This window comes from Amblyomma maculatum, chromosome 6 (genome assembly GCF_055883805.1).
Source record: "Amblyomma maculatum isolate TAMU_Amacu chromosome 6, ASM5588380v1, whole genome shotgun sequence".
NCBI lineage: Eukaryota > Metazoa > Arthropoda > Arachnida > Ixodida > Ixodidae > Amblyomma > Amblyomma maculatum.
Window position 1 is genome coordinate 15,323,920 of NC_139349.1, and position 72,089 is coordinate 15,396,008.

At 46.1% G+C, this 72,089-nt stretch overlaps 2 protein-coding genes across 3 annotated transcripts; both read left to right on the top strand.

Annotated features, from left to right (window-relative positions):
* The first annotated feature begins 10,194 nt into the window (after positions 1-10,194).
* On the top strand, positions 10,195-27,401 carry YL-1 (Vacuolar protein sorting-associated protein YL-1). 2 transcript variants are annotated; one of them, XM_084606133.1, is made up of 5 exons: positions 10,195-10,412; positions 10,882-11,023; positions 16,140-16,343; positions 20,461-20,657; positions 26,795-27,401. In XM_084606133.1, the coding sequence occupies exons 2-5, from the start codon at positions 10,913-10,915 to the stop codon at positions 27,339-27,341; spliced, it is 1,059 nt and encodes a 352-aa protein (XP_084462259.1). In that variant the 5' UTR covers positions 10,195-10,412; positions 10,882-10,912; the 3' UTR covers positions 27,342-27,401. The 2 variants fall into 2 exon arrangements, with proteins under 2 accessions (XP_084462259.1, XP_084462258.1); XM_084606132.1 differs by having other exon boundaries at positions 10,196-10,437.
* Positions 27,402-53,384: 25,983 nt separating this feature from the next.
* LOC146185149 (uncharacterized) lies at positions 53,385-55,633 on the top strand. Its single transcript, XM_084607760.1, has 2 exons — positions 53,385-53,475; positions 53,766-55,633. Exons 1-2 carry the CDS (start codon positions 53,385-53,387, stop codon positions 55,631-55,633), a joined length of 1,959 nt encoding a protein of 652 aa, XP_084463886.1.
* The last annotated feature ends 16,456 nt before the right edge of the window (positions 55,634-72,089 follow it).

Consider the following 72,089-nt stretch of genomic DNA (forward strand, 5'->3'; position numbering starts at 1 on the left):
AAAACACAATTTATGTACAGCAAGAGACGATACAAAGGAATACACAAGATCAATTGAAATACACAGACGAGAGGTTCACAGAATACAAACGCTAAGCATGCACTTACAGAGGTATTCAATAACATAGAGGCTTTACAACAGATCAAACATGATAGAGTTCATAAACAAACACCAAATTGTTCACCGGGCACTGTTGCAGTCCGACGCCTCAAGAGTCACGATGTGGCCGCCATACAAGACGAGCGCCGCTCCCTTGCAGGTCCGTGGGCTTGCCAGCAGCGGGTGATCCCCGGGAGTCCAGCCGAAGCACAGGCGAACACGTCGCAAACACTGACTGACTGACTGCACAAGCGGCGCGGTCTCTTTAAATAGGGCGCGCCGCGTCTGTCTGTTAACACGCGCCAAAGCTAGCGTGCACACACACTTAGCTTCGCTGGTTAGAGCGCTCTCTCTTCCTCCCGTCGAGCCGCGCGTCGTCATTGGCTAGGTCCCATAGAAAATTCCGGAATTTTCTGGCGGATTCCAGACCGATGAACCACCGTCCTCCCCGGGCAATGGGAAAGAGGGTGACGGCAACGCGTACAAAGCTACGCGCTCTCCCGCGCGGGGAAGGAGGCTTTTTTCTCCATGCTTTCCACGCGACGCCGCGTGGGCCTCGCGCCGTGCCGGCTTGATGAAAATGTGCGCCGATTTCATGCCATCGATGGCGCACTGATGCTTGTCTGCGCAACGCACCGAGCTGTTAGGACCTAATCACACGAAATTATCTTCTTCACTGCGTACATATGGCCTAAATAAAAATTAGTAGTGGTTTAGCTTGTGGTCTGGAGTTATGTGATATCTGCATGGCTATGCTAAGGTTCGGCTTGGAAGTAAAGGCATTCTTTTGTACATAGCAGTTTACTCTATGCTTCAAATAAAAATTAGCAGTGGTTTAGCTTGGGGTAAATCCTGGAGTTATGCGATAGCTATCTGCATGGCTGCGCTTAGGTTCGGCTTGAAAGTAACGACATTCTTTTGCACATATCAGTTTACTCTATAGTTTCAACTTTATGCCATAGGGGGCACTTTTGACCACTAAAGGGCGATGAGGCGATAGTGTCTGTTACGTGGTGGGGCGCCGAAGCCCTCCACTACGTCGGCACCTCTTTCTGTTTTCCCTCCCACCTTCGTGACTTCCCTACATGACCTAGGGATAACGTGAATGCAAAGGTTTTTGCAGGCTGATTATGATATCACCCTCTCATATGAAAGGAGAGGCCCGAGTTGGCAGCTCCTGCCAAAAGTATTGTCAGGAAGCCCTACGTCCAATTAATGTTTTACACACCATGAGTGCCCACGCTGTGGAGAAATAGCTACGACGTTTTAGATGGTGTGGGCATGCCAATTAAATCCCTTTATCGATAAACTTCCTAATCCCAATTTGGAGCAGTGGGAGGCCGTTCTGCACAGCGCGGACCCCGACCAACAACGAGGACTGGTTCGCAGGGGCCACGCTGTGGCGCAGGCCACTGGGCTGCCGCGGAATAGGCGGACCACCCGCCACTCCAAGAATTCCCATGCGCTCAATAAAGTATTCATTCAATCAATCAATCAATCAATCAATCAATCAATCAATCAATCAATCAATCAATCAATCAATCGGCCATGTCAGCTGCCAGCTACTGCCCTCCACAATCTCTTCACCTCTTCTTCTTCTTCTAGCGGTTGCTAGGCAACGGCTCAAGGTGAGTGTGACCACGAGGAAAATGCGATCACGGCGAAGAGGCGAAACGCCTAGCGTAGTGTAGCTCTCGCTACAAAAGCTTCGTTCCCTGATGTTTGCACCTCGAAATAATTTCTCAACCTTACTAACAGCTCCAAATCCCGCCCCTACAATCAGCGGCACACTGCTAGCAGACGACCTCCCAGCGGAGACGCGGAGGGAGCCTGACGCTGAACGCAGCTTCTACGGTGGCGGCGCCTAGCGGGTGCACATATAGAGCCTCTCGATTTAACCATGGCCTCCGAGATTACCCCCGGTGCGCGCGGAGGTGATCTCGGAGGTCACGATTTAACCAATTAAGTCATATGAACGTACTGGCGTGGCCTAGGTTGGGTGGCTAGCCTAGGGGTAACGTGAATGCAAGAGTCTAGCTGCAGGCTTATTCTGATCAACGTTGATTCTTATATGACGAGAGGCAGGAGAGGTCCGAGTTGGCAGCCCCTGCCAAATGTATTACATCATGGCAACCGTCTGGAGGATGGCGCCTAACATTATGGCGTTAAAACAGCAGGGGCCGAATTCCGAGTTTGCGTCGTTATCGAAAGTGCCGATATCTATCTGACCGCTAGTCATCTGAACTTATGTCAGCGAGAGAGAGAGAGAGCAGAACTTTTTATTTATTCCAGCGGATGAAGAGGCTTCGGCCCTCCGTCGCTTGGGATGGATGGCGGGTGCCCCGCCTCAGATGCAGGCCTGCAGACGTTGTTGGCCGGCGGCGTCCCAGGCCAGCTGGATGGCGGCTAGCTGGAGCCCGGGGTGCGAGCAGCGCAGCATGGTATCCTAGAGTTGCGGCGTCAGATTTAAACCCCTCCCGGGAGAAAAGAGAATAGATTTAGGAGCCACTCCATCGACCCAAAGAAGATGGAGGAACTCTGTCGGCAAAATCTCTAAAGTAGAGCAGTAAAGTTTATCTTATCCTATCCTAGGAGCTTATGAAGCTCTTCGTTATCTCTGTGCGATGAGCGACTATATGCGCGCCCATATTGTAATTGTAACCGTATTCCAGTGTCGGTATTATGTGCGTTTTTATCCTAACATTGTGTGTAATGACAAACTGTTACTGATACATGTTTGTAAATGTTTAATGTCAGAATCTCTGTCGGGGGCAGAAACCTTTGCCAGGCTTTCACATAGCCTTTAGTCCCTGCTTCATCTCGCTTGTACGAGGAATCAGTAAACCAATTCCAATTCCAATGATAAAGGCATAAAGGTCTGCATAACGGTTCAAAGTTAGCGCTCGCTGCCATAGCCCTGTTCCATGGCCCTGTTGGTCTTGCATTGCTTGCATCATCATGTGTTCATGTGTTCGTGTTTGCTATCTGCACAAAGGGAGTCAAGACATCCCCCATCACTATCACCACTACAGATCACAACAAAGAAGTTCTTTCCTTTCTCCATGCAACTATATAGTGCCTAAAATATACTTGCTAGCTAGAGCACTGTACTTGCTAGTGTGCCGTGCGGAGGGGTCTCCCAATGGGAGGAGGTGGCCGCGCCGGCGATGCCTTCCAACTTTGGCCGCCAGGGGCGCTGCTCATCGTAAAGGTGAGCAACAAATCAGAGATCCGTTGGACGATTAGCACTAGGTGCCCACGGCAAAACTACAAATGAGGCGGTACAGGGAGATATGGGCTGGGCATCTTTCGAAGTACGGGAAGCTCAGAGTAAAATATTATATGAGGAACGCCTGAGGAAATTGGACAGTAACAGATGGGCAGCTAAGGTATTTAAATACCTGTACCTAAAAAGCGTTGACTCACAATGGAGGAAAAGAAATAGGAAACTAACTAGTAAGTATGCTAGTAACAAGGACGGAGAAATAAACTGCATTAAGCAACAGGTGAAAAACACAGAAGGTAAAAATTGGATAAATTCGATAGAAAAAAAAAACAGAGTGGGGAATTATACCGAAAGTGGAAAATGCAGATCAGGAAGGAAGATTTCTTTGGTAACTCAAGAAGCAGTGCCCTACTTTTTGAAGCTAGATCAGGGTGCCTTAGAACACGCAGCTACAAAAAGAAGTTTAACAATGGAGATGACGCATGTGCTGTATGTGGAAACTCCAGTGAAACAATTGACCATATTATACTCGAATGCAATGGTATCCATCCGGAAGTTGATGCAGGCGCAATCACTGTTCCTGAAGCTCTGGGGTTTAGAGATAACAGTGGCCGGGTGAATAAACCGGCGGTGGAAACTAGCAAAAAACGGCTGGAAGATTGGTGGCTTAAAAGCAGAGAAGTGACATAATGTTAGTAATGTAGAAACAAAAATTTAATAAATAGAATGATGGTTTAGTTAACAATTCTAAATCAATAATTAAGATATATGGAGAAAAATGAGCAAGCTACTGCTACCACCCCGTTTCAACGGTGACGCTCCTATATTCCATCCATCCATCGTGCCGTCGACGCCGTCGGCCGCCGGCGCGCCCTTGATTTGCCGCAGTTGCGCCGGCCGTGCCTTCAACGGTTCGAAGCGCTTTTGACGCGTCTAGCTTTTCTTTTGTTTTAGTCGTTCTGTTCCTTGCATTCATCAGAGGGATTTAATTTCAACGACTAATGATGCTAAAAATAAAGCATCAGGGCAGGGAAAAGACATGTTTCGTGCCGCTCTGTCGGAGTGGCTGCCGCTCGAATCAGAACTAAGTTTCTACGTTCGGTGTGCCATCGGACCCTGCGCAGCTTGCGGAGGGGAAGCTGCTGATGAAAAGAAATGACCACAAGTTGACTACAACGTGTGTTGTCTGCGAAAAACATTTGGAGGAGAGCTACATCGAGATAACGTTCAATATGACGGTGAGCGGCATCGTCAACGAGCTCGCTAGAGACCACGCCTTATTAAGCCCGAAGCCGTGCCAGCGGTATTCGGCCATTATCCGAACCATCTTCTGCCTAAGAAGACATCGAAAAGGAAGGTGAGGAACCTCTGTGACCAACCGGCCGCTAAACGACAAAAGCGAAGTGCCGGTATTGCCGGCTGTTGCAGACGATAGCCATGGATGGACCGCACAGGATGTTTGACAATGCTTCCGAGGAGCCGGCAGCAGCTGAAGAGCCGAGCAAGAACTCATTCCTGCATTAGCAGACGAGCAGAGCATCCGTTTGACTCAATTTCCATCACTGCAACTTGGACCAAATTAACCGAATTCGCACCTGCTGGATCTGTATATCATACACGCGTTATCGAGCCGAAAAAAAAACATACTTTCTTTGCCACTATTTGTACATAGAAAAAATGGTAACTTTTGAAAGCTTGATTTCTGAATGCAGTTCTGCGGACGCTACAGTGTATATTCTCGAAAAAAAAAAAAAAAACAAGCGCGTAGGCTACAACAATAGTTAAAGCTGAAGAGCTAATAGGCAGAGTGCACTGGAGGGTTTTTCTTCCGGATGTGGACTGAAACCTGATTCAGAAAAACACATATCATTCATGGGAATGTATTTTGCAGAAAAGTGTCGCTTGACCGTCGACTCTGAAGGGGATAACTTAATGCAAATACCAGCGGAGGCTTACACAGAACAAGATGCGCAGGAAAAGGAAGCAATCATGCAACCAGAATGCAGCAACATTTCTCGCGCTCCGAGAAGAGCAAAGAGAAAACTGGCTGGAGCGTAGAAGCAAATGGCTCTAATGAAGGCGCAAAATGAGGCGCTAAGTAAGTCGATCTGCGATTGAAAGCTTTTTTTTTTTTTTTTTTTTTTTTTTTTTTTTTTTTTTTTTTTAGTCCCGCGCGTGACCTAGACTTGATTTTGACCGTACAATAACCGCTCGGCTGCTGAAACCGAAGCCGAAACTGGTGAAGAAAGTAAAATCAATTATAAATTACTTAGCGGTGCTAGGCGAAAAACCACGTGGAGATAGAAATATCTTGCGCATCATTAGCAAGAAAGAAAAAAAAAATCACCAAAAATTGGTCTCTATACTATTTTAAAATTGCGTGTCATGTGCGGCCTTTCTCCAAAACCTTTAGCGGTGCATTTCTACATTTTTACTTGTTTATTGTTGCTGGGCCTTTTTGCTGAAATTTTAGTGTATTGTAGACTGTAAAAAAAAAAAAAAAGAATCAATGGTACGATCACCACTTTTGTTTCTTGCCTTTCCTTCTGTTACAAGAGCAAGCACACAGCATGATAATCATTTATGTATGAAGCAACAAGTGACTTCATAATAAAACACATGAATAAAGAGTACGAACAAAAACTGAAGAGTCCGATTCAGACCGCTTGTGTTTATTGTCGCATGCGATCTTTAAAAACTTGCGCGTGCTATGTTACAAAAAAGCAATATTGCCCTGCTTTTCTGTAGCATATATGTGATGCTATGAAACGTCAGCAACCTGAGATATATCACCTTAGCAATGGTCCGAAAGCATGAGACCCGTATTGACTTGACTGCGGCATCGATATACCATATGGGCCATAAGAAAAGATCGAAGAGTAAATAAAATTCAAAGTTGGATTAATGAACAGTGTAAATATATTAAGGGTATTTTTTGATGCCAGCTGTGTCACACGGGCAATAATTCGTCGTCGGTCCGTTTCAGGTTAGATCGCGATCGATAATAGTAAATGCCATAACAATCGGGCCAACCACCTGGGATATGCTCGAGCTGACTGAGCACTCACTCAGAAGGAAGATGCACACGATACCCTACATCCGCGATCGCGATGCGTGGATCGCAATCGACTGGCTCCAGATCAAATAAAATCGCCATTGAAATATTTCATAGCAGCAATATATTGAACCCGGCTCGGACTCGAAATTTAATCAAAACAAAGTATTGCAACCAACGGGGCAACTTTAGATGATATATTGAACCCGGCTCGGACTCGAAATTTAATCAAAACAAAGTATTGCAACCAACGGGCAACTTTAGATGATTGTTTAAAATTGCTTGTCTCGCTGGATATCAGACAGTCAATATGCGTTCTGCTTGAGACCATCTTCGGTTCAGCAGAGTAAATAAAACAGTAAAACTTAGCAGACTGCACCCGACAGTATTTGTTAAACGCTTCCTCGAGCGCTATTTCAGCGTATGATTTTCTCCGCTAGGACGGTACGATTGTCTTCCATCAAGACTGTTTTTAGACAAAAAGTGCGCTCAAACCGTCAAGAGACAGGTTTCGCAGTGAAAAGCGCAGCGCCTGACTATCCGGACCTATGCCGCCTATGCTGCCAAGGCCGCGAACGCGGAGCGATAGCACCTTAGTAGGGTGCCTCGATGGGGCGCGCGCATCGAGGCACCCTACACCTTAGCTATTGGTAGCGCCGCCCCGCGGTTGCGGCGGGATGGCATCACCGCGGCGGCCACGCGAGCGAGCGCCCTCGGCACACTAGCCAGATTCTAGGCCATTCTAGGCACTATAATGCAACTATAGTGCCTAGAATATACTGGCTAGTGTGCCGTGCGGAGGGCTCTCTCAATGGGAGGAGGTGTCCGCGCCGGCGATGCCTTCCAACTTTGGCCGCCAGGGGCGCTGCTCATCGTAAAGGTGCCGTCGACGCCGTCGGCTGCCGGCGCGCCCTTGATTTGCCGCAGCTGCGCTGGCCGAGCCATCAGTGGGTTCGAGCGCTTTGGACGCGTCTACGCTGTTCTTTTGTTTTAGTCGTTCTGTTTCTTGCATTCATATGAGATAATTAAATTTGCAACGACTAATGATGCTAAAAATAAAGCATCAGGGCAGGGTAAAGACATGTTTCGTGTCGCTCTGTCGGAGTGGCTACCGCTCAGGACTAGGTTTCTATGTTCGGTGTGCCATCGGACCCTGCGCAGCTTGCGTAGTAGTGGAAGCGGCTGATTAAAAGACAGGACCGCAAGTTGACTTCAACGTGTGTTGTCTGCGAAAAATATTTTGAGGAGAGCTATACATCGAGAGAACGTTCAAAGTGACAGTAAACGGCATCGTCAACGAGCTCGCTAGAGATAGACCACGAATTAAGCCCGAAACCGTGCCAACGCTATTCGACCATTATCCGAACCATCTTCTGCCTAAGAAGACATCGAAAAGAAAGTTGAGGAACCTCTGTGACCAACCGGCCGCTAAACGACAAAAACGCAGTGCCGTAATGCCAGTGGTGCAGACGACAGCCATGCACGCACCGTCAAGGATGTTTGACAATGCTTCCAAGGAGCTGGCAGCAGAAGAGCCGAGCGAGAACTCATGCCCGCAGCAGCAGACGTGCAGCTTTGAGCCTCGGGATCCGTTTGACTCAATTTACATACCTGCAACTTGGACCAAATTAACCGAAGCACCTGCTGGATCTGTAGCCTACGCGCGTTATCGAGCCTAAAAAAAAGAACTTTGCCACTTTGTACATAGAAAAAGTGATAACTTTTGGAAGCCTGAACGCAGTTCTGTGGACACAATAGTGTATATTCTCGAAAAAGAAAAAAACAAGTGCGTACAATACAACAATATCTAAAGCTGAAGATAGAGCTATATAGGTAGAGTGCACTGGAGGGTCTTTGTTCCGAATGTGGCCTGCAACCAGCTGATTCAGGAAGCACATATCATTCATGGGAATATATTTTGCAGAAAAAGTGTCGCTTGACCGTCAACTCTGAAGGGGTTAGCTGCGCTTAATGCAAATACCAGCGGAGGCTTACACAAGATGCGCAGAAAGAAGGAAAAAGCATGCAACTAGCCAAATAAATGCTGCAACATTTCTCGTGCTCTGAGAAGAGCTAAGAGAAAACTGGCATGGAGCGCAGAACAAGTGGCTCTATTGAAAGCGCAAAATGAGGAGCTAATAAGTGAGTCTGCGGTTGAAGCTTTTTTTTTTCTTTTTTTTTTTTTAATCCCGCGCGTGACCTATACAATTGTGACCGTACAACAACCGCTCGGCTGCTGAAACCGCGAAGCCGAAACTGGTGAAGAAAGTAAAATTAATTATAAATTACTTAGCGGTGGTAAGCGAGAAACCACGTGGAGAATTATACAGGAATATCTAGCGCATCATTAGCAAGTGAAAAAAAAAATACCACCAAAAATTGGTATCAGACTACTTTAAAATTATTGCGGTGTCATATGTGCGGCCTTTCTCCAAAACCTTTAGCGGTGCATTTCTATATTTTTACTTGTTTATTGTTGCTGCGCCTTTTTGCTCAAATTTTACTATATTGTAGACTTTGTAAAAAAAAAAAAGAATCAGTGATACAATCACTTTTTGTTTCTTGCCTTTCCTTCTGTTACAAAAGAAAGCACACCGCATAATAATATCATTTATGTATGAAGCAACAATTAAGTGACTTCCTAACAAAACAAATTAATAAAGAGTAAGAACAAAAACTGAAGTCAGATTCAGACTGCTTGTGTTTATTGTCGCATATGCGATCTTTGAAAACATGCGCGCGTGCAATATATGTTACGAAAAAGCAAGAGCGCGCCCTTCTTTTCTGTAGCATAAATGTGACGCTATAAAACGTCACTAACCTGATATATATCACCTTAGCAATAAGCGTGACTGAATTGCAGAAACGTCGACGTAACCTATTCGAAAGCATGAGGCCCTATACGTATTGACGTTCGTAGCACTTCACTGCGGCATCGCGATATACCATGGACCATAAGAAAAGACCGAAGAGTAAATAAAATTCAAAGTTGGATTAATGAACAGCGTAAAATATTAAGGGTATTTTCTGATACCTGTGTCACACGGACAATAACAGTTGTCGTCGATCCGTTCCGGGTTAGATCGCGATTGAGAATATAGTTCCCATAATTCGGGACAACCACCTGGGCTGACTGAGCGCTCACTCAGAAGGAAGATGCATACGATACCTTACATCCGCAATCGCGATGCGTCGCAATCGAGTGGCTCTAGATCAAATAAAATTGTCATCGGAATATTTCATAGCAATATATTGAATCCGGCCCGGACTCGATCGTTTAATCAAAGATTAACAAACTATTGCAACCAACGACGTCAACTTTAGGTGGTTTTCTCAAATTTCTTCTCTCGTTGGATATCAGGAAGTCAATATGTATTCTGCTTAAGACCTTATCCGGTTCAGCTGAATAAATAAAACAGATATATAGCAGACATGGACCAGACAGTATTTGTTAAACGCTTCCTCGAGCGCTATTTGAGCGTATGATTTTCTCCGCACAGTACTAGGACGGTATGAATGTCTTCCACCAAGACTGTTTTTAGACACTAAGTGCGCTTAAACGGTCGAGAGACAGGTTTCGCAGTGAAAAGCGCAGCGCGCTATCCGGACTTATATGCCGCCTATGCTGCCGAGGCCAAGGTAGATATACCTTGCCGAGGCCGCGTACGCGGAGCGATAGCACCTTAGCTATTGGTAGCGCCGCCCCGCGGTGGCGGCGGGAAGGCATCACCGCGGCGGACACGCCAGCGCGCGCCCTCGGCACACTAGCCAGTATATTCTAGGCACTATAATGCAACAAAGCAAGACAGCCAAAGCAAGCCACAAAAAGTCAATATGAGCCGAAGCCAGCCTTAAAATTAGCCGCTTGAGCATGGTTACAGAAGTTATTCTAGGCACTATAGTTTATAGCTCACAGCTGCTGCGGTGTTTGATTTGCTGTATTGCGCAGAGTGCTTGACATTTCTGCACATCGGCATTGGGCGGCGACACGACCGTGTTCTCATGGGGAAGTAGAAGCGCACATGACGTGAGGTATCGTTGCTCCAGGCAGTTTACGGTACGGACGTGTTGTCATTCGACTTTGCTAGTGCAGCGACTTCAAATTTTTGCTGCTTTTTTTCAGCATAGATTTACTCAGCATATTCTGTAAATGGCAAGGTACCTTTGGTTTTCTTGCTGAACAGGTTACTTCTGTGTTTGATTTGACTCCTATTCGTTTTTATCCAATGCTCGGAGTTAAAAACGAAGTTTCTTGGAAACGGCTCCCAGCGGTTTAATTGACGTTAAAGTATCTAGGCTTGTGTTAGCACCACCACCACCATAGAAATTCTTTCAAGCTCAACTTACGGTTAGAAGACTGCAGTTGGAAATCAAGACTCTGTGAGCGCTACTTTGCTTTTTTCGAACAAACTCTAAGAGTTGCCTCCTCTATACGTCATGCTGGCGCGTCATTTGTCGTTTTAATAGATTTATTTTTTCCTTTTTTGTCTCGGACAAGTAGGCAGGAGTGGCTGAATTCTGTCGCTAGTACCATGGCGGCCGCAAGAGAGCGTCGTGCCAATGCTGGCAACAAGTTGGCCCAGCTACTTAATGAGGAAGATGATGCTGATGACTTCTACAAGACCACCTATGGAGGTTTCAACGTAAGGTCTAGTGGCTTAGTCATGTGTGGGAGTGCCTAGATCACTATTTTCTTTTTTTTCTTTTTTTTCAAAGAGCTTCTCATATTAAAGCTTATTAACGCTTTCAGCCTGTGCTGCTCTTGGAAGACGACAAACAAAATTTAATCGCATGAAACTTCGACTGGCTGCTGGATTTTTTTAACAGATGGACGTCAGTCTGGGGCAGCATTCTGCTAAGCATTACTTTACCTTTCCGGATATAAGACACCCTGTGACTCAGGAGTGCACAATCTTATGAGGACAACATCCTCAGCATTATGCGTGTGTTTATAAAGCGACTGTATACTTTATTCTTGTGCACGGGTCGTGCCCAAAACCTACTAGATCCATCGGTCTATTATGTGGTACAACTGCACTTTGCGAAATAATCCTGGGAAGCAAATTTTATGTGTTACTAATCTGACAGTAGGAAAAATGCACAGGAGTGTTACGTTCAGCTCATCCGTCGAAAGAAGCAATTTTGTGTTTTTTTTTCCTCCGTATCATTTTAATGAGATAGATGCTTCCTAGGCTTTTGAAACTTTTAAAAAACAAGCTTCTTGAATTATCTTTTGTGACATATATGGGGGATACGAGTGCGCTCTCAGTTTTAAGTTGAACGGAGATAGTTCAAGTGCTCAATTGATTGATCTCTGCCTACAGGGATTCCTGAGGGCACCATAAACCCTTTTCAATATTCCAGAAGCCAGCTTCCATGAATAACGCAGACCGTTTTACAATGGTGGAGTGGCCCATCCTAGGAACAGAAGTTCGGTGGAGTTTTAAAGACCTTGCAAGCACTTGGCCAGCAGCAGCTTGTCACAGCTGTGATCACATCCTTGCTGGGACTGCAGCAGGGATGTGCAAAAAAGACATAAATCATACTTGTGACTTCAGAAGGCACCAGCACTGAAACTTAGATATTCGGCTCCAAACAGGTGGGGAAAAAAACGTCGTTGCTGCACAGGAGGTGTACAGCTCAGACATGCCTTCATTTCCAGCCCCAAAGTGCCGGAAACCAGAAGAATAATGCAGGGGAGGAAGCGTTGCTCTATTTGCTCCAAACTGCTTTTCCTGCTCCATTCTGCTCCAAAACAGAATATTGCTCCAAAACTGCCCCAAATGGCTGCTATGATGTTTTGCTAGCTGAACACAGGAATGATGGCAGTACACAGGTGTCGGAGGTGTAACACTTCTTGCGCTGGGCTTAATACAAATAAAATATTTGAAACCTACGAGAGGATGGAGCATAATAAATAATTGATTGCAAGCAAAATTGATATGGGCCTCAGGTGATTGAAAGAAATTGCGAAAAAATGCTCAGTTCATGTGACAGCACCCCTCCCAGCATTTTTGAGTCACCAGTGGAGAGAGCAGTGAGAGCAGCAAGCGAAGCAGATAGCGGAAACGGGCCGTTAGGAACCTTGTCCAGCTGCAAAAAATACACAAGTTGTTCTAATGCCTTTAATGTGAAATCAAATTGGTGCTTCAACGTCGGCACTTTTGTCTGTGACAAACATATCAGGCGTACGTCAGACAATAGCATACATGCACTTGAAGCATTATGAGGTTGTGTGCCGGAAATGTCAATCACTAGAAAAGGGAAGTAAAGAAGCTGAAGGATCAAAATGCTGCCCTTGAGTGTCATCTATCCTTCCTGAAGGCACTACTGACCAGCGTTTTGGAATTTATCAGCAGAGGCGTAGGATCAAAAAGAACATGCACAAGATAGAGAGCAGGGATATGCTGCTAAGTGGTGTAAAAAGGGGTGTAAAAGTGGTAGACTCTATTTTTGAATCTCTCAAGTCAAAATAGGCAAAACCTTCAGATCAAACATGATGTTTAGTTATGAAGTGCACGAGAAAGTATTCCATTTGGTGCTAGCTTGTTCCTAATTGTTCTTAAGGTCTATATTTATTATTTTAAACATCTATACATGCTTTGACCTTGCTTTGTCAGGGATACGTGCGTAGTCAGAAAAGCATTTATTGTTGCATAAAAAGGAATCACATTGGTTGTCAGGAATAGAAAACTGCAATTATCAAAAAAGCATGCTCCAAAACATAATTCTATTTCTCCAAAACTCTCCTTTCATTGCTCAAAAGCTGCTCTAAAAGAGCATTATTACTGTTCCCTGAGCTTCTCCACAATGCTCCAGCCTGATTCCACCACTGATAATGGTGCTACTTGAGAACTGGGCCAAAATGGCCTCTGCATAGGAGATGCGATGAATTTCTCGCTTTTTTATGGGATGCGAGGATTTCCTACCTCAGATTGTCGAATAAACTAGTCTGTGTGCGCTCCATCATGCTCATTCTTGCAACTGTCCAAATGCAACACAGCACGTGCGAAGCACGAACCAGTTACACAATTCTTAAAGCATTGGCTTGTGCTGGCTTGCAGGAATTTCGGCGTGCAGCAATAGCTTGAGAGTTGAGTATGTATCTTGGCACTGCAGGCTTGTGAACGGCTAATTTAGGAAAGAACGGCAACATAGTGTATGTGATGCTGCGACACTGCCATCACTGCTGGCTTTTGCACCATTAAGATGCCTGCAGAGGCATAGCAGCACAGAGAAAGTGTGAATATGTGGTGGCACTAGAACATTGGCTTTGAGATGCTTCTATTACTGTAAGTTTAGTCTTTAATGGCACACTGATGTGAGTTCGTGTGATGTGCTTGTTGGACACATCACTCCAGTCGGTTGATATAGGCTGTTTCATGCGACAAGTAGGATCAGTTTTTAAAAAAACTTTGTGCTTTCTTAATGTTCCCCACAGTGAAATTTTTGACATTTATGGGATAATATCGATAAAGTCCCATAGCTGTGAGCAGCGCAACTCTACTGATAGACTCCTTCCCCTCTAGCTCATGTCGGTCGCAGGGAAGCTATCCTGACAGGGATGCAAAACCGGTCACATGGTGGCAGTGACCTCAAGCTGAATGTGGAGTGCCTAGCATATGCAAGGTGCCTATATACATTATGTTCAATAAGAAGAAAGCCGTTAGGAATTTTAGGAGTGAAGAATTTACAATTATTGGTTCTGCCCTGGCAGAATACCCCTGCTTCAGATGCAGTTTATCTTGAATTTTAGAGTTAGGGACAATTTTATGGACTAGGTTTTTCTTTGAATGAGACCATGTTGTTGCTGAAAGTGCCTCATCATTACCTTGTTATCATAGCCTGTTTATGGGAGTAGGCTTAAAAATTTTGTTTGGGTTGAGGCTAAGCAGCGGCCTTGTTTGAATCTGTTTTTGACACAGCCATAGCAAAGGTCTGTTAACTTCATCTGTTGGACCTGTGGGGGTAGTCACTTTTGTGGAAAAGATAATGGTAGGAGTGGCATGTAGATTAGAGAGAAAAAAATTGCCGACGATTACGTTACTTCCTAATGCGAAATTTGAGTGCAGCTCATCAGCTGTTTCACCTTTTTGATAGATTGAAACAAAGATTTTGAGCAAGACATGCATGTACAATTACAGACAACTATTTTTTTACTTTTTAAATGTATTCCATCAAGAAACACTCTACTAACAGTCTTGGCTGCCATGAAAGAAGCTTTGTGGTTGGAGAAATGAAGAGAGCATATAAGTTATCGGGAGGTTGCAGGAGGCAGCGCGTGGGCCGATAGAAACGCTGTGCGACGACAGATAGCAGCGGCTGACTGATGCCGCTGATGCTGCTAGTGAGTGAAGAAGACGTGAGACTGCGTTTCGGCTTGGGATGCACGCACCGGCATCTGCTGATAGCGAGCCGGCCGGAAAGAACCGTCGCCGCCACACAGGAAGAGGGGGGGAGGGGGGTATAAGCAGTGGCGAACGGGGGAGTGCGTGCAAAAATCAGAAGTGTTATACATTGTGATCACAATGTATAACACTTCGTTAAAGCTAAGAATGCTTGGTGGCCGATTGAGACTGTTGGAATTAAGAGCAACCCCTCGCATTGCAGATATCTGAGGTCCTAGCATGCTATATTGTGTTGATAGTACTGAATCATTCAAACAGGCCTTTTCTGAGATGGTAATTCCAGTGTATAGGACCTAAAGCATACAGGTTTCTTGCTATTAAGTGGTTGCACCTCGGAACCTCTCTACATTCAACCTTGTGACCGATTTTCAGTAGCAAGCAATACATATGTGCCTCCTATAAATAATAGACAATTCTCATCTGGAATTTTGTCTGCTTGCAGATTATTTTGCAATATGCAGGTATCTGAAGTTTAGGTTAATCAGTACTTCATTGATTAAACATGTTTTTGGTAATTTTGTGACAGCTTTGACGAATGAATAAAGACCTTGGGTCAATGCCTGATTTTTTGCTACCAAAGTCTGAATTGTACCATTCCACTTCATCAACTTAAGGATCATCTTTGCGCTTTTTTTTGTGATGTTTATTGGCTTGGGGCATAAACAGAAGTGTAATAGCAGTGCACATATTTTTGGTGGAACTGAGCACTTTTTCAAACCTTAACATGCATCACTGAATAAGGTTGCCATGCTATTAGAGAAAAAATATAACCTTCAGCAATGCCAGTTAAAAGAAAAATTGCGGGATGGGCATTCAAAATTGCACCTGCAGCTTTAGATAAACTTCAGCAGGAAATTGAGTTCTTATTTTTAGTTTAATGTGTTAAGTTTTCGGTGTTGGATTCGCAGCAATTTGGTACTGGTTGCTTGAAAACATTTTGTAGAACTTCTTCATGCTAAGTCTTGGTACCTCTTACATTCCCATAATGGTACCATGCTTTTAGTTGGAGTGTTTCGTGAAGTGTATGCAACTTGCCATGTAAAATTTTTTTGAGATGCCTTAGTTCATGTTGCATAAAAGAGGGTATGCTGAAGCTTATATCTTATTTATGATGTGTCATAAGAGAATGAAAATGACTTGAATCGTGACACAAAGAAAGCTGCAACACTTTTTTTTAATATTTTATTTGCCTTTTTTTTTTGTGTATCTCCTGCATTGTTGTAGTAACACATGTAAAGATGTACATGTGGGCCAGCATTGTAAACTTGGTCTGTTGCACATGATTGTGTTGTCTGTCAAAATGCCTATGAAAGAAGCCGTGTCTGATCCACAAGAATGTTTCTCCTTTCAGGATGAAGAAGACGACAAAGAGTATGAGACTGAAAATGATGAAAGTGACGTAGTTGACTCAGATTTTGACATTGACGAGCACGATGAGCCGGTGTCTGATCACGATGACGATGAAGAGGGAGGGAAGCGTCAACGACGGGTTGTTACGAAGGCGTACGTTGAGCCACTCTCAGAGAAGAAGCGTAAACGGAGTACAGAAAAAAAGGTAAGCTTTTGCAATACAGCAAACCAAGAGTTATGTGTGTGGAAAGTTACAGCTGCTGCACCAAAACAAAACTGAAAAAAAAGGAAAAATAACTAGGTTTTGCATTAAACGAAATTCATAAAAGAAAAATGGTTAGCTGATTCTGCGCAACAAAAGTTCCTTCTGCTTTATTTGGTGCACTGTGACTTCTTTGTGCCCCTGTGCTTGTATTTGTGGTACTTTGTCATGATTACACAGTCATAAGTTATGTGTCATTTCTTAGGTTCCTTTCTTCGTGTAGCACTCTTTGTTTTCAAGCAGGCTTGGGTCTATAGTGTTTCTCGCGTAATCTGTGAAGCGCTGCTGTCGCGGAGGTTAAGGCTAGGCTTTCCAGCTTTCGCTTAATCATATACATTACTGATGCTGCCACAGCATGATAGAGCATGGTTACACAGAGGGGGACAGTTGTTTTAAATTAGGGGCTTACATGGCATTCACAGTCCTCTGTTTGCTAAGATTCTCTGTAATAATTTATTCTCTGGATCTTGATAGCTATGCTGACATTAGTGGCAGCAGACTGTGTAATCATTCCAGAGAAAATTGGATTTAATAACCTTTCCACCAGTCGATTCAAACTTGGGACGACCTGGCAAATGAACATGGGTGGTCGTCCGCACCCCAAAATGGGGGTCACACACTTTTTTTTTGCAAAATCTGCCATTCCTAGCGACACCTCTATTTAATTTTCTTGTCTCTCACTGCTTATGAAAGCTCCATTTTCTGTGAAAGTGGTCTCTTTGTGATTAGAATACATTACCCTATCTATACAGTTGAACTTACGTTCGTCCTCAGAGGCTCATTAATGCTGACACTATCTGTTTGTCTTGCGTCTAGCAGCTGGTAGCGTAAGACAGGAAAAAAGAAAAACAAGAGTGTTTGCCTATTATCGCTTAATGTTGTGGCTATCGGTTAACTCACTCTGGTGCTGGCAAGTCCTAGCCTATTTTAAGCGGAGCAAGCCCGTTGGTTTGCTGCAAATAAGAGCAGAGGGGAGCTGCCTAATGTCTTCTTTTTATGGCTAGAGATGTTTATAACACATTCAATGAAATTGGGGAGGCTTGGGGTGTTGTCGTTTGCCAGGGTCAACATTTACGCCCCACCACTCATGACATCAAAAACATTTTCTCTGCAGCTTATCCGTGACATTGTACAAGTGTGGTGGCTTAAGTCAACTATGCTTCTATACCTCCACCTAGAGCTACTAACCACTGATTGCATCAGCATTCCTCTACTATGAACTTAATGATGCACTAAGGTTTTCATGTGCTGCATCTTTTAAACAACAGAATGTATTTCTAAATTTATTCCTGGCTGCAGCTGCCACACATTTAATGAGGCAAGTTGTAGGACACATTTGTACCCAATTGATAGGCAAATTAACATCCCCAGGTGGTTGAAATTGACCTGGAATACTCTGCTTTAATGTGTCACTGTCCGTAGTGTTGCTTTGGTATATAAAGGCCGATTGATCCATTTTATAGCATTCACCACTCAACAGAAATTCTGGATTATTTCTTTATCATCATCTTCATCACCACCATCATCATCATCAATCAGCCAGATTATACCCACTGCAGGCCGAAGTCAATTGTAGCCTGGAAAATAAGCCAGCTGCAGCAGTCCCATGCAACTCGCTCATGTAAAAAACCCATACAAAGTGACTCGGGCTATGAGAGGCTGGTGGGTCTCTGGAAATTTCGACTTCCTGTGGTTCTTTAGCATGCACTGACATTGCAAAGCGCACAGGCACCTTGCTTTTCGCCTCCATCGGAAAGCGGATACCGCTGCCGGTATTCGATCCTGCATCCTTGGGCACAGCAGCCGAGTGCCCTAACCACTGCAATATTACAGAAAATTAAACATTGCATTATCCCAGAAAGAATTTTGGAAATAATTCAGGCTGGTCGTAAATTGGAAAAAAGATGCAGGACAATAAGAAACATACACACATACACACATGCACGCACGCACACACACGCACACACACGCACGGACACACACACACACACACACACACACACACACACACACACACACAGTCGCCAGACTTGCGGCTGGTTTATTATTGCCGCAACTGTGTACTTATAATCAGCTTCCTGCCCAAGCACACATGCAAATATAAAACTACCAAAAGAATAGTAATTGACGTAACTCAAACACCCGATAAAAACTGGCACTCTTTCTCGGTGATAACTACAGATGGATCGCTAATGCAAGTCAGCTCATTCTTTTTGATTAGAAATGCCTTGAGAAGCTCGCGTTCATGCTTAGTCTTTCCCCTGCCAATTATTATGGTGCAGTGAAGCAAAGGTGAACAGTTTTTCCATTTTTTTACATGCAAGGCAAGTTTGCTTCCTATACCTGATCACCAGCAGTTGTCGCACTCTCTGAGCCGTTTGTTCAAGCATTAGCCAGTTTGCCCAATGTAAACTTTTTCACAGGACGTGGGGATAGAGTAAACCACGGTGACAGCACACTTCATGAATCTCTTTGGTGTTTGATTTTGCAGGCTTGAGGTTTTTCGCGGTCAGAAATCCGGGCACAAAGGCCAGAAAGCTTGTGGAGGGCTGAGAACACCATATTCACTTCGAACTTTTTCAACTTTTTCTACAATCTTTTCAGCTCATGTGAAATTTTGCTAAGGCAAGTAATCACCTCGGCATTGTTTGTTTCCATAGGACTTTTGGCCGAAACCTTCTTCAACTTTTTTGTCAAGCTTTCACCAATCGCTACAAGCAGGGAGGGCAGAAAACCAGAAGCTGTTAGTCGGTTCACCTGCTCGGAAAGGCTTTCGTGCATCACGTGTGGACAACTCTTTTTAAGGGCATTTGTGAAACACAGGTTTTCAATGCTGCGCTTTGCCAATTTCGAGTGGGCAGATTCGTAAGGTAAAAGTATTTTTTGAGGCGTAGGAGCATACTTCCAACACACGTGCCCATCACACAAAAACTTGAGTTCTAAATGAAGAAACCTAATGGTCTTGTCAGATGGTAAATCCTTTGTGAAAACCATGTTCTTGGAACAGGTGCTTTCTTCCTGACTGCAATTGAAGAATAGAACCTACTGCCCGAACCAATCACTAATGAGACTGACGTGACTAGGTTTAGAGCAATGTTGTTAAATTACCTTTCGGACCGACATGTTTCTGCTTCAATCCATGTTCATGTAATTTTTTTTTTCTCCCCTTATACTGGCCTTTTCTGTTACGCACTGTGTTCTCACCCTGCTGCCTGGACCTCTCGCCAACGAATGTGATGCTTGTGGTTTTATAGCCCTTGTTCATGACTAGCGCGTTCTTTGCTTCTTTTTATGTTTTGTGTTATCTTGTATTTATATTGACCATTGCTCTGTACCTATTTTTGTTTACGGTCCTCCCTTATGTAATACCCCAACAGGGGCCCTTAAGGGTTAATAAATGATGATGATAATGCTGTCACCGTGGTGTACTCTATCCCCATGTCCTGTGGAAAAGTTTACATCGGGTAAACTGGCCAATGATTCAACGAATGGCTCAGGGAGCGCGGCAACTGCTGTCGATCAAGTACAGGAAGCAAACTCGCCTTGCGTGTAAAAAAATGCAAAAACTGTTCGCCTCTGCTTCACCGCACCATAATAATTGGCAGTGGAAAGACTAAGCACAAGTGCAAGTTTCTAGAGGCATTTCTAACCAAAAAGAATTGGCTGACTTGCATTAGCGATCCATCTGTAGTTATCACCGAGAAAGAGTGGCGGTTTTTATCGGTTGTTTGAGTTATGTCAATCAGTATTTTTTGGTGGTTTTATTTTGGCATGTGCGCTTGTGCAGGAAGGTGAATATAAGTACACAGTTGTGGCAATAATAAACCAGTTGTAAGTCCGGCGACTCTGTGTATGTTTGTGTTTCTTCTTGTGCTGCGTCTTTTTTCCGCTGGTCTCTTCCTATTAGACATGAACCAACTGGTCTAGCGATTAACTCTTCCGCCCTTCACATTTGCTATGCCTGTATCTTTCGTGCTGTTTGGCCACTTTGCTTTATTCATTTAGTATACATTTTTTTATGCACTCCGTCATATGTGTCTTTTTGCTTTTTTGCTGACAGGTGCAGCAGAAGACTGAGAAGCCAGCAAAAAGGCGGCGTTGTCGAAGCCCTACTGAGAAAGAAGGCAGTTCGGAGCTGAGTTTACCTCTGTCAGTTGAGCGCAAGTCTGTGCGGAGGTCCACGCAGGCTAAAAGCCAAGAGACGGAGCGGAGGCGGCAGGCTCATGAGGAGCAGCGTAAACAACGTCACCCGCGAAAGTAGGTCACCATTGACCCTGTCTTGCATAATTGCATGGGTCGGGGGGTATTGGCAAGAAACTGAAGTGCTCCAGAGGTGCTTCTCATGTAAATCAAGAGAAAAGCATGACCAATACGCTGGAACGTCGCTCCCAATGTGGGAGCTGGAGTGTAAGGCATTTACTTTTTTTCAGGGGTTGGTACTTCCTCCTGTTAACATCACTTCACCAATATATATACTCTAGTAGACCAAAATTTGCAGACGAGCATAACAGCAGAACAGCTATTGAGCCGTAAATATTAGTACTGCTGATGTTGGAATAAGAGTCAATTAGTGTAACCATTTATAGAGAGTGCGTGTGAATTTTCAAAATTTTGCAATAGTGAACCAGATATTATTGTATTCGATTTGCGAGTTGAATCAAATGCTAGTGAATGCTGAAACAAATCAGATATGTTCATGTTTTCAAGTACTTCTGAAGTATTTGGAGCGAAGCAAGAAAAAAGCATGCCAGTGTACTTCTGCATCTCTGGCTTTCATGCAGATTGAACAAAAGTTCTTATCCTTGTCTCTTCTGCTGTCCAAATTTAGCTAGAACTCAATGAAAATGGCCAAACTAAAGATATTTGCATCCATACGCAATTTCAATACCCAACTTCTTGGTCAGAGATTGGCCTGTCAGTATGCCAGCATCCGTGTCCATTTCCTCTTGTAGTCTTCCTGTCACCATAGCATCTCCTCAGCATCTTCTCTTCCTCTCAACATTCTCATCACTCAGTAGCCCTTTCATTGTCACTTCTCATGCAGATGGTATCTGGTGTTCATCAAGCTCTTGGAAAGCCATGGCTGTTACATAGGCTCCCCTTCACTTTTCAGATAAACTGGCATCATTGGGGTGGCTGTTGGAAGGTCAGATATCACTTTGAAGGACAGTGTGCTTTTCCCATAGCGAGTATTTCTACGTTGCTGCTGACCATCCATCTGGCATCAGTTTGTAGAGTCCTTTGTGATTGCACTCAGTTCTGTGGCACATATTGATCACAACATATGGTTGCATGCCCCACTGCTTCTGCCTACTCCCAGGGAAGATACAGCCCTGTGCAAGACACACATACAGTACAACCTCGTTAATTCGAAGTCATCGGGACCGCGAGAAATCTTCGAATTAAGCGGGTTTTCGAATTAACCGAACACACCAAGAAATAAGACTTAGGCAAAAAAATTCGTTGCAGGAACGTGTTACCTTTATTCGTCATATTTTGAATTACTACTGAAAGTAATCAGAGATGCTGGTTTGCCGCGTCCGGTAGTTTGCGGCTCCTAAGGTCATGCTCTCGAGTTGGTCAAATAGACGAAACATCTCTGAACTTCCACCGCGGCACTCAACAAAACTGCGAATAACGTTCAGCGATCCGATAACTTCACCAAGAGCAGGTGCTCGGGGAGGCTCATCGGTGTCGTCGTCACTATCGTCGCTGTCATCGCGCATGTTCGTACCAGCAGTGATCTCACTCTCCAAGTCAGAGTAGCCAGTCTGCTCTTCGCTCTCAATGTTGATATACTCGGCGAAGCCGACTGCGTTGGACTCATCCTCTGCGCAGAGCGCATTGATGCGGTTGCAATACTCTGCTCCTTCTTCATCAAGAGTAGTAGTACATGGGTGGTCTGCATCGGCATCAACAGTGCTTTCACTGGAAAAACCAGCGTGTTCAAAACACCGCCTGATCAATGTGGGCTCCACTTGTTTCCAAGCGTACACCATGAAGCATATGGCTCCGAGGAGGTCGATGGAGTACTCCTTGCCATTGTCGTAGCAAAAGAGCATGCACTTGAGCAGGTGGTACCGATAAATCTTCCTAGTGTGGTGAATGACGCCTTGGTCCATCGGCTGTGAGATCGAAGTGGTGTTTGGAGGTAAAAATACCATCCTGATGGCCTGGAGATGTGGGATGTCGCCATGTGCCGGGCAGTTGTCGACAAATAGGACATTCCTGCCCGTGGCCGCGAACTTGCGGTCAAGTTGCCGCACGTACTCTTCAAATATTGCACCTGTCATCCAGGCTTTCTTATTGTGCCTGCAGACGAGTTCATCCTTTGGCGGCAGCCGCGCATTTTTGAAGCAGCGAGGCTTCCCCGTCTTCCCGACGACCAGTAGCGGCAGCTTGTGTTTACCGCACATGTTTGCGCCGAACAGCACAGTAATCCTGTCCTTGGCCTGTTTCCTACCCTTGATGGCGGTGTTCTTCACTGCGAATGTTTTTGTTGGCAGCATCTTATAAAAAAGTGCAGCCTCGTCAAGGTTGTAAACGTCGTCTGCACCGTACTCGCTAAGCAGCGGCGCCAATGTGTGGTTTCTCCAATCCTCGACAACGCTCTCGTTAGTGCTGCCGCTCTCACCACAGACGGTGAGAAAGGTTAAATTATTGCGTTCTTTAAAACGGCAAAACCATCCATTGCTGCACTTAAATTCCTCGTGCCCAAGTTGTAGAGCTAGGTCGTTGGCCTTCTCCCGCAGTAGCATTCCATCGACGGGAAGGTGGGCAGCATTCTTTCTGCAGGCAGCGAAGCAGAGCAGCTTCCACATCTTGATACGTGGGAGCCCGCACTCGTGACCGCTTCGAAGAATAGGTCTTGCCGTAAGCCTCTAGTATTTTTGACTTGTTGCTCAATATTGTGGACAACGTCGAGAGGGGCACGCCATGCCTTTTGGCCAACTCGGTCTTCGAACAAGCGCTCTTGCCTGCTTCCTGGATCAAGCAGAACTTCTGCTGCAGCGTTAAAGTCTTGTACTTTGGCATTTCTGCACTGCTACGGTCACAAAGCTAGCACTTCTGCACAGTCCCGCCCAAAAAAACGGCACAGTAGCCGACCCCTAACCACAGCGCACAACACAAAGAAATGGCGCAGGCGAGACCGGCGCGGCGGTGGTCGTGGCGTACTTGCAGCGTCGGAGGCACGGGGGAAGAGTGGGCGAAGCACACCAAGGGATGAAGTGGGGGCGAGGTCACGTGATAAAAACCGGTATGCCCGCCGTGTTGCAGTGAAGCACGTCTTCTCTTCTGCAGGCGCGTGTTTCGGCGGTGCGCGAGGCGCACTGTGGACCGATTTTTGTGCAGAGAGTGCTTCGGCTGGGGCGCTTCACCTATAAATCATCACCATTACTATGTGGCTTTGCCTCGCGGCTCCGTAGGGCCGTCGTTTCGCCGGGTTTGCGGCGAAACTTGGATCAGGCATTGCCGCATAGCAGTCCAAATTTTCGAATTAACCGGGCTGGCGCAGGCCGCCTGTTCGAATTATCCGGCCAAATTTACATTGGAAAATACGGGACCGCAGAAAACCTTCGAATTATCCGGGATTTCGAATTAACCGGGTTCGAATTATCGGTGTTGTACTGTATTGTTTTCTCTTTTAGACTAATTGTAACTCTCACTGAACAGTCAGCAAGCTGTGGTGTGTGTGTCAACGATGCTGACTGTTTTCAGGTAAAATCAATTTTCAAATAGTTACGATCTCATAATTTGGAATGTTGTATTGCAATTCCATTTTTAGCACTTTTCTGCTTTGCTGAACCTCGTTATAAAAGACATGGATGTAACAGACAGTCGGGTATAAGAGACACCATTCACCCAAATGGTTGGCCGCCCTATGACTTTCATTAATTGGACCTCTTTCTTAGCAGACATTGAATGTAGAAAACAATTGGCTATAAAGGACAAATCAGCCTTAAAGTTTGGTACTCAGTCTTGCTTGTAACAGACGTTTTAACATTAGATGTGGCACCATCCATCGCCAGGTTCAGAAGCAGCTATAGTGAAAACAAAAGAAGAAAGGCACACCTGTGTCGTTATTATTAATTATAACTCCAGCAAACAGAGAGCAGGTCAATCAGCTATAAAATGACTAAAAGAAACCCCTGCAGTGGGTATGAAACATAGAGAAGCTCTTCAGGCTTGCCACAAAGAGCACAAGTGCAACTGCATATGCGAACATCTAAGCGAGCATATTAGGAGCATATGTTGGGTTCTCCAATTAGTGGAGCTTCCTATCATGAACTATCGTAGGCGTTGTGTCCACTAATCTGAAGAATATAGCAAAAATTGTATACTACGTTGCATTTCAGTATGAGCGACAAAGCTATCTGGTAAATGCCAAGAAAATGCTCAGCTGGTGCCGCTGACATAAACGAGTCATTGCGCCTAGAAAGCGAGACACAGCCAAGCCAAGACCAAAACAAATGACATAAAAACAGAAGTGGTTTTGCTCTGGCGGGACAAATAAACTGCTCTGTTTGCTTTTCAACCAGTTTCAACTCCACTCAGAAATGTCTCGTTTGCTTTTCATTTATTTTTCGTCTGAGTAGCGACATGCTGTTACTCACAGCTGCTGTTACCCTTTGTCAAACAAACATAAATATCTGAGGGATATTTCTGGTGGGGATCTTTTATACTAGTTTTGGCCACTTCTAGCACCTTGATGGTAAGGTTTCATGGCGCTTTTTTCCAGACATATAGCTAAGTTGCGAACAAGCAGGCTTCACTCCAGCCCATTCGCTGGTATAGGGGACTTCCACTCCAGCAATTTTTTTGTAACCTCTGTGGTTGTGAATAAGGAGGATATAAAAAACTGCTGGAGTGGAAGTCAATGGGCTGAGTTGAAGCCTGCGGTGGCTGTCTTGGGGCAGGCAAGAAGTGACCTACCAAGCGCTTGGGAGCTCTATTCGCCAGCATTGCCAGTGTGTTTCAAATGCTTAAAGGATATTTAGGTTTTGATGCAATTCTTTGGGCTGTCAGGTGAGCCATATTGGACATCTCCGAATCAACTTGAACCATCTGGATTTTTAAAGATATCGATGATATCCGAGTGCTGGGAAGTTTTTTGCTCCACTCGGAGTGAATGTCGCAGCTCAACATCAATGTGAAACCTTTGAGTGAAGCTGTAGCAACGCTAGTATTACATAGTTGCATAGCTTATGTCGAGTATAATAGCACTGCATTAATTGCAAGGCTTAATTAAACATGAATTAACTGCTAATGAAGTTTGGATTTTGTGCAACATCATCGAGTCATATGTCAGCAGATAGCATATGTCGAGTATAATTGCACTGGGCTAATTTTAGATATTCAGTTCAGTTCAGTCGTTCAGTCGTGTCCGACTCTTCGTGACCCTATGGACCATATCACGCCAGGCTTTCCGGTCTCTCACTATCTTCCTAACATCACATAACCTCATCTGCAGCGCCTCGAGGATGCCATCTAACTATCGGGTTTGCTGCTAGATATTAATTACTGCTAACTAGATAATTGTGAATAAATATTAAAATACATGTTATAGCTACAAGTCATATATTGTTGGATAGATTATGCTGAGTAGAACAGCACTGGACTAGCTGCACGTCTTAATCAATTGCCACTCATCTAATTGATGATACAGCACAGTTTTTCACAAACCAGTGCTCCTTTGTATTTGGGGCACCTGTACTATTTGATGTCAGCTCATGTTAAAGAACCTTGTGTGGCCAAAATTATCAGGAGTCCTCCACTATGGCATCTCTCATAGCTGACACCACTTTGGGATGTAAGACTTGTACAATTTTAATTTCACAGCAAAGAGGCTATTTCAGATCAATGTCTAGTACAGTAGAGGCAAAGATTGCCTTTAGCGTAAAAGAGCTGTTTCGTATCTTTATATCAAGTTTTCTGTTCTGCAAAGTTTATAAACAACTTATTAGGTTTAATGGGACTTCACACTAGTATTTTTTTGGGATAAGCTACATTGATCCTATCTCAGCATGAATTGCATCCAGAAAGTTCTAGGAATGTGTAATGCTTGTTTGCTTTTACAAGAATTGTGCACTTCTTTATTTGTTGCTGGTTTTGCTGGTTTCTACAATACCACTGTCTAAAATCACGAAAAATTATTTGTAAGCTAATCTTGTGCTGATTAAGGGCTGTCAGGGTATAGCGCTCGGTTTCGTGTCAGGTATGTTAGGTCTCTTGGTGAAGTTTTCTCTGCAGCTCCTATTCATGGATTCAAGTGTGACGTTGTACTACATTTTTTTTGTCTGTAAATTTGTCAGTATTTCAGCTAACAAAGTTCCTAAAACTGCCTGCTTGAGCAACAACTGACAAGTACTCGTGATCTTTTTGCTGAAATTTAGGTCTGGAGCAGAACACTCGTGGCATCCAACGCAAGAAGAATTGCTGGAAGAGGCAAAGATAACCGAGCAGGAGAACCTTCGCTCTTTGGAATCCTACCAGAGGCTTGAGCTCGAGAAGAAGAAAGCCAAGATAGTCAAGAATGTGCACCGGGGTCCCATGATTCGCTATCACTCCATCTCTATGCCTCTGATTGAAGAAGTAGATGTTGAGGGCCCCACCACACCCTCAGCACGCTGCTCTCGCAACTTTATCACCTTCCCCGATGATTCCACACTCAAGGAATATTTTCCTGGTGGCCGGCCCAAGCCAGCAAACCGCAGTGTGTGTCCCATCACACGTCTCCCAGCCCGTTACTTTGATCCTGTGACCCTGATCCCTTATGCCAACCTGCAAGCTTTCAGAGTCCTTCGGGAGGCATACTACGCACAGCTGGAACAGAAAGGAGACACTCGACAACCAGAAGTGGCTGCTTGGGTGGAGTGGCGCAGGCGAAATCGAGCCCAGCGAGCAGCACTTGCCAATGCGAACAAAGCTGCTGCATCATGAAATGACTATTCGTACAAGTTTTGGGAAGTGTGCGTGTATAAACATGTGAATCCAAACTTATTCGCACGTCGGCTGAAATTCGTCTACCTTTATTTTTAAAGTCTGCCTGATTTTTCATGCTTATTATCATCCATCCCAGCAAATAATTTATGAATGAATTTTTTGTTCTTTCTAGTTACAGTTTCGCCAGCTTGACACCTGCCATAGTGACTCAACTGTTAGGGCACTTGGTTACTGAGCTAGAGCATCCGTATTCTAACTTGGCTGAAGCGGCCGCATTTCGATGAAGGTGAAATGGGAAAGGCATATGATCCAAAGCCTTCCAGCACCTGTGTTGTCTTTTCACCTACGTGTTTTTACTTGCTGTTTCCTTTCAGTGAACTCTGCTTATGGCATCCATACTAGCCTGAGTTGCTCCAAGATGTTAAACACCACATACCGTAGCAGCATCATAGTAGACTTGATGACACAAACATAGTATGGTTGGGGCCTCGTGAGACACATGCGCAAGATCCTACGGTATGTATGCTGCTTCGACTGACTTCATCTCTAGTCCGCCTTTGAAGTCTAAATGAGAATGAAAGAGCGAACAGGTGTTCTTTGTTTCCAGATAAAATATCAAAGGGTGGTAAACTAGGCCACTATATTGGTTATACAGTAAACTCGTTATTTTGGCCCTCAAGAGACCAGACAAAATGTTTGAATTAATTGAAAGTTTGAATTATCGAATGGAAAAAAAAACTCCTGAAAATAGTGTGCTTCACAGGAAATATTACCAGATGAATACCTGTGTAAGAGTTTTCTGAATTTGAGGGGAAACCCAACTGAGGACGGTTTTTCTCAGCTTCCTAAAGTGCTTTGTTTCTTCAAATACCGATGTGGGGCTGGGGGAGCTTTTGTGTACAAGGTGAGTGCCCTACCCAGGCAAGGGGGCTGTTTTGCAGTGACACACTTGAGGCGGTTGCACCCACGGGCACTCGAGACGGTTCTAGCACAGAAACAGCCGTAATCACCACTGTGGCAGCAAGCCAACAAGGTGACCAGACCACATCTGGAGTGCCTCGAAAGGCATATTTAGTTGTAAATCCACTTTTATTGTTAAACGGCAACCACTTGAAACTTGCAATGCATGCATATGCCATTATCAGAAATGTATAGCAGTGCAAGGCATTTCTCGTATCTGTGCTCAATGTGAAGGGTCTTGAAATTGCCAGAGCAATGAACCAGCAGCACTCCTTTTCAGAGATTGTGTCCAGCTCTTATCGGCATTAGCATGCAGTGCAAGGGAAGTTCTGTGAAAATGGTACCAATTCGGAAATATATCTCCGATTCCTATCAAGTGCTGAGGATTAGTTAGGCTTGTAGGGTTTAATGTCCCAAAGCGACTCGGGTTATCAGAGCCGCCGTAGTGGAGGACTCGGGAAATATCTACCACCTGGGGTTCTTTAACGTGCACTAACGTCGCACAGCACGTGGACGCCACTCCGTTTCACCTCAATCGAAACGCAGCCGCTGGCTTTCTAGATCGAACCCTGGTACTCCAGCACAGTATCTCGGCAGTCAAAAATCTTTTCAAGGCACTTCATACCACTAAAGCGTTATGGAAACGCTGCTGATTCCTGCTTTACTGCATCTGCTCCTGTGTGCTGTGTGGTGCGGAAGCTCCAGATGAAAGGCGCTGCACGGACGCCCGGCGGGGTCAGCTTCGCGTGAATCACCTGGTGATGTCATCGGTCATGACCGGACTTGGCCTCATTACTTCATTAACGGACGTGACGGCCTGATGACGTCACGTTTGACCGGATATGACACCATGATGACGTCACATCGGTCCATGACGTACTGTCCTGTCATGGCCGAGGACGTCACAATATCGCGGGATCCCACGGAGTCTCGCAAAGAAACATGTGACACTTATCGCGGACGGACACTCATGAGTATATAAAGGCTTTCGCCTTAAAATTCCTACTTGTTATATATGCACTCTACCACATCATTCATTTTCCCCGCCGCGGTGGTGCAGTGGTAAGACGCCCTCAGGCAACAGTGTGAACACACAACCTGAGAGAGAGCTAGCTTTCGCCCTCAGCGTTTCCCATGACGCACCTGTTGTGGCTGCAGGAAGAAGGAAAAGAAAATGCACGGGCCTGCTACTGGCTCTGTAGCTGAGCCACTTCCGCTGCCTCGTGCGGACAGAAGAGAAAATAGAGAAGAAAGAAGAAGGACAGAGGCGCGCCGTAACAACAGCCGTCGTCCACTACCGAAGCAGTGGCGGGTGCAATGACGGCCTACAACAGACAAAATTCAGTGGCTGGCTAGGCCCCGCTGCAAGCGGCGTTGACCTACCGTCCCATCCCCGTAGGGCCAGTAACTGCCATCTTTCACCTCCCCGACCTCATGACGCACCTCGTGGGGGTAGTGGGATTGTCCATAGACCACACGTCCCAACTAAGCTGGAGATACACAGGAAGCGCCACCAACCTGTCGTATTTTGAAGTTTGTGTCCCCGTCACTCGCATCCCTGCTTACGATGGGAGTGGACTTTGAGATAATTCCCTTCAAGTTTCAAGGTGCGCCACCGCCGCGGCAGACCCGCCCTGACTCCAGGCGATGGCCCTCTGCATGCAAAGGACGAATGGCGGGGACAGATTGTCCCCCGCCTCATTGTGACCCAGTTAAAAAAAAAAAAAAAAAAAAAAAAAAACGGATGGTGTCGCATGATTGAACCACCTCTGTTCAAAGGTTTCAAGTAGCTGGATTACAAGGGCAGGCCGGAGCCCCCAACACCGTTGAACAGTTCAGAGAAGTCGTTTGACACCTTGGGGATGATAAAGATCTCCCACGAGTCCACTGGTGGTGATGGTGGTGAACTCTTTTATTGGGCCCAAAAACGGGGGATCAGTCAAAGCACCGGTTGCGCTGGCTTAGAGGAGGTCGGCGGGGATCCCTTGGGATGTCGCGGCCTCCACCGCGCGCTGGATAAGCTAGCGTTGGTCTGCTGGCTCGGAAGTACGCAGGAGAGACTCCCACGTATCTGGGGTGTTTGAGTTGTCTGTGTTGTAGTGTGTACAAGTCCACGCCATGTGTATGAGAGTGGCCGGAGTTAAGCAGTGCTTACGCATGGGGTCTATCTGTTCCGGAAAAGTCCTGCTGTATAAGAGGAGGTGTGGGAAGCTGCCAGTTTGTAGTTGGCACCATTGGACGGCCTCGCGTCTTGTCAGATCGTGATGTGCGGGAGGATATGTGCATCTTTAGAGTCGGTAGTGCTGGAGGATGTCCGTGTAAATGGTGAGTAGAGAAGCGCGTGATATATTTTTAAGTCAGCGGAAGCAGGGTGTCTGATCATACTCTCGGCTCGGCAGCTGAGATCTCGAGCGAGAGAGTGCGCTTGGGTGTTTCCGCTGGTCGACTCGTAGGCTGGAGCCCAAAGAAGTAAGCGAGATGTGGAAGAGGGTGCTGTAGAACGTAGAATGTGTAACGCCTGGCAGGCGATACGGCCAGCATCGTAGTTGCGGATAGCCTGTTGAGAATCACTGATGACGACTTTGATATTAAGGTCGGCTAGCGCAATGGCAACCTCCTCAGCTGCGGTGACTGTTTCTGTATTGCGAATGCTACAGGCTGTATACCAGCTGCGGTGAGGGGCGAGAGCTACAGCCACCATCGCTGGCCTCGATGAATGGTAAAGAGGCGTCCGTATACGTGACGTCCGGACGTCCGCTGAAGCGTTTGTCGAAGGTCGGCCCGTCTCTCGGCGTGGTGTTCCGGGTGCATTCGTTTGAGAATGGGAGGGATGCGGAGATTTAGGCGGTATTCCGGTGTGAGTTCAGCATAACTTGGCTGCCCGCAGACAGGGGAGTACCCGGGTTGGTTTAATCCCGACTGGGCTGCGTTTCGTTGGAGGCGAAACGGAGTGGCGTCCGTGTGCTGTGCGATGTCTGTGCACGTTAAAAAAAACCAGGTGGTCGAAATTTTTGGAGTCCTGGCGGTTCTCACAGCCCGAGTTGCTTTGGGACGTTCCCTACAAAAGAAAACATTACTCATTTACCAGAAAGAACTGCTCCACTTATTGGCATACACACAAGGTCTTAATTCCCATTAGTGTCCGCATGCAGCAGGGGTTGATCATAAATATGGAAGAAATGCACTAGAAATGCAATGCACTAGAAATGCAATGTCATAATAATGTGTTTTCGTTACTTTACAGTGTCATCATGCACTGCCTGTAGGTTTCATTTATTTCTGAGTCGCTGTAGGTACATATGCATTACTTTGGCAGGGAGGGTCGGACAAGGTGGTAGCAGCGCTGAAGGCGCTCTTGATGCCCCTTTGTCATGGAAACGGCACAGCAGCGTCGCGGCGTCGCCCTGTACTGGTTCGTCCACGCACGTGCGGACCAGTCTAGCTACCTCTGATCTCGTCCGTTATGTCATAACTGCAGTCCATTTGGAAAGGTCTTTGTCGTCCTGCAGTAGACTCGGGTGATCACGACTGTGCCATCATGTTTCATCAGTGTAATAGAGAGATGCCACACTGTCAGAATTACAGCAGCCTGAAAAATTGCATGCAGTCAATATAGATCGCCTAAATAAGTGACTTTCTAGCGCAAGCTGAGATTTCATGCCACCATCCCCCCCCCCCCCCAAAAAAAAAAAATAAAAATAAATAAAACGCACCGCTAAAGTGTCGTCCTGTTCTGGCATAATTAGGCTAAATACGATCAAATACAACTTCAGTAGTGAAGCCCTGACAGCGTCCACCACCATCTCTCCTGGAAGCCGGGGTACACCCCAAGGCCCAGTGCTTTCCCCACTCGTGTTCAATATTGCGCTGCTTGGCCTGCCCAATCTTTTGGCAGATATCCCCCACTTGCACCACAGCCTATACGCCAACGACCTCACTCTGTGGATTACACACGGCAGTGACGGCCAGATCGAGGAGACTCTGCAGACAGCCATCGATCGCGTTGGTACCTACCTGGCCACAGTCGGCCTATCCTGCTCGGCCACCAAGTCTGAATACATCATTGTCCCAACCCAGGGAAGATGCCCCAGATCGCCTCCGGCATCCTTCAATCTGCAAGTACAGGGCACTCCCATACCCCGTACCGACCGAATCCGTATCCTGGGCCTTCATCTACAAGATAATGGAGGAAACGCCACTACTCTTCAGCGAATAGATCAATCTGTAATCCAGATCAGCCGCCTGCTCAAGAGAGTCGCCAACAAGCATAAGGGCATGCGCGAATCCAACCTTTTGCGCCTCGTACAAGCCTTCGTTTGTACGCGCATTGCCTATGTTGCCCCTTACCTTCGCCTCACGCGAACAGATCGGGAACGACTGGATGCATCACTGGGCAAGGCATACAAGACAGCATTGGGTCTACCCATGTCCACTTCCACCACCAAACATGACCCTCGGGATCTCCAACACAGTCGACGAGCTGATTGAAGCGACTCTAACTTCCCAATATGAGCACCTCTCGCTGACACACGCGGGCCGTGCAGTACTGAGCCAGGTAGGAATCACTCCTCTGAGGGTGACTTCTACGTATATGGACCTCACGCCTGTGCAAAGACTCAGTCTTCGAATACCTCCGCTTCCCAAACGTATGCATCCAGAGTATCATACAGAGCGCAAAGCCGACCGAGCCCGGCAACTCCACAAACGTTTTACCGGTCGCCCCGACGTTACGTACACAGATGCCTCCCACCACCTCCGTCGCCCCGCTATGGTTGCGGTTGCATTGGCACCGCACCGAAATTGGCACAACGCCTGCAGCGTCCTCAACGCCGCAACTGTTACCACCGCAGAAGAGGTTGCCATCGCGTTAGCTCTGACCAACCCCTCCACCAAAGTAGTCGTTAGCGATTCCCAACAGGCAATTCGTAACTTCGATGCAGGTCGTATATCCCGACAGGCACACACTGTCCTCCTATCTCTCCCCTTACCGTCTACACCTTGTCTTCTCATATGGACCCCAGCTCATGAGGCGCTCAGCGGGAACGCACAGGCGCATGCTCTAGCTTGAGAACTCAGCTACCGGGCGGAGCACCCTCTTCAGCCTGCCGCTTCCTCTGACACTCCCCAAGGCACTCATTCACGCCTTGTTACATATACGGACATCCTCCAGCATTATCGGCTCGAACGGTGTCTATACCCCCCTGCACACCGGGAACTATCCCGGCGCGAGGCCGTCCAAATTGGGGCAAAATACAAACAGGAACCTTTCCCAAGCCATGGCTATATAGCAAAATTTTCCCAAATCTTATTGCACCTAGCTGCAAACACTGCTCACAACCGGCCACATTCATTCACATGGTGTGGACTTGTATACGACACAACGCAGACAATACAGCTACAATAGATGCGCGGGAGTCCCTCCTGCGTACCACCGAGCTCGCCCAACAGCGCCAGCTCATCTTGCGCGCATTGGAGGCCGCAGAGTCCCAAGGGATCCCTGCTGACCTTCTCTAAGCAGTGCAACCAGTCTTTCGGCTGGTTCCCCTTCTTTGGGAGTAAATAAAGAGTTTATCATCATCATCATCGTCAAGTTCATCTGCACAGTCCGCTACTCAAACTTTTTATGTTGTGTCAAATAACCCCAACTGGCCGGAATTATTCTGGTGCGCTCCACTGCAGATCTCGGAGCCCATGCATATGGCGTAAAGGGACAAGGAAATTATAGACTACTTTCTTCTACCGTCTGTAAACCCTATTCGCTATTAGGTTTAGCAGGCGGCAGTTGTGGCAATCCTGCATTGCGGAGCCGACATAATGTTAGGGTGGATATTCTAGCCAACCTAATATTGTTGGGCGGTTCAAACTAAAAGCACATACAAAAAGTTTTCGACACGTCGGCGTTTCGCACACATGAGCCACCTTGCAACGCCGTCCAGCTGTGCAATAAAAAAATTAGAGGGTCTCTTAGATGTCTCTCAAGAGGAGAACGGCGAAAGCCTACCCTTCCTCTCCTATCATTTGCCTCTTTCCCTCGTTTCTAGTCAGTTGCGGTCATTCATGTTGTCGTTTGACATATTGGTCGTTCCCTAGTCATTCTGAGTTATGCCTTTTACCACTTGTCGTGAATGTGTTGGCCACAGAGCAAACGCAGGCAAACAACTGATTTAATGGCTAAACGAATGAAGATAAACTTAGAGGATCTCTTAGATGTCATGGCGGGACAGCCTAACCAGCAGTTCCCCCCCTCCCCCCCCAAGTCATGTCAATCACTTTTGGTAACGCAATGGAACTGTAGGGGCTTCAGGAACCGCCAAAAACGCGCGAATCTGGGGCCGAATCCACGAAAGAGTTCGCTTTGGAACGCGTTCGCTTTCTCTCTCGCCACCTCGCTCCATTGGTCGCGTGTCGCCACCGCTGGCGGTGACGCCATTTCACGAAGGCGGGACCACGAATTTCGTTGACGTCACGAGACATATCAATCAAATGAAAGCGAACGCGTTCGGTCGCTGTGTGTGGAACTCGGTAAGTGGCGTTCGCTTCAGCGCGAGAATCATGCTGCCCGAGGAGAAGGCCCGCGCCAAGGCAGAGCAACCGAGATGGGACCGCCCAGCAAAGCAGATTGGCTGTTCTCTGCCCCCAGCGTTCATCCCACCCTTCTCCCCCCGATGCCTACGTCAAATTGACGTCACGGCAAAGCGAACGCGTTCCAAAGCGAACTCTTTCGTGGATTCGGCCCCTGCGCCTCTACTTTGAAACATTCGAAACTTTGCCCGGTGTGGTCGCCCTCCAGGAGCCAGGAGCTGCGGCCAAATTAACAAACCCTACGACGTTCCAGCGAGACCCCTCGTCCTGTCGGTACGTACACAAATCATACACGGCCACAGAGGTAGATCTAGATCTAACTCTCCGCCCCTCCAGTGTGGCGCAGTGGTAAGATGCCCGACTACTGTGCCGGAGTTCCCGGGCTCGAACCCGACCATGGCGGCTGCGTTTCGATGGAGGCGAAACGAAGAGGCGTCCGTGTGCTGTGCGATGTCAGCGCACGTTAAAGATCCCCAGGTGGTCGAAATTACTCGGTAGCCCTCCACTACGGCTCCTCTTTCTCTCTGTCCACTTTCACTCCCACCTACCTCCCTTCCCTTACGGCGCGGGCCAGGTGTCCACAGAAACAAGTGTGACAGATACTGCGTCTTTCCATTCCTTTGAACCAATTATTATTATTTTAGGCACGAACGCATAGCGCCGTGCTAGGCGTAAACATGACATTGAAATAAGAGTAGACACGAAGCGTCTTTAACATGCGCGCGTATTTATTGCAGAGGCCGGCTATATAGGGGAGGAGGTGGTGAAGGGTGGCTGCTCCTGGCCCTACGGGGCTGTGACGGTAGGTCAATGCCGCTTGCGGCGGGGGCTAGCCAGCCACCGAATCTTTATCTGTTGTAGGCCGTCATAGCAACCGCCACCGCTTCGGTGGTGGACGACGGCTGTTGTTGCGGCGCACGTCTTTCACTCCCTCTTCTTTTTCTTCTCTATTTTCTCTTCTGTCCACATGAGGCGGCGGAGGTGGCTCAGGTACAGAACCAAGTAGCAGGATCGTGCATTTTCTTTTCGTTCTTCCTTCAACCAAAACAAAAACGCAGCGCGACGACGCGCGCTTCGGCGCTATCACGTGGTATGGCTAGCTGACCCAGCTGGTCACGGGACATGCGCCGATCCCCACTGAACCTTGTGTGTTGCTACTGTGAGCAAGCAGCGCACAGTTAACGCATTGCGCCTTTGTACAGTCGTTACGCTCACGGTGCACGTGGTTCGCGCTGCTCTCGTCGCTGCATTTTAGTTTTAATATTTGGTTCACAGAAAAGGAAATGCGCAGTATCTGTCACACGTTCTGTGGTTCATTATATATAATTTGTTCACAGGAAGGGAAAGGAGCAGTATCTGTCACACTTGCTCTATGGACACCTGAACCGCGCCGTAAGGGAAGGGAGTAAGGTGTGAGTGAAAGTGGAAAGAGAGGAAGGGTAGCCGTAGTGGAGGGTTACGGAGTAATTTCGACCACCTGGGGATCTTTAACGAGCGCTGACATCGCACAGCACACCGACGCCATTTCATTTCGCCTCCATCCAAATGCAGTCGCCGCGGTCGGGTTCGAACCCGGGAACTCATAGTAGGTGAACCGGGTACTCAGAACCCGGGTACTCAGACATAGTAGGTGTCTATCATAATACTCAGCGATTCGCAAAAGGCCGGTCGTGCCTTCCCCTCTGGCACGCGTATAGCCCGTTTCACATGATGCGATTCTTGATGCAGCAGAGTGCGATTTCACCCGCACAGCGACGGAAATGCTTGTCGCTCTCGTCGCAGAGCCACTGCGACGGGCTTCCAACAAGTTCGTCGCATTGCCGTACAGCCGGTGCGACCGCTGCGACGAGGCTAGCCGTCAGCAAATAGAATTCCGAAGCATACGTTCCAGGAAACGATGGAGCGGAAGCCGTCGAAGCCGACGAAAGTTTTAAAAATAGTTTTTTGCCTAAATGTACGTTATATATAAATTAAAATATATCGTACAATAAAATTAACACAATACCTCATATTTGACATTTATTTTCTGAAAATAATTTATTCGGAATCATCGGCCGTTGGCGTCGCACCGACAAATCGCAGGGCGCTGTCAAGCATGTGAAACGGGCTTATGCAAACAATCACACCGAATTATGGAGCGATTGATTCATAGGAAGGGAAAGGCGGGGTAACTGTCTCACTTGTTTTCTGTGGAAATCTCAACCGCGCCGTAAGGGAAGGGCGGAAGGTGGGAGTGAAAGTGGAAAGAGAGAAAGAGGAGCCCCAGTGGAGGGCTACGGAGTAATTTCGACCACCTGGGGATCTTTAACGTGCGCTGGCATCGCACAGCACACGGGCGCCTCTTCGTTTCGCCTCCATCGAAACGCAGCCGCCAAGGTCGGGTTCGAACCCGGGTGCTCCGGCACAGTAGTCGGGCGTTTTACCACTGCACAACCCCGGCGGGGCGAATTATGAAGCGATGTCAGCGCACAGATAAGATCCTTAGGTGGTCGAAATTACCCCGTAGCCCTCCACTACGGCTCCTCTTTCCACTTTAACTCCCACCTTCCTCCCTTACCTTACGGCGTGGTTCAGGTGTCCACAGAAACAAGTGTGACAGATACTGCGCCTTTCCTTTCCTATGAACCAATTATTATTATAAAAAAAGAGGGGGAACCTGAAGCACACAATCCTGTGGATGCGTGGTTCCGTTCCCTCAACGGTAGAGTCAGAGTCCTCTGAGCAGCGTCACCTGGTGACAGATAGCGGAAATATTGTAAAAATAAATAATATAGTGGGTTTAAAGTGCCCCGTACTCGTTGCTTCAGTGGCGCAATGAAATAATACTACTTACCTCAGCAATATACGAATAAACCATCCGTCCGAATTCTGTAACAGCAATTTTTTATTTTTATTTTTTAACGCAACATTACAATAAGCTACCAAGCTCATTCCTGGGGAGTGTTCCCCTTTAGGTTACAATATGTAGTTTTTATTTCCTACCTTCAGTGAGTGTATGTTACCTTTAAGTTGCGTTCAGAGACACCTTTCGGTAACTATCGCCGTTTAACCCGCTGAGAGGTAACCAGTGAGGAGAAAGACGTTGCGGCACCCAACCGTTGAGGAGACGAAATTACGCCCTGTGGATACCGGCACACGAGGGAATCGATGGTAACGAGGCAGCCGACAGGATAGCCCGAGGGCATACTTTCCGGGCAGCTGCGCCGGCTGCCCCAAAGCCTTCAATCCCTCTCACATACGGGGAACTAATACAATACTTCAAATTAGAAAGAAAACGATACGCAGAACCACACAAAGACCTCAGCAGACAGGAGGCAGTAGCCTGGAGGAACGTACAGGCTAAGATACTCCCAAACCTAGCAAAGTACCACAAAACCTGGCCTGAAAAATTCAAAAATAACACATGCACTGCATGCGGTGAAGTCTCGGGCATCCTTCACATGATATGCAATTAGAGGAATATAAAGAGCAATCAGAGGAATATAAAGCTTGAGCACTCAGCCAAGCGGAGTGTGAGGCAGAGCTGGGCCGCACGGGTCTCTCTGAGGGGCGCAGCCTGCTCACCAAGGCCCGGGAGGCAGCCCAAGCCAATGGTATCCTAGACTGAGGAAATCACTCACGCAATTCCGTTAACCAACTCAAGTTTACTCTCTCTCTCTCGGACGCGGAAGTCAGGCATCTCAATCACTGCGCCACCGCAGCGGGGCTTGCAGACAATTGGAAGCAAATTTCGTCGCAAGATTGCGATGACTGACTGCAAATACGCCAAGTGTGATCGCCGACTGTGCTTCAGTTCCAGCTTTAACTGCGAAAATAAAGGCTGTCGACAGCGCAACAAAGAAAGCTATTCTTAATGAACTTGGTTAAGGAGTGAAGAACTGCGACTTTGCGAAGAAATACGGTCTGCCAAAGTCGACCATTTCGACAATTGCCAAGTACGCGGACATGATTTTACGTGCAAGCATAATCACTGACCCAACCACGAGGAAGCGCCTTCGAAAAGCGACCTACGCGGATGTTGACAATGAGTTGCTTTAAATGGTTGGTTGACGACCGGTACCGAAACTTTCAAGCTTGTTTCTTGTGCCTTTGGTTTATTCCATTACATTAAGGAAACATTTAAATGTAGATATTTTATATCGTTGCTATTGGTTCATGAACAATGTAGCAAGCTACCGGCCAGAGGCTGTTGTTGCCATTAGCGTTCAAGATTGGCAGTGATAGCCTAGAATGTCTTGTGTGGTCTTTTATAAAACAACCCGCTAATTACGGTAGAATTTAGACGATATTGTAACCTACTGCGCAACATGATTGAAGGGGATTATTAGTTCATGGACACTCGCGACATACAGAGGCTAGAGAAAATAAACAGTGCCTTCGTCGCAGAGCTGGGGCACATAAAAGACATAAAATTCAATATGCTGTCATTGTACGTGTCTCGTTTGTTCCTTGTGGTGAGAAAATGATCTCCTTATGTCGCCGTAAATACGGCACCCTCACTCTTCTAGAATGTAGAGTAAGGACCGATATTTGGTGTGGAGAGCGGGAGGGGTATCATTCTTAAATTGGGCAGTTAGAGGGGAGCTGTCCGGTTTGAAATTTGCGTTCTTTAAATTCGGCACGATATTCTTCAATGCAAAAATTTCCCGCTGGGATAGAGCGACCGTGCATATCGACTAAACGTCAAAAGGCGGCTTCCGACCAAGGAATTTCTAACAAAATGATGGAACCAAGTGCTTAAACACGCATGCGCTATGAATGTTATGTAGCATTGGTGTAAAAGAGCGAGCACTTGAGAAAACTGGAAATGGCAGTGCACTTCCTCTTCTTTTTACATGTTACACAAACAATTTCACCACCTATAGGCGAGTGCAGCTGCACAGCGTCACGGTCTTGCCGCCTGTACGTTAGCACTACCTTGACGTACTTTATAAAAAAAAAAAGAAAAAGAAAAGGGGGGGGGGGGGGGGTATGCTAGCTTTTTAAGTATCTTCATCGCCAAAATTGGACATGTCAGAAGGAGGCCAGCGAAATTCGTTCAGAGGCAGTATTGAACGCGAAGTGCAAACCCCGGTAAGTTGAATCTGATGGTGACTATATATGCGGTGGTTTCCAAAGTTTATGACCAGAATAATCAAAGCGGGGACCAGTCCATGCTACATACAACGATGCCATAGTAAGAAATGGTTGCGCCTAACTAACTAACTAACTAACTAACTAACTAACTAACTAACTAACTAACTAACTAACTAACTAACTAACTAACTAACTAACTAACTAACTAACTAACTAACTAACTAACTAACTAACTAACTAACTAACTAACTAACTAACTAACTAACTAACTAACTAACTAACTAACTAACTAACTAACTAACTAACTAACTAACTAACTAACTAACTAACTAACTAACTAACTAACTAACTAACTAACTAACTAACTAACTAACTAACTAACTAACTAACTAACTAACTAACTAACTAACTAACTAACTAACTAACTAACTAACTAACTAACTAACTAACTAACTAACTAACTAACTAACTAACTAACTAACTAACTAACTAACTAACTAACTAACTAACTAACTAACTAACTAACTAACTAACTAACTAACTAACTAACTAACTATGTTTCGAGAATTTGGTTCAATGGGATTGGTCTCTAGTGGTTCGAGCACAGGTGTAAAGGGAAATAAAGAGGGGAGCAAATTTAAGGGGAGACATCGTTTCTTCCCCGTGGTTTTAGAAAATATGGGTATGGCTTTTTACTCAAACTTACTGAGAAATGACCAGAACATCAGAGGAGGAAAGTTCTGACAACCACTGACAATGAACGATGGTAGCCTTCCTTACACAATATTCGAGCGCGGAGGGGTCTCAGACCCCTCTTGAGTGCTGATGGGGGGTCTCAGTACACCAAGACCGCCATGACTTTAAGCCCTGCATTTGAACCCTCTTCAATTTCTCCGCTCATCGTTTCCGTGGCCATCGCGCTCTCTTGTCAAGCATCAGCGCCGATGCCGGACATTTTTTAGAGCGAGAGATACACCTCGCAACCAAAGCCTCTCGCAGTTGGCAGTTGACGTGGCTGGGGAACAGCTTTGGTCAGCGATTTCTGCGACGTCATTTGCCTTAAAGTTGCTTGCCTTTGTGTTTGCTTACAATAAACGGGCTTGTGACGTCAGCAGTGACGTCCTTTGCGGCAGTTGAGGGCCGAAATATGCCGTGCCAAGCGACGTGTACAGCGGTCGAGAAGACAGCGACATTGTCACCTATGTCTAACATGTACCAAGATAAACTACTCGGAGAACCACAGGAAAGGCAAGACTGGCAGAAAAGGCGGCCTACAGCCCGCGAAAAGGCTGAAGAACGTTTGGCAACGAGTTCGTCTGCGACTGCATACTGTGCGTGAATGGCTACCTAGCTACACAAAGGAAGACGAAGCCAAAAATTAGCTGTGGCTTAGCTAAGGTTACGCCTGGATATCTTGAAGCGAAAAGCCTCTCGTCTAGCCTTTCGCTTTTCATATCTTCACTGCTTTTTAACCAACTCCCAAGCTACCATTTAGCTAGGGTGGCTAGAACTTTTCTACCACAGCATCAAATGCGCACGCACAGCCCAATATGGCGTCGGGAGGAATCGGTGCGGACTTTCTCTGTTTGGCTCCTACGGGGCGCCACCATAAAATGAAGATGGCTGGGCCCAGGTATCGAAATTAAATGGTCTATAGGGTGCACCGATCGATGTCATCATCTCCTAGAGCGGTGCTGGCCATCGAGGCCTCCTAGCGTCCACAGTAGTGTGCTGTAATGTACGATAGTCTGCTGGTTAGACCAGCGTGGCGGAAGACCAGAGGTTCGGCTAGGGCACCGGAGTTGAAACATAGCCCAGAAAAACAGTAGGTTGGTGTCCTAAACCTTATCTACGCGCCTCCCCCACTTCCCCTTCAGGTCTTGGGCTACCTTTTTCAGCAAAGAATGAGGAATGAATGTTCTTCAATTGTGTCTGCATACACTTCACATTTTACACATAGCACTCCTCACGCTGCCGTCAAAGCGCCGACGGTAAGCTATGAGCTTCGAAGCCTCGAAGAGGAGCCTCGAAGAGAGCCTCGAAGAGGAGGCTACTGGCCACACTGTTATCAAAGAGAGGTTCCACACAGATTTACTATTTACATTACCTGTACTTCTCCATATCTCACCTCTAAGTGACAGCCACCGTCTGCCGTAGCAGGGCCTCATATATGTTTTGTCTCCTGTTCGCAAAAAAGCGCATTTTTATTTTGCCGAGTTGCTGCAGCCGCTTCGTTCAGCTGGTGCAGATGCAGTTGGGGAGTACTTCATGGACATTCCTCGTGCCTAGCAATGTGGCTGCACCAGGCACAGCCTGCCTTCGTACGACAGCTCGCTTCGTGTCTCGCGCATCTCAGAAGGGGACGATCCGAGGTCGCCTTCATTTGTAACGTGATGGTGGCAGCTTGTATTCAGTCTTCCAAAAGCGCGCTGTCTGCGTTCCTGCCTTTTGTGGGGCGGTGAGGCATCGGAGCTTCATCACTGAGTAGTGAAACGTATAGTCTGCAGGCACAGTAATTAAGATTTGATGTATGTCAGGTGCCAATTGGCATCACTTGTCTAGTCATGGATTTCAGGCTGGGCAGCTTTGCCACTCAGTCGAAATTCACGTACGACAGGATTCGGATACCGCTCTTCTGCCTCTGGACATGGTAGTCTGGAACGTCTTGAGGTTGACTTTTATTTTCCTCTGCGTTATATATAGGCTTATAGTCTGCATTTGCATCTCAGCTGTTTGCCTGGTGCAAATACTACTGCTACGTCCCTTGTACATCCTGATTGTAGGGCCCGTAGCGCCCTCTTGGGTGGCGCCGGGAACCCGGATATCGGGCGGCGCCAGGCGAAGAAAATAAAGACGGCGCCTGGTCGTGGCTCGTGCAGCCTCGGCAGGCAGTATTGTTTTGGTGCCAATCAACAGCAGTCTTGCTCCTTCGCTCCTGAGGCGTTAGGCCTTCAGGCCTTTTCACATTCTGGGATGCTGTTCGTTTCAGTTCGGCAAAACATTAATGCTACGTGTTGTCCCATCAGCTCTTCTTACAGACACCTCGCCTAATTTGACAGCCTTCCCGTACTTCAGCCCGATGCAGTAGAGCTCGTCAATGCACTGCTCGTGGATCCCTTTTCTCTGAAGGGGGTCAGTTCGAACTCGTAGGCCATTTCAATAATTTCGACGTCGCTTTGCTAGGATTGTAAGCGTCAAGAGGATGCATTAAACTGCAGCTTGAGGCGATCACGGCCGCTCCCCAAACAGTATTGGCCCTCCTCATTGATTTGGACGTCCTGGAGTGTTTTGCCTCACACGTGTATATATTGACGCATAGAAGACGACGCAAAAGATGACATCTGAGACGACAAGCGCGAGCCTGGAAGAGAAAGAAGCTTGAACGCAAGACTCGTTCTGGTCGGCCGTTCAAACCATCTATCGTTAGGCCCTCCTTGGCGTTCTATCGAGACGTGGCAATATACACCTTATTTCTCGTGTGATACCCGCTTCCTTTTGAAGCGTTATTTAGAGAACTCTCTAATTTTATTGCCCTTTTACCTATGTTTAACTCTGCTCGTGTCTTAAGTCCCGGCTCTGCATTGAAACCTCATGTATGGAGTTTGGCGTACCCATATTCGAAATATTTCAGCTGTTACAAATCGAAATCTTCGTCTGCGCAGTTGCCGACTATAATGCTGGCTTGTCGCTTGACAGAGCGAGCACAAGCTTTCAAGTGCGTTTGGGGAGCAGCGAGCTAGTTCTTGCGCTCGCTTTCAAATACGAGTAAGGGGACCAAACAAAAAGAAAAGAAAGGACGGCCATCAAAACTTAAGAAATTCATGTTCACGTCCTTATAATCGGAGAGCCTAACTAAGCGTATTTCCTTAACAGCGAGGAAGTGGTTGAAATCATCAACTAACACGCAGCTTTTGTTTTTTGCTCCTTGTTTCGCCTGTGTGGGCGGCTTTCAGTGGAAGTATTAAGTAGAGAATTAAGAGGAGTGGGGAACAAATACGTGAATTTTATCGCTTTTTAAACTACGTTTGAGTCGTCGCTCGCGTCGTGAAGCCTCGACGCTGCGCTGAAATCATAAACATCGACTTTGGCGTATCCATATTCTTGCTATGCAATGAGCATTGCGCTTGCGGCAGTTTTAAGTCTACTATTTGAGATATATTGCGTAGCATAGGACATTAATAAAGCTGTTCCCAATCTTAACTATCGCTTGCACAGTAGCCAGATATGCTGGTAACCTGCATTGAAGTTCACCATGCCTATCATAGCACCCTAACACACAGCTCACCGAGACGAGCAATCATTTTTGGGTCATCCGCAATTTTTTCCATGCTACTTGTCTTCGCCCACCGGCATGAACAATAACATTCAGTCGAAACCATGCGTTGTGTGCGGTTAGATAAGTGGGCTACGTGGAGAAAAGCAATTCGAAAAACATTGTCAGCTACATGCGTGGTTCTCATGCTTCAGAATGCGGCTTCTCATTTGCAGTAACCCAGCGTACCAAGAAAGCAGTTTGGAGCCTCCCAGTAGCACAACTTATGGGGTCTCATGGCACTGCATGCTGTTTATGGTTGTACGGTGGCATCATAGCTGATTTTGAGCGTCGGGGGAGCGCTACGTGCGAGTTTAACACACCCAGCAAAGTATTGTTGGGGGAGGGGAGGAATAAATCAAAAAGGAAATCAAGAGCAGAATAAATACTGAGTTCGAAAAAGTCTAGTTCTGAGCATTATGGACGGAGAGTGAGTTCACGCGTGTCCTAAGCAACCAAATTAGCCAAATTATTAAACTATAAAGATGTTTAGAGTCTTATTTTCTGTTGTATTTTTAGAAAAGCTTATATAGAAATAGTTACGTAGCTGTAAACAGTAAGAAGACAGTACTGCCCTTTCGCAGTGCTTGATGGTGGTACACCTTAAAAACAAGCTTTCCACATATTTGACTTAGTTTCGCCACAGCACAATAAAGTTGCCTGTAAGGTTGGCTTTCTTGTTTCACATGGATGTTGTTAGGAGAATGGGTACGCTTACCTAATAACTACACAAGATGGTCGGCAGTTTTGAAATAGTTGGTGTTCCAATATGCAGACGGCACTTTATTACTGACAAAGGCTCTTTCGTACCGAACGGCCGGTAATACTTTGCAAAATGGCGTGTACAGCCGGCTACTTTTGTGTCGTGGCAGTTTCGAACAAATGACTATGAAGCGTTCTGGGTCAAAGTGACAAAACAGAATGAAAGCAGCAAGCAAATAGTGCGAAAGTGTTGATTCCCGGCTGTTTTGCCATCTCGGTTCGTAGCAGGCCACTGCAGGGCTCGATGTTACGGCGATACTGCGAAATAAGTGGCTGACTGTCCAGTGCACTGCGTATTGCTTCACTGAAAACACAGCTGGTCTGTTTACTTTCACAAGTCGGGTTGTTTTTTCGTGTAAATGTTCGCCTATAGAATACATGGAATGTGATAAACATCCTGGCGTATTTTTTCGATTGCAGCCTATCCAGGTAAAAGCCCTTATCGTGTGTTTTCCCTAAACTGAGGTTGGAAGCATGGTTGTCGTTATTAAAAGTGAGATGTTTTGTACTCATTTTTATAAATAAAATTTTTGTTTGCGCTTTGCTTTAGACTGTGCTGATATATGTCATTACAGTCTTCGACTTTTGTTCGAATCGTTGCAGATGCCGAGTCGACAGCATTATAAAAAATAGTAAAAATGTTACCTATAAATCTCCCACGATTACATATCTTCTGCATACTTGATCTACTTCATTATATATGCTGACTGATTAAAACTGTCGTCCTTAAGAATTTTTAGGATTATAAATTCAAGCGAACAAGCAAGCAAACTCTGCCATGCGAAAGGTTAGAAAACGCCTTCGTTTTGTCACTCGTTCAAGAACAAAACATAGATAGAGCGGTCAGGCACTCAGCTTGCGTCCGAAGTATTCTCTCTAAGTTGCCGGATGAGCCTTTTTCTGTGACACCTGAAGGCAGACTGATTTTAAAAATTGTGAAATTACAGCTGACGCGGAGAGAAAATCTCAGTGGTAACAAATCTGGTGCTTTTGAATTATATTGTTTTTACTATAGGCCTAACAATTGATATCGTGTTTTCTTTCCTTGCAATTTTTCTTTGTGCACACGCTGATGAATTTAATGTGTATTTCAGTCATCGTCTTAATTACATACCATGAGACATGGCCATTCTAGCCAATTAAATGTCACTCAAGAAACTCATTCAAGTCATGTTGGGCTTTTGTATCAAAATGTAATTTAGTCACTTAGCCAAGCGATGGGCCGCTTCGGGACAAACTTACATGAACAAAGACGCAGTTTTGAAAAAAAATTGCTTCTAATTTTATTGTGTAGGCCGACACCGAACTATAGAGTTGTGGAACATTTCTGATGTGAACTCGACACATTTCCCGAGGACGCAGTGCTGAGAAGGAGAAAATGGCACTTCCATGTGGTGAATTGTTGATGGCAAGCTGATATGACAGATACGGATGACTGAATGAAATAACATTAAATAAAAATTAAATAAATTAAATAAAATTAAATAAAGATAGAAATCTAAACGCAACGAAAAATATATAATAACATGACCAGGAGGTTATTTGTTGCTTTTGCAATACACGGAGTAGATGAAGAGTGGGTTACAGAGTTTAGATGTCGATAGCCGCAGGATAGCTTCTCGTAAGTTTTGATATTGACCTAATATTTTATAGAAGCTAGAGGTACAGGGATCCATCGAGGATTTCAGAACACTGGGAACACAAATCGCTAGAATTTCTCCGTACAGGGAGAAATATAAATTTTGAACCAAGACATTCAGGTTGCGGCGGTACGCATGCTTAGAAATTTATTTTCGTTTTAATTTTGGTGGTAAAGAGAAACTGTGGACGCCTGTCCAGGACTCAAATCCAGGAAGCGCAAAACACCTTCATTTGAAAGTTCCTGGATTTGAGTCTCGGATTCTTACCAGAACACTTATGTTGGACCTACCAGCTAAGAGCGAACAAGCAGTTTCTTCCGTATACGTCTCAACATTCAAAGACAGTAAAAAGAGGTGTTGCGAAGGCTGCATTGACGTCGGCTCTCAACAAATCATGCCACCACCGTGTTAAAAAAAAGTTTTCTAAGCCAGACTGAGAGGCTTCTGGAGGCAGGGTATCCTGAGCATTTGCTGTGTAGCATAATTGAAAGCATTGTCCTACCGATCAAGCGGAGGATTCGAAAAGAATACCTTACTCAAAGAAACAAGTGGTCAGTGGTACCATATATGCATGGCTTCACCCAAAGACACGGCATCCGGATTATTCCAACGGCACCAAACAGAGCTAAAGGGATGTGTGTGCAGGTTAACAACCAGGACTTCAACTCTGGATGCAAAACCTCGCAGCAGACTAGGTCTCTAAGTGTATTCAGGGGGTTGTTTATCAGATTCCCTTGCATTGTGGAAAGAAATATATTGGACAGACAGGAAGATTTCTCAATGACAGGATTAGAGAGCACGCTATGGCAATATCAGACGTCTGGCACTAATCTCGCTGTGCACTGCAAAGACTGCGTTGGTTGTAAAGACCAAAAATGTCCGGCTGACCTTCACAATGTTAAGGTTATGAAAAGGATGAAGGATAATTAAGTTAGCAAGGGAGATTTATGAAGCATATGCAATCTGTGACTTGGGAGACCAATGTATCAGCATGCTATCAGTGGTTTTGTTGAAGAAGGAAGCAGAATTTTTGCGCAAACCGGCAGGATGTTAAAAACAAGGAAGAAGTTGGCTGCAGACGTGAAGCGAAGAGAGATGTGCGGTTTCTAGTTAATAATATTTAGTTGTCAGTGCAGCGTTGTCCTTGTGTGCGTGTGTGTGCCTCTTACGCTTTGTGTTGTTGTTACCTTCTCTGCTGCCTTCTTCCAAGAGATAGGATCAGGCAGTCGTTCTTCCGCGATGTTCTGAATCGGAATCTAAATTGTTTTAGGGCGGAAGATCTACTATTCGGGGTGAAACTTTAGGTTTCGCTCCACTGTGTTGCAGTTTGCACCTATAGACCAACACCGTGTTTACAAACAGAGGGGGCGCTCGCGGCGCCGTAGCCGACTTGGGGTGAAAAAAGGGTTAGCGTCCATAGGAATACATGGAATCGAAATGTTCCAAAGCAGTTTTCTCATTTCACGGGTCACCTGTGATGTCGTTATTCGGTACAAAGCAACTATGAACATCCTGGAACAGGTCGTCAAAATATGAAATCTCATTATTGAGGCGAAGTATTTTTAAAATACCGCGAAACATGTTAGGGTGCGAGTTGGGAGGGCGACCCGTAGAAATACATGTACACAACTTACCGGAACATTTTTCTCATTTCGCAGAGCATCAGAAGTGGTGGCCAGTCGTTAAACGTTGACCAGCGCTTTGAAGAAGTGTATGATAAAGTATGGTGCGTCATTACGGAGGCAGTGTACTTTTGAAACTCCCCGAATAACCTGTGTTATGAATCCAGACACCGCCAAAAGGCAAGCTGGGTGTAGCGAATCGCGCAGTTTTGCTTACAGTCTGATATGCTGCCGCATAGGGTAAATAAGCTTGATAATACGGTCGCTGCAGTGATACGTCCTAGACAGAATTACATTTAAAAAGCAGTTGTCAAACGCCATACGATAATATGGACCGAACGAGATTCGCGCATTGCAGCAGACGACAGCGTAGCTGGCGATACCCACCGCGGCCGCCTCCAGCTCCGCGGAGCGTCTGCTAGCGACAGCGGGTGGTGCATGGTCGTCTGCAGCTGTGCGCGGTCAGTTTATCGTGCTGTGAGCGGTCCCGCAAGTCGTCAGACTTGCATTACTTGCAAGAGAATGTATTGTGTCATGCAACATGACGTCGGGGCGTCGTACAAGACGTTCACCAAAAGATGAGAAGGGTTCAACGCTGCTGAACCGAGCAAAATGTTGCGGTAAGTTGTGTTTACATGTATTTCTATGGGTCGCCCTCTCAGCTCGCACCCCGATACGTTTCGCAGTGTTTTAAAAATACTTCGCCTTGGTAATGAGCTTTCACACTTCCACGATCTGTTCCAGGGCGTTTATGGTTGCTCTGTACCGAATAACATCACAGATGACCTGTGAATTTAGAAAACTGCTTTGAAATATTTCGCTTCCATGTATTCCTACGAGCGCTAAGCCTATTTTTCACCCCCAGTCGGCCCACGATGGCGGTAGAAGCGCCACCGTATCGTGCTTACGTCACAGATCGGTGTTGGTCTATAACAGTTTGCATTGCTCAGTCTGGGGAGCAATATCCTACTCCGTCTCGTGCAACCAGCCGCGGTCAACCGGAACGCAGACGGTTCAGACATTGTGGTGAATGGCAGCGATTAGATCGAAGGGGGTTGTTACCGCCATCGAATTTCCACTTTAAGGTGAAACCTAAGTGAACTCAGAAAGGGCGTCCGAGTGGCGAGCCTATTGAAAGTGGCAAAGGCCAACCTAGAGCACAAGATTCGATCTGCTCGGCATTGGACACACTTCAATGGTCCTGCCGACCATTTCCCAGTCGTGGCAGTTAGCAACAAAGCAAAGAGCTACCTGCCACTAAACACGACTAGCAGGTTGTACAGTGAGGAGTTAGAAGTATCCGCCCAACATTTGAAAGGGAAATAATGTGAAAGGCAATCGGCAGCTCAGTAGCTTGGGGTACGGCGAGAAGGAAGGCATGCACCATCAGAAGATGGCGGCCACAGAGGAAGAATTCATAGGGTGGCTATCGTGGAAAGAGGAGAGTAACACAAGTGCTGTATATAGTGTGTAAACACGGAGTGGGGCTACAAGAAGTATCAGAAGGATAGCTACCGTAGAAACAGGTATTTGGCATGATAAAGGAGTAATGTCACCACGCACGGGCGGGACTGAAAGCGTGGAAAATAGTGATGCGGCTAAAAAGGGAGGACAGCAGTGGCGGAAGAGGGCAAGACGGAAACTTAAGGTTAAAGTGAAGGAGGTGGTTACAGCACTTTGCGGTCGTGTTCAGTTTGCGCCTTCTGATGCCTATAGTCTGCTGTGGTAAAATATGAGCGGGCTGAAGAGAAACAACGTAACCACGCCGCCAAGGCGCCCCCTAACCAGGTCGACGAGGATCCGCGACTCCTCCCACTGCTGTGAAGAGCTCAAGTAACTCAAGGATGCACCTCACTTTTCAGAAAGGTTCATTGATCCGGCACCTGAAAAACATCTGTCACTTCTATGATCGCATGCCTCATTTGTAGCAATGAACTGGGAAAAATTGTCAGCTGAACAAAGATTATGTGTAGGAAAGTAAGCGAACGCACGGTGAAAGTATACAAGAAAGCGTTCTAAAGGTGAACCTAAAGGCGTTGAGAGTGAGAGGCTGCAGAGCCTGGGAACAAAAAAGATAACATCTGTTTCCTGAAACAAACGATTGAGGCTCCAGATGAAGAAACATACCGAGTTACACTGATAACCACTAGGGCGGAAAGAATAACAGCTGGTGAGCTACGACTTAGCTTGCTCTAGTCCTTGAAAAGAGAAATGCGCACCGAAATACGATTAGGGAAATCGGACAGAATGGATATGTAACAACGGACGCTATGACCGTTGAAAATGCATTTTGTAAATGCTACTGTAGGCTGCTTTCCCATCAGCCTTAAAAGTAATTTCATTTAATGTCGAAAGTGGATAAAGGCACAAGAAAAATTTTGAAACAGCCAATTTCATTTGCCGAAGTCTGCAAAGCCATATACGAGACTAACTCCGGTAAATCATCAGGACAGGATGGACTACCTACAGCGTTTTATAAAAGCCTGAAAAACGGATGGCGCCCTTTTTGACCAATGTTTTAACGAAGTGTATGATAATGAACTCCTTTCAGCTTTATTTCTATCTCCACATGCCTAAAACGGGTGATTCAACCAAGCGCGGTGACAAATTATATCCTAGAAGCCGATTTGTCTAATGAATGGTGAAAGATATTGTGGGTATCCATCAGTCTTGCGGCTTCAAATAACGTAGTATTGTTACAAATATACTGAAGGCGTGCAGTGTTCTGAAGGAAAGTGATTCCGCACGAGCACTATAGTTGCAATGCTGCAAGTAGGTATAGAAAAATCTTTTGACCTTGCCCTCTCACGATATTTTTTTTTTTCCTGCTGCAGCATACCAAGGAGGGAAAGGTAATTCACAATGACATGAAAATGACTTAGAGTGGCCGCACAACACGCCTTATCTTGGAAAAAAAAAATGCTGGAAACCATATTTGGGCCGAAAGGTGTGCTCGCCAAGGTTCCCCTCTTTCATCATTGTTGTTTTGCATCTATATTGAATCGTTATTCATTTTCCTAAAACAATAGTTTTACAGGGTTTTGACTGCAGGGAGAAGAGGTAGCGCATGTGCGTTTGCAGTAGATGGAGGCACTGTTCAAATAATAAGCATTGCATGAGACCATATTTCCCGCAAGTCGCTCATGGTGCTGTTGACAATGATAAAAAATCATGCACAAATGTAAACACTCTTTTTAAAACTAATAGACGCTAATTCTGCTTACAGTTCACGTGGGGTAGGTACAGATTGACACCAGTGGTAAGTAACCTGTACCTATCCTAAAAATATTTGCAAGATATTCATGCGTGTAATGTCTGACTGGATTCCTTAATGTTTTGCAGTGTTGGGGGCAGGGACTTCTCAATCTACCATGCCTGAATGACATTACATCAGTACATTTAGAACTGGCTCATTGCCAACCGAAAGGAAACCCTCGATTTGCCTTCGTGGTCCAACAGTCCTAGCGTACTTACAGATAAACGGTTGCCGCGCCCACAGTCATGCGTTTTGCAAATAATACAGCAGGCTCTTTCCCAGTATTGTCTTGAGGCTCTCAGTGCCGATATTGTCCAGAGACTGTGCAAGATCAGATAATTGATATGACCGAAAAAAGATTGCTAAATTTAAATTAATAACTTGCACGCAGTTAAGGCCGATGACAACAAGTGAAGAGTCCAGGAGTTCACTTAAGGAACTCTTTTTTAATGGGGCTGACTTGCGCCCGTAAAAGAACTAAGCGATTAGGCGGTGGCGATAACAACAAGCGTGCTTGGCCTTCGTCCAACTGCGAATGCCTGTTGCACTCATCAGTGCTCAATTTGAAGACTACCAAGAAACGTCTAAAAATAAAGCTATAAAGGTGACCAGAAGAAACTAGAACATTGTGGAAACAAACCGAAGTGGCTGGAAGCGTTCTAGATACATCTCGGCGCATTTTTCGCGACGAAGAAAATAATAGCCGCGTCTGGTTCATTTATTTGTCAAAATAATTTGTTGGCACTACATCAACAGAGGATTTTATACAGAAACTGGAAACATGTGTTAAATAAGAATTATGCTTCATTTTATACGTGTCAATTCCCTGTTTGCCTATAGGTATTGTTATCATTTCATCCTGGCATGACTTGCATTTTTATTTATTTATTTTAACTGTTCCTGTCACCTTCTCCCTGTTCTGATCATACCCTCCTTGTAACAACCTGGAAGGGCTAACAGTATTGCAAATAAAGTAAATAAATAAAATTAAAAAAAAAAGCACAAAAGCCTTTTGTTGGCTATACTCACGGTTAATCTCGCGGACCGGCGGTTGTTGCAAAAAAAAAAAAAAACAAACAACAAATAAAAGTTTCAATGGTTGGCGGCAATATTCGTAGTGAACGTCGAGTTTCAGGCCAAGAGACACCGTATAAGAGTGAGTCCTATTTTTTTGCTTCTCTTATTTTTTAGTGGTTATTTATAGGGTGATTTTTGCTGTCAAGGTCTGATACTAAGCGGTAGTGATGAAGATATAAACCAGGGTTAGGAACCCAAACTTCTTGTTCAAAAGCCGTACGTAGATTTATCAGAAGTCCTGCATAAATTTAGGCACAAAATCCTTTTTTATAACACATGAATTCATTGCAAGCTACAACAAAAAAGCAGAAGTAGGATGAGAGGAACAAGCACGTGTTAACATAGTTTGATTTTATTAAGGGTGTAATCACTCAATAAAATTCATCATCATCATCGTCATCTTCAGCCTGACTGTATATACCCACTGCAGGGCGAAGGCCTCTTCCATATTCCTCCAATTAAACCGGTCCTGTGTGAGCTGCATCCACTTGACCCCTGCGAACTTCTTAACCTCATCCGCCCACCTAATTTTCTGCCGCCCCTGCTACGCTTTCCTTCCCTTGGAATCTAGTTTGTTGCCCTAATAGACCATCTGTTATCCTTATAGGTACGTATTTTGGTTTTGGAAAGTAAACGGCAAAGAAAAGGCGAATAAACTAATTAATCATACTTGAAAAGAAAGCTTCAATCTAGGGCATATTTCGGGGCTGGAGGTTCTTTCGATGTCTCTACTCTATAGAGTGGTGGGAGGCTATGCTGGCCATCTCAGACCCGTTGACGCAAGTGCGGACCACTGAGTGGGCTCGCAAGGTCGCCGAGCACCACATGCTCAAGGCCATTCATAGTTAGCGCCAAAATAAGGCTCAATGCTAAGAATAAACGTTTTCCAATCCACTCCTACGTCACACATGCAGTTCCAGAAGTTGATGGCGGCCTCAAAACAAGTGAAGAAGTGGAAGTTTTGATGGGCCTGCGGTGTTCAGATACTGCGCAATATTAGATGGCAGCTTCGGAGTGAAAGTTGCATGCCGAAAGGGCCCAGGAACGTTCTGTTCACTCGGATGCGAAGCATACGGACCCCAGGTAACATCTGTCTGATCAGAGCTCCTCGGATCGCTTCGCTTTGTCTCGCAGCAGCGTTTGCGTTATTCATCATTGCTGTGCTTTTAACTACTTCGAGCGAACGTTGGCCGAAAGTGTATGTATGCGCAAGCAAACCATGCTCAGAGTACTCTAGACTTCTTCGGGGTTCCGTGAACAGGTCCATGGACCCGTGCCGCAGCTTCTCTCGCTACGTGTGTGATGGCTGGCGCAACTCCGTCTACTCAGTTCGTGAATCCCTCTACCGGGATCTGCTCAAAAATGTGTCACTAGCTGCGAGAACCATTGACGTTCTCAAAAGCGGCCTGAGGATAGAAGACCGAGCAAGTGTCCTGTACAGAAGCTGTGAAGAGATTGGAAAGGGCGACCGCGACGAGTTGCGCAGCGTCAAGGAAGTACTGACCAAGGCAGGTGTGACGTGGCCTCATTGCAACAGCCAACCGGACATCCTAGCCTTATTTCTGACAACATCTCTGATTCTCGGATGGGACACCGTCATCTACTTAGGAGTTGCCGAAGTGCGCAACGAGATACTGCTAGCAATGGGGAGCGCGTTCTGGATCGTCGCTTCGAAGCACAAGCGCCTTGGCAGCTACGCACAAAAGTTGCGCCACTTCCAACTGCTGCGCGACAGATTCTACAGACGTAAGGGAGGAGAAGAAGTAAGTGTAAGCGAAATGATTCGGCTGTCGGAAATCATGAATGCCGCGCTTATCAACACCGACGCGCGGGGAGTACTTCGGAAGCCTTTATCACTGTCGTGGCTGAATGTCAGGACTCTGAACTTGACTACATCACGCGTAGCAAGAGCATTCGCTACATACAACATCAGCATTAATAATCGTACTAGCGTGACGATCCGCCAGGAGGACTTTGTGCGAAGCTTCTTTTTCGACCTCCTCCTCCGATACGGAGAGCGGGCTGTGCACACGTATGTCTCTCTGTGCACAGTCCAAGTAGCCGCTCTGTTCGCCAGCTCTGAGCTCATTGTGGACCACTACGGGAGCAAAGAAGCAGCAGCCCTTCGTCATGGTACCTTCTGTCTCGGACGCGTGTATATCCTTCTGGGCGACGCCTCGTTTTCGAAATTCGCTGGACTGACCTTAAGCAAAGAGAATCGTGCCGACGCTGAGAAGATCGTGCTGTCTGTACACCAAGCGTACCAACGCTTTCTGCATAATTGGGATTCCTCAAATGCCATGGGGATGACTGCTGTGGGGTTGAATTTTCTGGAGGGTATACATTTATCTGGCAGCAGTTTGACTGAAAGCGCTACAGCAAGCCAGAGGGGCATCATTCCTCATATGACGGAGTCGGTCGTTGAGAACTGGCTAAAAATAATAGCGCATACACATGTTTCAGGCGGCTTGCTTGGTAGGACATTAATCGACCGTATGGGCCTGTACGCCATGGCTTATGATGAGCGAGACTCTGTTCTCGCCCCGTTCGTTTTTTCATTTCCGGTGTACGAAAAAGAGCTGCCGGAAGCAGTGAAGTACGCGGGGCTTGGGGCAGCAGTATCAGAAGCTATTGGGGCGCAAGTTTTACAGCGGTACTCTGCTACGAGTCGGGTATTTAAGACTTTGGCGTGCCTAGGAAAAATACCCTTTACTGAGCACGAAAATATCGCGACCACTCTTAACGAAATTCTCTCCGTCAATGTTCTACTTTCAGCACTAAAACACGATGGATCTAACTCTGCGAGGCTTGTGAACTTCGAAAATTTTACGCCAGATCATTTATTATTAGTCGCCTGGTGTTACTTGAAGTGCCAGAGCAGGTTCAGCCGGTTCCGTCCTGTCTGCGACATTGCTTTACAACATATTCCTGACTTCGCTCGTACATTCCAGTGTGGTTTCGGGAGCCCTCTCAACCCACAACGAAAATGTTCTGCTTTCTGATATTTGTAATGGGCTTCGCACTCACAGATCTTTCGATGGTAAATGACAGTTCAGTGCCTTAGAGTTCAGAATTAATTTGACAAAGCGAACCCTCTAGTTCTCAGTTTAGCTCAGTGACATATGAACTTTGTGTCTGTTAAAGAAACTGCTCCTGTTTCGATTATTTTTATTTTTTTTTCCGTATGAGCTTTCATTGGTACTGCTCTCTACTGCGTCAACACGTTCGAGGGCTGTGACTGAGCATACTCCGCGATACATGCACAATTCATTGTGGTTAATTTTATGAGAGCGTCTAGTTTCAGCTTGAGCATTTGTGACCCTCGACTGTCTGATTATCGTGTTCTCTTTTATGGCGTGAAACGTAAGCTGTGAGCTTTTGAAATTTTTAAATATGCAGCTTTACTTATTGTAGGGCATTAGCTGGCGCCAGGCAGCGTGCCGCGCTCCAGGTGGGTACACGTTCGCGTCTTTGTAAAACGTCTGTGTTGCGTTACTAGCATAAACTCTACTCGTCCTACGTTTTACGGTGTTTCTTCCCTGTTATGGGCGTGTGAAGTGAGAAAGTGTGCACGCCCACATGGAACGTTAAACAGTTCGGAGTTTATGCTAGTCTGTATTCTCTGACGGGCTGAAATGTTTCGGTAAATAGTTATGTTAAAGGCTTTTGAAGCTGAATTTTCGCTTCGTGCTTTCCAATAAATAGAATCCATGTTTTGTAACTGAGACTCACTATTTTCACCAATTTCTTGACAGGCACTTGGGACGCTACTACAACAGGATGCATAATAATGACACTAGGATAGAGTTGCTTAGTGTATTTATTTTCTCCTTTTATAGCTGTTTAGTTACGTTTAATTATACTCAACTTTTTAGTATTGCCTGCGGACTGAGATAAATACATAAAATTGTAGATCCCCTTGCGGATGTTCTCATTATGCTCAAGCTCTGCTCTTAGAGCCGAAGCTCCTCGCCGCTAGCTCGAACCACATCCGTCGCCTGATGAACGGCACATCGAGGCACAGCCAGCGGGCCAAGCTATCCAATGTTCTTCCTCGGTCTCGTAGCAGCATCCGCGCGCTCCGTCGTCGCGGCGTCGTCTCTTCCAGGATGCAGATGCTGTCCGCCGAAGTGAGAGGGGAAGGACGCGCTACGCTGGCGCTGACTACGCCAGTTCTCTCACCGCTGACATCTCCGCAACAGCTCCGGGGGAAGGAGGCCAGGAGATGAAGGATGAGAGCTCCCCGTGAAAGAGATAGACAGGGTACGTGTTCGCCGCGTCAGATGGGAGAGGGGAATGCTGCATTCCCACAACCTTCAGAAAATACCCCCGAACGATTTTTTTTTTGCGTGATTTATTTCATGTGCACGCCTTTTTCCGTGTTCCAAAGAAAGCTCGCGAAAAAAAAAAAAAATATAAGGGGCACTTTGGACCTATGGCGCGGTGGTTCGAAGCCCTCCACTACAGATAATGTGAAACACAGGGCAGTACTCAAAGGTCTGAACTATTCCAAACTAGGAGTGAAATGCTTCAGGTACGTTGAGAACTTCCTTTCGGACAGACAGACTACCATCGTATTATTTGGCGATGGGGGATTGAGGAACGCCACAAGGATCTGTTCTCTCCCCCATGTTGTTCAACTTCACTCTGAGGAAACTCTCCCCTCTCCTGAGACAAATAGAGGGGATCCAAAATAGCATATACGCTGACGATATCACTATTTGGACGAGTGGGGGCTCTAATGCCGATATCTCGCATAGACTTCAGATAGCGGCGGAGACGGTATAAGAAGACGTTCTCGCCAGAGGCCTGCTCTTCGCTATTTTCAGCGCCAGTATCAACTCATCAAGGAGTACCAACAACAGCTCGAAACAGATGCATGGCACAGCACTTGTGCGATTCTCGGCCGCCAACCCGGCCTTAAAAAGCTGTGAGGAATTCTACGAAGCTTGCTGGGAAAAAAGAAAAGCGCACCACCGCTGGCAGAGCTGTTCCTGAGCGAGAACCCAGGATCAGGTAACTGTACATTTGTTGAAGGACGGGGGGGAACCGGCCACCCTGCATACGCAGTGCCTGGCGTCATCGACGGTAGCGGAACCATGGAAGAACGCAAACATTATCTTAATTCATAAAGAGACGTTAATGATTGAAAAGTTACAGACCAATTAGCTTACTGTCTGTTACATGTAAGGTATTTACTAAGTTAATCTCTAATAGAATCAGGACAACCTTAGACTGCAATCAAGCAAATGATCAAGGAGGTTTTTTGGAAAGGATACTCTACTATCGATCACATCCATACCATCAACCAGGTGATCGAAGATGCTCAGAATATAACAAACTTATACATAGCATTCACTGATTACGAAAAAGCATTTGGCTCAGTAGAAACCTCGGCGGTAATGCAAGCGTTGTGAAATCAGGGGGTAGACGAGCCGTACGTGAAAGTGCTGGAAGATATATATAGTTTTGCATAAAGAAAGTAACAAAATTCCCATAAAGAAAGGTGTTAGGCAAGGAGACACAATCTCCCCCGTACTATTCACCGCTTGCTTAGAGGAAGTATTCAGAGACTTGGAATGGGAGTAGTTAGGCATAAGGGTAGATAGAGAATACCTCTAATCTGCGATTCGTTGATGACTTTGTCTTGCTAAGTAACTCAGGGGATGAACTGCAAATAATGATTGATGACCTAGACAGGAAAAAATATAGAGGTAGGCTTGGAAATCAATATGCAGAAGACTAAGGCAATGTTCAACAGCCTCGGGAAGAAACAGAGTTTAAGTTAAATAGCGAAGCACTGGAAGTAATAGGCGAATATATCTACTTAGGACAGGTAGTAACTGCAGATCCGAGCCCCGCCATGATGGCGCAGTGGTTACGGCGCTCGACTGCTGTTCCCGAGGATGCGGGATCGAATCCCGGCCTCTGCGGCCGCTTTTTTGGATGATGGCGGCGAAAAGCAGGGTGCCCGTGTGCTGTGCGATGCCAGTGTACGTTAAAGAACTCCAGGTGGTCGAGATTTTCGAAGTCCTCCACTACGGCGTCTCTCATAGCCTGAGTCGCTTTGGGACGTTAAACCCCACAAACCAAACCAACTGCAGATCCGAACAATGAAAGGGAAATAACAAGAAGCATAAGATTCGGATTGAATGCATTTGGCAAGCACTCGCAGGTTAAGACTAGCAGCTTACCGGTATCGCTCAAGAGGAAAGTATGGAACAGTTGCATCTTACCTGTACTCACCTATGCGGCTGAAACGTTGAGGCTAACGAAGAGGGGTTGTACTTAAGTTGAGGACAACACAAAGAGCTATGGAACGAAGAATGGTAGGGGTAACATTAAGAATTGGAAGCGTGCAGAGTGGGTCAGAGAAATGACTCAAGTCACTGACATTCTAGTGGAAATCAAGAAGAAGAAATGGGCATGGACAGGGCAGGCAGTGCGAGGAGAGGATAACCGATGGTCACTTAGGGTAATAAACTGGATTACAAGGAAAGGAAAGCGTAGCTGGGGGCGGCAGAATATGTTAGGCGGGTGGATGAGGTTAAGTTCCCGGGAGTCACTTGAATGTAGCTAACACAGGACAGGGTTAATTGGAGGAATATGGGAGAGGCCTTCGCCCTGGAGTGGGTATATAGTCAGACTGATGATAATGATGACGACGCCTGGTAAAGACGAATAAAAGAACTGAATGGTCATTTATGCTGGAACTTTTGAGATGAGGCTGCTTATGCGACCGCATTAATATTAGAGTAATGATGCCAACTTGTCAAGACTTTGTTTTGGGGACGCGGCCACTTTCATTCGGCGAGAAGTGTAAGTACGACTCCTAATGAGCCAGAGAGTGTTCGGAGATTAGAATTAGCTGCTTAAACCTTTTGACCGTCTTCATCCTTCAAGGAGGAAAAGGCCCCTCCTAACTCCCTGAAATTAACGCCGTCCTGTGTCAGCAGCGGCTAGCTTATCCCCTCGATTTTTGTAATATCAGCCCCCCGCCTGACTTTCTGCCATGTCCTGCTAGGCTTGCCTTCTATCGTAGTACATTTTGTTACACTAAGGGGCTATCAGTTATTTGACGTTTGGTATAGATGTCCTGTCCTTGTCCTTTTCTTCTTTATTTTCCCTAGGACATCATCAACTCAGTGCTTGTTCCCTGACACATTCTGGTATCTTCCTGTCTTTTTGCGGTAAATCCTTGTCCTGCACATAGTTCCCCAAGCTGCCCATTGCTTTCCATGGACGTATGCCTAATTCAATAGACACATTCCCTCTAATATCATTTCTAGCCCAGATTCTGATCTTGTGTGGTTTTTAGCATAGCGCAAACATAGCATATATCTTGCTTTTTAACCCACGACATGTTGCGCATGCAACGGATCCGGCCGTGGTTTGAACGTTATCGGAAAGTTCAATACTGAGGCGTCCTATGCAGCTTCTGAATTAAAGTGTACATAGAGTGCTCAACGAAAGGTCACTTCAAGGTGATAGTATAGCCGAAGCCATTTGCAGAAGGGTCGACATTACTTGCTATTTTCACACTTTAATGGTTAACGCGCCTACCTTCTGGCTTCAGTGGCTGGCTGTTAGCCTCTTCTTTCAATTGAAAACTTTGTTCTCAAGGTACTGAGTGCACCCTGTAGTCGCAACATTTCCACAGAATATTTAAATATACGAACATCATAAACTTCGTTGTATGCATGACCTGAGCTAAGAAAGGTTTTGAGCAGTAGCCTGTAAAGGCTTTCGTTCTACTGAAAAGCCGTTTTCAGGACCATGCCTGTCCATCTGGCTATGTCTGTCGCTCTGGCCGTCCTGACTGACTATACTTTCGATCCCTCGGCGGCACGAACAGCTTCGCTGGCCACTGCACGGGAGCATATATGCTACCGCCACACTGGACCGCACGCCGTTCTCTGCCGCTGTACCACGCTGTGCGTTCCCATTTCATCAGCTTCATCAACCTACATCGGTGAGCAGTGTATCCAGAACAAATCGATAGCCCACTGCCTTCTCCAATAGCGTTAAGTGGTCAAAAAATTATAAAACCACCACTAAAGTTTGCAATCACCGGTTTCGTCGATCTTTGCCTGAAGCCAGACCTTGAAACCCTAGCCTCGAGCAGAAAGCGAAATGAACGTGACGTGCTAGGGCACATACTTGGTATCTGGCCGAGAAAGGTAAGCCGGCTGCAATTTTTCTTCATATGCAGCATGGTTACCGCTCCAGGAAAGAGACAGCGCCATCGAAGTATTTTTTTAAGTACTGTGACCTGTAGTTTTATAAATACTGAAATGAAACGTGCCAGAAGACTAGATTTTTTGCACAAAATACAGGCGATGTTTTCTGATGGTACGTTTAATGAAGGTTAGAGGAGAGGGCATTCAGTTGGACGCTCCCATTTTCACTTAGAGTTCTTCGTGGCTCGCCGTTCGAGTACGTACTTGAGAAGCTCCTGCTTCACCAACTTGCCAAGCTTGTTTCGCGGAATTTCATCGACGATTGTAACTCCTCCCTCCAGTCGAAGCTCGATAGGAACGCTCGCTGCGGCATATAGAAAAGAACTATGAGAGCAATGAACAAGGCAATGAAAACGAAATCAAGACCACTAGATATGCTCTAAAATGTCTTTTGCTAGACCCTATAAAAAAAAAAAAGCATGAGCAATCGTGAGACTGAGACGCCACGAATCAGGTTATTAGCTGTGTTCTTCTTGACGCGTCAGAGTTGCAGCGTAGAATGAGAATGAAGTAAAGAAATGAGCACATCATTAACGACACCGTCCATTCAATAGTAGGTTCCTCACGGGTGCTCGTGTTCTGTTACCTTGACAAGAAAGAATTGTAAAACTCAAAAATTACTCCTAAATGAGGTCAACTGACTTTGACTCAACCTTATTTCTTCTAGGACGCGTGTCCGGTTGGCACTGAGACTGAACCTGCAGCTATCTTCAAGGGAGAGGACGAACTGTAGGAGCACCTCGCGCGCAAGAGCAGTTCATGACTGGTTAACTCTGTCAGGATGTTCGTGACCTGAATGACGACACATTTGCCATCGTACCCTGCGAAAGTTCTGATTTGAGTGTATCCGTCTTCGGTGCCTTGCCTTGGGGAAATCACGACTGCCCGACTTGCGTTAACGAAAATTCCGCTCAATCAGGCCGCAATGCTTTCCCGAATAGCAGCTTTCAAAATGGAGACCCTGATTTGTTGGGAACACTAACAGCTCGTACTTTAGTTCGAAAAAGGTTGTACATGTATGTGTAGAATAAAGGTTCTTGTGGAAAGGTACTTCGCTTGCGCACAAAAAAGAGCCGGTCACATATATGCAATTTAATCATTTGTGCTGCCGGCTATATACCGCGGATAAGGCAATAACTGACGGGCAATATTCTGCTGCTCGTCTTATCCTCTGGCATGCTTTGTCGTACAGTTTTCCGTTTTCTTTACCAAGTGTGACAGCTGGACACATGCACGCAATTTAATTATTCATGCTTAAGAATACTCATTGGCTAATGCCATGCCTCACGTGCTATATTCCTGCTGGTCGTCTAATTATGCTAAGCACAATGTATGCAGTTTAATTTTTTTCCCTCGTCAACTTTTTAAACGAGCTGATCGCTTTTATGCATGAAGTCAAAACGAAATAAAAAAATGGCCGATATAAATAGTTAATCAAATACGAAGTAGGTGCGTAGCACCGCTTATCCCCGTTGTACCTTTCATGCATTACCACACACATCTGCGATTTACAGTCTCTCCAATGTCTTCTCTCAGCTCACGTAAGAGGTTACCAGATGTCACAAAGACAAACAGCGCCGACGGTTGTGCTTCCAAAACATACAACACACAAACCTGAGGCCCAAACATTCCGATCGCTGCCCTTGGTCGGTTGCGCGCGGGCGGCGGTTTCAAAGGGACGCATGTCCAGGCGTCTTCGCGAGAAGGTACCGACCGCAGCTCCCTCTGCCGCGCATTCTCCCCAGCCCGTGTTTCGCCGCCATTTATGGCCTCCGCGCTCTTTCCCCTCAAACCGAGAGACAGAGCAGTTAGCGCCGAACCCACAACCACTGCGCTTACGCTGTGCTTTTTACCTGCTCTAGTTTGCCTCCTTCGCGGCACGGTCGAAGCGCGACTTTTCCGAGAATCGGAACGGACCGAACCGACGGCGTCGCCCGTTTCCATGTACGTATTCCTATACCAGTTCCGAAGAGCGGCCGCCTGCGCGACCGTCATAAATAAACTCGCGTCAAGATGCCACTTGACTTTGGCTGCCCATTCAGAATCTCCCCAATGACATTGGACCCGCGGTGAACACTTCGTTTGTGGGAGAATCCCGCAAACTTAACTGTTGATTTACGGACCTCCGGCTTTCCGGTTCTGCCTTCGTAACCGTTGTACTTCAGTACGTCGAGCACGGTGAACCTGCGCCGCAGTGCCAGATGCTGCGCTGCTTAGTTGTACACGGACAAAAGAACTGGACAAACGCTGAGGTTAAGCGCAATCCAATGTTGCGCTTAACCTCAGCGTTTGTCCTGTTCCTTTGTCCGTGTACAACTAAGCAGCGCAGCATTTATGAGAAGATGTTCCAACTAGCCCAGTCCCAAGCACTTAAGTGCCAGATGGGCCGGCTCCGTCCATTGCGACGCGAAGCAAACGCACACACGCTTGTGCAACGCTGCCCAGCGACGGTTGCCACGTCCGCAACAGGCACGCCCCTCTCTCACTCAAGGGGTTTACATGAGACAGACAAAGTCGAGTTGAGGAGGTCTGTCGGGTTGAAAACCGGCTGTCGGGCTCATGTACACGTTAGGGGGTCGAGCTAGAGCTCGACGCAAGCGGGTCGGGTAGGAGGGAGCCGGTTGTCGAGCTGAGCTGAGCCATCCCGACCTGTCCGGGTTTACATGAGCTCGTTTCTGTTGGGCAAAGATCGCTGCTACACCGTGCGTCGAGCAAGTGAAGCAGTCGCAGGCGGGAAAGGAGGAAGAGGAGGAATGCTCAGCTGAACAGCTCACGGTCCCATCCCCGACCACCAAGGAGGCAAGACAAGAGGCGCCTGCCCGACGCGTCAACATATACATGCCCCTCGCCCATCGGGTATGGTCGAGCCAACCCACCCCCTGAAGTCGGGCTGGCGGGACCCGGCCCGACGGTCGTTTAGCTCGACCCCCTAGCATATACATAAGCCCGATAGCCGGTTTTCAACCCGAGAGGCCTCCCCGACACGACTTTGTCGGTTTCTTGTAAACCCCTTGACTATTAAGTCGCGTGATGAGGACGTCGCCACTGTCCCTTCCTCCTCTTCAAGTTCATGGAGAGAGAGAGAGAGAGAGAGAGAGAGAGAGAGAGAGAGAGAGAGCGGCTTCTGCTACTGCTCTGAGGCCGCTCCACCTCCTCAGAGCCGCGAGACGCGCGCGTAGTCACCTTCTCTTTCTCCACTTCAAGTTCACGAAGAGAGAGAGAGTGAGCGGCTTCGGACAGACATCCGCGAGATCCGTGATTGCGGCTAGTAGTGCTACGCACTAAACAGAACCCAACGGTTTCACGTTTATTTTCATGCGGTATAAATGGCACGGTAAAGACGAGGAGTATAGGACGAGAGTCGAAAACGGTTGAGAACCTGCAGCTTGACTAAAGTAATATAATGTAAAAAGTCAAGAATCTTCACAAAATATACATTTACTGAGGGTTGAAGCTATACTAGCAGTCTTCCTTGAAAATTTGATTCTAAATTCTTATATCAGGAAATAAAAAGCCTATAATCTTGGAAAAATATGCTTTTCCTAAAAGTTGATTCGATATCATCAGTCTGACTTGTAAGTTTCAGTTTCATGTCAGGTATATGATGGAAATGGTGTAAGAAGAGAAATACGCATTTCAAGTAACGCGCAACGCAGCGTACGACTGTGTGATGGTTCGCTATACGCACGTCTAAAACCAGGTATATCAACTTACAGGTATAGCCAGCATGGAAGTTGGTTCCATTTTTGTTTATTATGACGCCCATCGTACTGAATATCATTGTGCTTCCAGACAAAAAGGATACGAGGGGCCAGAATATCCCTATGATACCAGCAAACACCTCATTACATTAGGCGTTGGCTTTAGAAGCGGTTGATGCACTAACATCGAATTTTGTGTCATTCTTTCATGGTTGTGTTTGCGGAGCCCTACACGTCTGTCCAACGAGGCGTCTCTGTGCGTCATATAGCTAGTCTGTTTCCTCGAAAGTGTATAGAGGTGACGACACGGATACACTGAAGATGCATCGAAACGTTTAGTTGTCATCAGCGATCTGATGACGCCACTTCGCTCCAGGCAATAAATGAATTCTATAAGCAGCGACCCATTTTTTGACCATGGGCGCTTTAGAAAAATAGATGATTTTTGCATGCAGCGTTTACGATAACACATTTCAAACGTGACACGAAAAACGGGAACGGCAAGCCTCCTGCACCAACCGTCGACAAACCGCACGAAGTGTTCCGGGCCGAGGTGCTTGCTTTCTGGTTTGGGCACAACCACGGCGTGCGCCACCTGCCCGTCTTCCGGGTGCGGCAGTCCCACTACGGCGCAGTCCTCCAGCTCGGGACACTGCAGGAGGGCGGCTTCTATGCAGGCCGGTGGTATCTTCGTACTTCGGCAAAATATGAATTCGTTCATTCTCTGCACCAGGTAGAGCCATTCCTCGTCGTCGAAGTAGCACTCATCACCTGCGAAGGTGGATTACGAAATGGGGGATCAGTGTTACAGTAAGCCAGTTAGAGTGGTAACGCAGGCAGTCGATCGTGAAATGAGGATGACAGTATATATATCTAAAAACACCGCTATGGTGGCTCAGTGATGAGGACGGTAGACTGCTGATCCCAGGGGAGCGTAGTCGATCCCGACCGCGGATGTCACATTTCGATGAAGGTCAAACACAAAGTGTCCATGTACTGTGTGATTCCAGTACACTTATAAAAACTTAGAGTGGTCGAAATATCCGGAACCCTCCACAACAGTGTCCCTCATAGACTTCACAGCGATCCTTTAAAGTGAACCATATATGTGTAAAGGCAAGCGAATAATCAAAATTTTCGAATAGGGAATCAGATATTCTTGTATTTGGTCGTTCGGACGAAATCACATAAAGTGTTTTAGAAAATATGCAAAGTGAAGTGAATAGGTTATACACTTTTTAATTATGTTTCGAAAAGCAAGGCGCTCGTGTGCTGTGCGATGTCAGTGCACGTTAAAGAAGCCCAGTTGGTCGACATTTCCAGAGTCCTCCACTGCGACGTCTCTCACAGCCTGAATTGCCCTGGGACGTTAAACCCCACAGATCAAACCAAACCAAATATGTTTCGAATATTTGGCAAGAAATTTGAATAAGGCCAGCATTACCATTTTCATCGACGTCTCTTTGAAACACAGGGCTCACACCGTATACGTACTGTCCTCCAGAGATCAGTATAAGCGAGGTGAAGGGCGCCGTGTTTCCATGCAGTCCATTCATCTGGTTGCGTAATTCACAATTCTCTCAAGAGCCTACAAGACTAGATGACGCCGCAAGGTTTAGGCAAAGTTCCGCTGTGGCCGCGCGTTCTAACTTCAGGTTGTCATGTGCGAATGCCCGCATACATCCTGCTTTCGGACTGACTTGCGGACTGACTTGGCTTGAGGTTTGCGAATACAAAGACCGATGTACAAAGCCAAGCATGATTGACGGGCCCTTTGACACGCGCGATGTTAAGGTGCGGCGATGACGTAATGTTCTATCCAGCAGCCGGCTAAGATGGTTCGTTCGCGCTACTTCGCCCTTTCCCTCCCTTCTTCTTTCTGCGCTGTAGCAGACTATAAATTCACCTTGGCGCCAGCCAACCTCTCCACTTTTTATCTTATAAACTGGTTTGATTTGATTTATACGGTTTAACATAGCAAAGCGACCAAGGCTATGAGGCTTATCAAATATTTGATTTCTCGCGCATGCTTGCTACTGCGGGTTGGGAATTCTGTTTCATTTATTATGTACGCAACGCGGTGCATACATAACGGCCCTTAAACAAGCCTTCTATACCGACATAAGATATTGAAAACAGCAGAGCACCTGCATCAGCAGACACACGATAGGGAGCGAAACATCACCTGTTCTGTACCAGCCTTCGACGTCGGTGGCGCTCTCATACAGCCGTTCCCAGTATCCTCGCATAAGGCTGGGGCCTCTAAGCACAAGTTCGCCTCGCTGCCACGGGCCGAGTGGTTTACCCGTTTTGCTGTCTACAACCTGCGGAAATTCATGAAGTCACATGTGTCATCTCATGTAGTATAAACGAACAGCTGGAGGCAAATTTAGACTAAGCAGCATTGGTTTGAGTAGATGGGGAGTAGCTGTGGGGAGTCCAGTGAAACGAGTGAATGAAAAATTGCATTAAATATTTACTCCCGTAAAATATACAGTTTTATGGTGGAATTAGGAAAAAAAGCTGCCCGCGGTAACTTGACTACACATTTTTTTTTGTGTGTATAAGTCGCGTTTTTTTTTCTTCTGAAAAGTTTGTCACTGCGTCTTACCCACCGGTGTGACTTATTTATGTAAGAAATCCGGGCCGCGTCGGCCACGTCTGGCCAGCGCACGAAAAGGTGTCCGTGCGCTGCGCGATGTCAGCATATGCTAAGCGACCATGGTCGTCTAAATTAATCCACAGGCCACAATTACGACGTCGCTCATAGCTCATATGTCACTTTGGGAAGGTAAACCCAATAATTTACAATTTTTACATGGCAAAATATCGGGTGGATGGCGCATGCATGCCTTGAGCCGGAAAATTGCCCGGCACAACTGCGCACCATCTTCTGCCATGCATAGTAACTGCATTTCGAAAGAACTCAAAAGTAACGTCAAATTCTCTTGAAAAACAAAAACAAAACAAAAACAAAAACGAAATGCAGTTTATATGTTTTTATAGCCAGTTTAATTTGGAGGGTTGAAAACGTATTTTTCATCTATGAATGTCAGCTTGCCAGTAACAAGTTTTAATTCTAGAGCCACTTCCTTTCGTACCATTTCCGTCCGCCGCGGCGTCTTCATTGCATTGATAGCTGCAGCGGCTGCACATCATGGACGCCACAACCAGCAGCCCGAAGACTGCCCGCAACGCTCATATGCAGTGTTCTTTAAATACTTTTGCCTTTATACCAGTGCATATTTTTCTCCGTCCCCACCATGCGCGCTTCACATCTGTCGCGTCGTTTATTATTTCTTGCTAGCCCGCGAGGCGAAAAATAAAACGCCAGTGTGCTCCGGTCAATGAAGTCCACCAGGAAGGCCAGTCAATTGTAGTTGGCGTTGCATATTTCCCTTCGCTGTTCCGGTGCCTCTTCCTCTTCCTTTTCCTCTCCCCTTTTTTCCCCCATAGTTTCGCCTAAACGTCGTCTGCAAGGGTATATACTATCTAGACCTGTATGTATCAAAATAAAAGATTCTTGAAAAGTACTGTTGAGAACTCGGACACTACTTGCACTTGCGTGAGCACTACGTTTCACGGAATATGGCCAAATGCGGCGGCCTCCGCATGCATGTATTTTCGTCGTACTTTGTCACAACGTAATTCTCAACGAGTTTTATAATTAGTAAGCGGGTGTGTATATACATCAGTGCGACATTTCTGTTTTCTTTTTTTTTTCGCGAAAAGTTTGTTTGGAGGGTGTGCGAGTTATACACCGAAAAATGCGGTAATTCTCAACTTGTCTCGCGGCACAGGCAGCAATGCATATATACATATGTAACATTTTGCCTCGATTCAGAAATATTCCCTTCGCTTCGAAACGGTTCGAACAAAGTAGCAATTCACTTTGTATTGGCGTCGAGATGAAAGTGCAATATTCGCTCGCGTATATATTAGATATACTCTGTGTTGTGCATTCGCGGTTCACTGAGGCATCCAATATACAAGACTTCCTCACCATGGCCTCAAGGCCCATTCCAAGGCGGCCGATGGAGTTGTATCTGGGCGGCGCGTCGCGCAGTCCACCCGCCACGAAGATAATTTCGGTCTGTCCGTATACTGCAAGCAGTTGAGTGTACGAGAGAGACATTTATGAGGGTTGAATAGCGGCGCACACTTGCTTCGCCATCAAAGTTTGTGAGAATTAACAATCGGCCTTTCTGTACAAGCTTTCTTCATAATTTGCATAAAAATGTCACGCCTTTCATGCACCGCGAAAGAACAACTGAAAACGTAATAAAATGATTGTTTAATTTTATATTTTCGTTTAAATAGCATGCACAATGATTAGTTGCTCTTCTTATAGAAGAGGAGCAACTAACCATTGTGGATGCTATTCCTAAGGAAGAATAGATGACACCTTGAAACAAAAACACAATAGCTTCATAATATCTTAACTAATACCTTGATTGAAGGTATTGGAATTGGCGGACTGTGTACAAAGCTAATCAGATAAAGAAACGATAACGCAGTACGGTCCCATTCAATAGCAGTCACAAGAGCTTCTGCAGCTAGCAGAAAAAAAAAAAAAAACAATGCTCGCACTTCAAACTAATAAAATCGATTCATTTTTGCATTTTGTAACCGATAGAAACGTGTGAGAATATTCATTACATCGAACAAAGTATTTTACCTTACAATGGGCGCTAATGTCTTTTCGTGTTGGATGCAAAAAAAAAAAAAAAAAAAATACGTCCCTGGTAAAAAATTTGCAGCGAGCTTCTATGCCGCAAACTGTAGGCTTGTGAACATGCAACATTTATTTCATTGGCCTACGTAACAAATGGTCCTATGGCAGCAGCTTCGAAACATACGCTGAATGTAGCTTTTGAGGTGGAGTTCCTGGAACAGTCTCTTCGCCACATTTTCGCTGATGTAGTTTGTTGCCGTTGTGACGTAATGCAGGTGGCTGAGGTCGCAGCTGTTGCGTTTCGGGTGGTCCAGGAGACATCGCGCCACGTATGGAACTGTGTAGAGCGCGGTGACCTGTGTGAATCGCGTGTATGATGAGATTGCAGCATTAGTCTGGTCGGCAGGTATACTTGCCTTGTGCTGCTCCAACGCTTCAAGGAGGGCTTCAGTGTTCGAACTCTCGAGAAAGGCTGTCGAGGCACCCTGGACGATGGCTTTGCTTATGCAGTCGAACAAAGCGTACACGTGGCCCAGGGAACTGGTTGACAGCATAATATCATCCCGTGTTAGACCCATGTGTTGGGGATGGCTGAGAAAACAACAGCAGATCGTTATGGTATGAACTGCATCCAACAGAAGCTAAAAAGACTACTACTACAGAGAATAACTCGCCCAAAACGCTGCTTGTATTCATGTTGTAACCATGTTGTTCACAAGTCACTGCACTCTAAGTTCGACCTCGGCTATAAAGATTAAACCTGTTATCTCGAGCGAAACAGGTCTACGCTGTAGCCATGGAGGCACCGCTGCAAGTAATCTAATTTTCACAGCAAATTTCAGATTCCTTTTCTTCGTCCTTCAAAATGAATCATGGGTTCCTTCTACAGCTCGCATCCTCACAGAACACGCCTGTGCTGTTCAGAGACCACGTAGACACGTAACTACAACAATGATCGTATTTCGGAGCTCTCAACTGTGAGTTTATCAGCTTGACTTGTATTGCATAATTTCCCTACACTACCCGATGATTGATGGCACGTGCCATTTTTATTAGAGACAATACGAAATGTGGAGCTTTCGTTGAAACATGGCTGCTTGTAACGGGACGAGGTCGTCCGCAAACATTAAATGCTTATATGATCCGGGTAGGCCTGTTGTCGTGGTATATAATACATTGATTTCATTTTTAAACTTCTGCTATGAGATACGCATGTAGCTGTAAACCTTACGCCTGAATTTCGCTTTTGTCTCGTGCAGTGAGAAGAGAGCTCAGCTCTCAAATGTCTGGCGCCTCATTCTATAAACGGTTTCAGAAGGATACAGAGGAAATACAAGTCGTTAAACTTTGAAGACCTATTTTATTAGCCGGATGACATAGTTTGCTTCAACAGCGTTCAAAGCCCAGTTTCATCACAGGGAAACCAAGTGTGCTTATGAAGAAGAAGCCGATATCTTTAAGTTTGCAGCCGTTTGTTATCTCGCGTGCATCATAGCATCATCAAAGAACAGTACACATCGAACGCGATGGAGGAAGGGAATCTAGTGAAGTTCGAGACTGATGATTGTTTCTGATTAAAGAGAAAATCGTTGATCCTTTAAACAGGTTATTCAGATGTATAGAAAGTCACCGATCTTTTATCAGATCGTAATTCATCGATGAAACTACATTTCACTCATCGAGCTGCTCATTTACTTAAGTATAGAGCTCGTTACGCTGTTTCTTCACAGACATCTTAGCAGCCTAGTCGATGGGGGGGGGGGGGGGGGGGGGAGATAAGAGGTGGGTGTCTTCAGCGGCGTGTTCTTAAACGAGGTGAAAACCGTTCCCTGCTGACGTCAATGCTTTGTATTTGTTTTCTTCTGTGTAACACATTGATAAGATATTTGCATGACGGCATAGAGGAAGACAAGGGGGGGAGGGGGCAGAGCTTGCTTTCAGGAAGCAAGGCTTCTTTTTATTGAAGACAGTGTTCGAATAATGGTGAAGAAATGGGCAAATTCAAATATCAGGCGCTTGCATGTAGGCTGTTGTGCGGCGCATATGCTAAGCGCCATTTTCCTTTGTCAAGTGGTCCACTACATTTCGGAGAATCTGGGTGACTTTAGTGTCCGTGTCTTAAGATACGTAGACGACTGCCTTTTTTGTAAAACAGTGTGATTCACCTTTATCTGTCAGCGGTATCTTCAAGGAGCTCAGATAATATAATTTGGGGCTCATCGTTACAATTTTGTTAACAGAAATTGATGCCCTTCATTTCATTGCCCACTGTGTAATTTCATCCTGGTCACACCTGCTGGGTGCATGGTCTGAGGTCGTGAATCCCTTACTGAAGTACATACCAGGATACTTGAAACTAGCGAAGAAATGAATTGCCCAGTGGTCTGGGCTCATTTTTAACAAAATCCTGTGTTCGTAATCATAACCTTAAGCTGTGTTTTCCTCCCCTCCCCGCAACTTTCGGTCTAAACTATATCACTTCTCCTCTCACCACATTTGTCCTGATGCGAAGATTTGGACAAGAGCGTCAGAAAGCAAAGACGCATGACAAACAATGGTCGAGCGATCTATGCATCTCGAACGCCGTCTCATATTGTCATTAGAGCGCTATAGGGCCTGAAAATGTGGGGCCAAGGTTTGGCGCAAAAGTTGGTTTTATAGTGCCTTCCTGCTCGATGACATTCGTCCTAGGGCTGGACGAAAGGAAGAGGTGGGCAAGAAAGCGTTCAGAAATTGCGCCTGCGTTCAGTCCGCTTGCACCGTAATTGAAGAGAAGTAGTGTAAGTCCAGTACATGGTATATCACAATGTATTTTGTTATGGTGTGTGCTATGTCGGCCAGA

Coding starts and splice junctions, on each gene's coding strand:
- YL-1 (XM_084606133.1), top strand. CDS start 10,913: ATGGCGGCCGCAAGAGAGCGTCGTGCCAATGCTGGCAACAAGTTGGCC. Junction 16,344..20,460: donor AACGGAGTACAGAAAAAAAG/GTAAGCTTTTGC, acceptor TTTTGCTGACAG/GTGCAGCAGAAGACTGAGAA. Junction 20,658..26,794: donor AAACAACGTCACCCGCGAAA/GTAGGTCACCAT, acceptor GCTGAAATTTAG/GTCTGGAGCAGAACACTCGT.
- LOC146185149 (XM_084607760.1), top strand. CDS start 53,385: ATGCTGGCCATCTCAGACCCGTTGACGCAAGTGCGGACCACTGAGTGG. Junction 53,476..53,765: donor CATGCTCAAGGCCATTCATA/GTTAGCGCCAAA, acceptor TTTGTCTCGCAG/CAGCGTTTGCGTTATTCATC.